This window comes from Onychostruthus taczanowskii, unplaced genomic scaffold (genome assembly GCF_017590055.1).
Source record: "Onychostruthus taczanowskii isolate IOZ18803 unplaced genomic scaffold, ASM1759005v1 scaffold18, whole genome shotgun sequence".
NCBI lineage: Eukaryota > Metazoa > Chordata > Aves > Passeriformes > Passeridae > Onychostruthus > Onychostruthus taczanowskii.
The window spans coordinates 7996885-8065005 of record NW_024499017.1 but is presented as its reverse complement, the minus strand read 5'-3'; the positions used below and the strand labels follow the sequence as shown (position 1 = coordinate 8065005).

Sequence of the window (68121 nt, the reverse complement as noted above, 5' to 3'; positions counted from 1 at the left end):
CTGGAAGAATTTGTCCTGCTGCCTTTGTCCTGCCTGCACAGGAGGGCTTCAGAGATGAAGGCCTTACAGCCATCCTCATTCTCTCTTTGCCAGTACCAGCATCTCATCAGTCTGTGTGGACTTACATGCACCAGGGGCTGCAGCTGTGTTTTCTCACCAGAGCAGGCACAAAATAATGAGTCAGTTTGAAGGCCTTCCAATCAAAACTGTGTGTACCTTAATTCCTCTCTATTTTTCCTTTCAGTGCATTTTACCAAATATACATGAATCAGCAAAGCTAATAGATGTAAGCAGATAGTGCCGGTTTATTTTCTTTAAGCATATTCTACTTCATGTCACTGCTAGAGGTGATATTCTAGTCTGTTTTATTTGTTTGTTTCCTGGAACCAGAGTGTTTCTTTCTTACAGAATACATCTGACATTAGCAGTAAAGTCAATCTACAAGGTTTTTGTTGAACAGCTGCTCTGATGTGTTTGTTACAGAGTTCACCTTCCACTGTAGAACAAAGGAGGTCAGGGGATGCAAGCACGTGAATTCTGCTCCCTTCTAAATGCTGTCAAATTCCATCCATTGCCCTTCATGGTGGTGTTACTCAAACACCTTCACACAAAGTACCAATATCAAAACCAGATTTCCTGGAGTATCTGTGTCTCTTGTGGGAGCCATTATTTTGTGTAGGCTCTTATAATCAGTATTTATGAGGCTTGAAGAAGTACCTGTACTTTGCAATAGAAAAGCTTTCTTGGATAAGAGTATTTTGCAGTATTTTTTAAAACCTGACTGGAACTTAATCCTCTACCTGGAGAGTATTTCACTTCCAGCTCTCTCCTGATTTATTTTTGGGCTGTTGTCTCCTGGCAGTGTAACTCTTTGGGGTTTGGGGATTGAAGTGTGGTATCTGATCGAGCAGCATTTCATGCATGCCATTGATCCTAAGGAAGGAGGCTGTGAATGGCTGGGTGTGAGCTGGGCAGTGACAGCCTGTGCTGGCTGCAGCACACGCTCTGCATTCACAGCCTGCTCCATGCAGTGACTTGTGGTGACACAGCCAGGAAGAGAAGAATACACAGAGTCTGGGCTGAGAACAAGAAACAGATTTTTTTAGAGCTGGAGTGAAAATTCCAGCACTATTTAGCAGCCATGTCCCTCTTCCAAACACCTGAGCAGGAAGAGCCATCCTATATCTGAGGGAACCATGTGTGGCTTTTTCTCCCATGGTTTCATTCTGCCCACTTCAGTCACTTCATATTCCTGTGCAAAGCATCTCCCCAGCTCCCCATCCTGGCCCTGACCCACTCGGGGGCTCTGCAGCCACTGCATGGGAATTTATGAGCAAAGCTGCTGCTCAGGAGGAGCAGGGGGTCTTTTTCTGCTGCACCTCAGAGCCCTGGTGACCTTTAGAGCCAGCTATTGCCTTCCCAATAATTTGTATTATTTTAAATGGACTTGGGCCCAAACTCAACACCAATTTAATCCCCAAACCTTCAACTGAAATTAATGGGCTGCAACATTCATGTTGACTTTAGTGGGATTTCTGTCTTGTGATTCATTCATTGCTCTTTTCTGTATCTGAACCTTTTCCATTCCATTTAAAGTGTGCAGGGACTGAGCACAGCTCTGTAGTCTCTGCTTGCTGCACAGAGCTCTTTGCAAACCCTTCAGGTTGTTAAATTCCGTGATATTTGAGGAAGAGTATTAATAGCTAGGATCCTGCTCAGGGACTAGCTTTGAAGGCTTCTAGGATAGCATTCAGACTGCATGGTCTGTGGGGCTGCCAGACACTGACTTCAGAGAATTGTAGACTCTTGGAATGGTTTTTTGGAAGGGACCTTAAAGACATTCTAGTTCTATTGCCCTGCTGTGGACAGGGATACCTTCCTGTAGACCTGGTTGCTCAGAGCCCCATCCAACCTGGCCTTGAATACTTCCAGGGACAGAATGTCCACTTTTAATGTGGCAGCTTCCCTGGATAAGCCTCCATCACCTGCTATCCCCACTGCAACATGAAACACTAATCACTGGGAGGACTAATTTATGGGTGGCCTGGATAAAGCCCTTGCACTTTTGTCCTGACTCTTCCAGCATTTACACCCAGATGTGAAGACACAAATAACCAGCACTGAAAGTTTGTTGTGGACAGCTGCAGATTTTCAATTAACAAGTCTTGTTAATCTTGGGGATGCAGCTGCCAGGGTGGCTTGTGTGTTTTTCCCCTCTACCTTGTACTACTGCTGTCAAGACATGAGGATTGATTTGTGTTTCAGTGCTCTAACGTGCAGACAGGATTCAAAGCTGAGATTCTCATTATAGCTATGTTTTCCCAGCTTGGATTCATCTGACTCCCTTTGCTCTGCCTGCCTTTCAGGCTGTGCACATCCAGAGAATGATAATGCCAACAAACTCCAGAGCTTCCATGTAGGATAGCTGAGCCAGGTGCTGCTGGCTGCTGTGTCCAGCGATGCGTGGTCCCTCAGGGTATCACACAAGACATGAGAGGACCTTGTTTGAAATACATCAGTGTTTCTCTTACAGCATCCACATGAGCACATGTTTATCTCAACAGTGCAAAGTGCATCTTGGCTTTGCACCCCTGTGTCTTACTTTCCTTGTCCCAACACAAAGCCTCAGCACACTCTGGAGTAAATTGTGATAGGAAAGATGTCTAAAACTCTCTATTCTGAGGGCTGTAAGGAGCAGCTTTTTCCATTTGTTGCTTTCTTGAACTATCAACCTTACAATGAGGATATGGTAGATATTTTCTGTCTGTAATTTACCTGAGTTTTTCCTTAGCTGAATCTCAGTGTCTTCCTTTACTCTGCAGGAGACTTTCAGCAGTGGACCCACAAAGGGCAACATCCTTCCAGATGTTGCAGTCTGATTTCAGTGTCATTTTCCCCTTGTCTGAAAGATTTTCCTGTGCCCATGTTTCTGCTGGAAAAACTAGCTGGTGTTTATCACTCTTCTAATCCTGCCAAGTTTTCAGTATCTCTCCTTGTTTGCTTCCTTGCAGTTCCTTGGTGTTGAATCTTTTGACTGCATCTTTTACTTTGTTTGTTTCTTTGTTTGTTCTAGGATCACTGGCTGCTAAAGTCATTTTCCACATTAGTAGTTTAACATGGCATTCATTGCATTAGACTCTTACACCTTAGAACAGGCACCTTGTGTTAGCATTGTCTTTGCTGTCCCTCAGCTTTTTTTTGTTCCGTGCCAAAGCCAAGATCCTTCCTTACTTAGCCCGGGAGCAGAAAACTGTGAAACCTTTCAGTAGGAGATAACAGGGATACCAACACAGCGAGGTGCAGACAATGGCACGCCTGCCCCAGCCATGCCCGAGGCCTCCAGACACACCAGTTCCAGCTAATCCTGCATTGCACAGAGCTGAGCTCAGCCCAAAGTCACCTCTTGGCTCACACTGGCGCTACCTTCAAAGTTTGCCCTGCTTTGGGTAGGACACCCAGCCCAGTGACCTCCAAATTATTCCGGGATTCATTGCCACTCTTGCCTGGCACCCTGACTCCAGGCAGAAGGTGGCCTGTGTCACTGCCTGAGCATGGGCAGGCTCTCAAAAGAAGATTCCCAAAATCTCCCAGGCAATTCCTGTCCGATCCAGGGGTGTGTCAGGGGAATGACTGTGAATTCCTTGAAAGGAAATTCCTGTGTTTAAAGCTAAGGGCCCCACACCTCTATTTTCTGTTTCTCTGAAACTATTTATTTGAGAAATATACTGTTTCTCATATTCCCCTGCTTTTATCACAATACTGAGCTGTAAGTAGTATCTTTAGTCTTTTTTAAGAGCCCTCATGCTTGGAGAGTAACATTGGTGCAGTTCATGATAATTAACAGGTTACAGCTGCTGTGTGCAGGCAGGGTTCAGGTTGGTAACGCTCCTGGAAGCTAACAGGAATTTGTGAACTAAAAGTCCCAAGCAGATGTGTTTGCTGGACACCCTTATCTCTTAATGAAGGTTTTTCTTCTTAAAATAACAAATTGCACACGTTTGCCATCACCACAGGGCAGCCCCTTCAACCATGCCTGGAGAGGGAGGCTGAGGAATACGAGCACAGACCAAAGCTGCCTCAGCCTTGTTTCCTTAAGGCTGCTTTTCATGATCTATTCCAAAATTATCTCATTACGCAGCATAAACCCATATAGCTTTGCAACAGTACCCTGCCCTCCTTTGGTCTGTGAACTTATTTATATCTGCAACGTTTTTATTTGTTGTCTTTTTAATGTCATATTTTAAAGCTTCTCGTGGTGCTTGACCTGCAAATGGATACTTGAAACCGAGATGAGCAAAATCTCTCTATAAGAACAGTTGCTGTGGAAAGGGTACATTTATATTAGATTATATTCAAACTGTGCTGAAGGAATGGAATTGAACCAAGTGGGAAATATGATTTTTATTGCCTGCTTCTCCTGTAAATGACACATCATTTCATCTGGCTCATTTTTTTTTATTGGTATTTTCCCTCCTGCTTCAATTGCAGAATTACTGTGATTTGGAGACTGGCAATTTTACTGAGACCAATGTCTTTCAGGTAAGGTGTCTTTCACCTCTTTCAAAAAGTGTGCTGCTGCTTCATTTGAAATCAGACTGTCAGACAACATGATTTGGGTTTGTTAAGAACTGTAAATCAGTTTTCAAACTAGAGCACTGGCACAGGTCTAATTTGACAGATCTCTGGCATGACAGAATTTAACAAGTCAGGTTCTGTGCCTAAAACGTTTGACAAAAGCAAGATAAGACTTGTACAAAAAAAAATTTCAAAGCCCTGGTCTCTCACATTTAGGATTGTCATTGATGTTGTGGAGGACATCTTGATATCACTAACAGATGGCAAGGAGTCAGCAGCTAAACAAAAATGTGTGTGTGCAACTAGAGGTTCCTTGACTAGAGCTGGAGTCTTTCAGAAGCTGCTGTACTTCCCAATGAGACAGAACAATTCTGATCGATTGATATTTTTTTTTTTAACTGAGATGACACTTTATCAGAAATTCATTTTGTCTGTTTGATTTTTAAATATTTCATTTTCAAATGAACAATTTTTATCTTCTTCAGGGCTAGAAGAATTCCTTATACTTACATACTATAGTCAGTAAAATCCTCTTAATACTTGTTAATACTAATTACCTTTATATGTATAGACATGCATTATATATTTATATTTTCATTAGATATCTATTTATAGTATATATATATATACTATATAAATCTTATATATTTATATTTTCATTAGATATCTATTTATAGTATATATATATATACTATATAAATCTTATATATTTATATTTTCATTAGATATCTATTTACTCATTATTGTCTTGAAAAAAAATTAAGAAGTTAAATGTTGAATGCCCAGAAGTTCAAATGTGGGCTTCCAAAGAGAACAGCAACTTGTATTGACCAAAAAGGGAAACAGGATATGCAAAGCCTTAAAGGAATAGGGTTAGATCTGATGGAGAGAAAAAACTTATGTAAGATCTGATGTTAAAAAAGTTGATCATGATCTCTCAAGTACTGTCATGTTAATCAAGAATATAGCCCTTAGTTTTGAAACATGATCATATTTTTAAAAAATGTGTAAAATACATTCAAATTTGTTAATGTAGCTATTGTAGTATTATTTTATACTAAAACCAGCAATGATTTACACTTGCAGCAGGGCAGGGTGCAGGTCAGACCGGCCCTGCTCCCCAGCTGTGGTGACAGTGGCACAGGCAGGCAGGGATGGCAGCATCCCTGTTCCAAGGCAGCCCTGGCAGTGGGATGCACAGCACGTTTTCGGCTGTGTCATTGCTGTTCTCTCCTTTTCCAAGGTGCTGAGAGGAGCTTTGTGTCCTTGCCATATCCTCTAAGCCAAAAAGATATCAAGTGTCACAGTGTCTGCTCTCTGGGGATGCTGGCTAATAAAGTGCTCTCCAGCTGGCTGCCAGTGCCTGCTTCTTAGAAATAACCAAAACTCGGGAGGTTACAGAATCCATTAACCCCAGGATGTGTTATTATCCCTAAGCAACAAAGATTTTTATGAGCTAAATCACTGCTTTGACAACAATATATTTTAGAAAATAATGCCATGGTTCCTAAAAGTCTTGAAGATGTCTTAGAAGTCATAGGTTTTGGGTTTTTGCAGCAGGTCTGAGATTTATTTTTTAACATTAGTATCATTATGATGTCTAACTCTTAACAATTTTCAAGTTCTAAAATTTTTTCCTCCTGATGAAATGTGGTTTCAGACTTGGGCTCTGAGGAAATCAGTCGATATTGCAATACAAAAACATTCCACAGTCTTTTAAATCCTGACTGTTAATTTTTAAGACAGTATGAATTAATTGTAAGTTTCTGACACAGACACAGCATCTAAGAGAACTGCAAGATTACAGTCCCCAGAGTATAATCAGAAGATGTTTTCTTTGGATCCTTCATCCTCTTTCACTGCTGAAAGCATTCAAACAAAGATGAAACTTTAGTATTCTGGCAGAGTCAGAGACAAGGCAGCGAGTGGGGGTAGCTCTCATCTAGCAGATGTTTGTTGCTCTGCCTGACCAACCATTCTGGCTCTCCCTGGCTGCCACAGCTGTGGAAGGGAAGGTGGCCCTGGAGCTGTTTGAGTGACAGGCTGAGACACCTCCAGCTCCACAGCAGCAGCACGGGACGTGCGTCACGGCTCAGGTGTGCGTCAGCCAGGTGTGGAGGCTGCAGAGAGGCGTCTCCTTTTCTCCTCCTGGGAAATACCTACAGCTGGCAGATAATTTCCAGATCATTTTTCGGCATCTGATTTTGCCAAAATCTAAAGCTGATGTTTTTGGAGGCTTTCTCTTGGTGCCCATGACTTCAGACATGCTTTTGGAACTAAGCCTGATACACCTTCTTGTCTGTCAAGGGCCAAAAAAATACTTATTATCCTTAAGTTAGTTGATTTACTACACCAATGCTGCAGCTGTTGTGTTTGAGGTCATGGTCTCTAAAGTCTATATCTGGAAAATAAAATAGGATACTACTATAGAAATGTAGTGTGGCTCACAGTAAACAGCAATTGTTGCCTGCATTTCTGGATTCATGGGTGGCCAGGAATCCAGCTGCTCACAGGAAGGTTTCAGCTGTGCTGTAAAACCAGTCCACGTGCAATTTGTTTCTTAATGCACCTTCACCTTGCCCGTGGGGAAGGATGCCCATCCAGTAGGATGGGTGTGTGTTTTCTCTGCAGCTGTGTAATGAAGCCTGGTTTGACTCTTCTTCTTGCAGGAATGCAGACTGCTCTTGCAGCTCTGGTCCAGATGGAATACCCCAGCCCAGAGATGGTTAGACAGGCACTGAATGCTCCAGTTAACATGCTCTGTGTTTGAAAGAGGAAATATTGGTGCTGGGAAATCAGCAACATTAACCGTCTTCATCTTTTTTGAAGCATGAGCTTGCTATGGGAATGTCTGTCTGTCTCCTGCATGGCTCTAAAAGTTTGGCTGCCTTGAAATTTAACTCAGAAGCATTGTAATTAAACCTTGGCATTTGAAGTAATTAAGAAGCAGTCTACATTTTAGCATAATCTCAAAACATCAGCAGGGTGCTGACAAAAATGAAATATGTTAATTTCAAAGTGTCAAAGTTCCTGTAAGCATGTGGGTCATACTGTTGGCAACAAACTCTTCAGAAATAGCACTGTAGCCCCAGTAATCCAAAACCCAGCCCTTCTCTACAGAGGGGTCAAAGAGGAGAGTCCAACTGCAGGAAAATGAGGACCAGAGTTAGCACTCCCCATTAGAGAATACATCTTACATCACCATCTCTGCTCCTTCACCTCAAAATCTTGGGGAGGTCCAGGAAGCCCAGACTGTGAGCATCTCCAGGAGACGCCTAGGAAGGAAGCAGAATCCAAACCTCTGCTTAGTACTTAATCTGGAAACTGGACCTTTTTTACATTGATAAATAGCCAGAATACGTTTCTTTTCATCAGTGCCTCTGGAGTCTGTTCATCACCACATGTAGATTCAGAAAAGTAAAAAACGGTGATGTGTTTTAGCCCAAAAGCCTCCAGAAGAGAGACTCGGTCACCTGTCACCCAGTGCCAGCCAGGGAGAGGGTTCACAGGTCAGGATTGCTGCCATTTTACTGCTTGAAGAGTGTTGAAAAGGCAGCAGTGTAAATACCAAGACTTTTCAGTGAAGAGGTCAGGACTGGCAGCATCTGGGACGGTGACTCAGCCCCTACAAAGTCACAAGTATTTTGTGGAGCACCCTTGTGTCAATCTCTTGGTGATAAGAGCTTTTGCCTAGTTTAAAAAAGTAGTTCATGAAGTCAAGCTCCCAAGGCCAATAAATCAGAAGACAAATAAAGGTCCTCAAATATATTCATGGCATCCAGTAAGTACTGAGCACTCACGAAAAGCAGACGCAAGCTGCATGTTTTCAGTGCCCTCAGTGTTAAGGAAACTTCCCAGTCTGACCATTCACAAGGCTCTCTGGAAGTCACACTCCCAGTGCCAGAATTCCACTGCTGGGACAGAAGCCCCTTCACAGTGGGTGGATCCAGTGGGCTCCAGGGTGACCTCCTGGACTCCCTAACCATGCAGCCAGACCAGGTTTCCTTCCCAGTTTAACCCATCTCAGTCTCATATGTCTGCTTCCATGAAGCCATTTATTCCTCCAAGGAGGACCCGCAACAAAGGAGCCCCTGAGCTTTTATAAGCTCACAGTCTCCTGACGTGCAAGCCTTGCTCTTCCTCCTGAGTCCCCGTCTCTGTGTGCATCCACCTCACTGACATCACTCCTCTCCATCTCTTAAGAAGTTCGTTTTTTAAGTTCTCCTCCTCCTATGTCGCTAAATTTCTGATGTGTGCACAGTAAAAGATGCCAAGGAGGGGTTTAAACAAATCCTGTATCAAAGTACACGGGGCTGGGCATTGTGTGAAGGTTTAGACTTTGTTTCAGCAGCTCAGGGCAGCCTCCTACCAAGATCCATCACTCAGTGCTGAGGTCTTGGAAACCAGCCACGTTTCCAGCAGAAGCCTTAGCTGTTGCATGAGATGCTCCCCTCACTCAGGTGTGCGTGCACCTGGAGCAGCTCCTTGGTATTTTGGAGGTGACTCATACAAACCACGTTTTCCTGCTGTGTGTGATTAATCTTCATATTAGTGACTAATAGAATCTATCAATTTTTTTCCCATTTTTCTGTGCTCTGTAAACAAGCACATCTACAAGCCCTTCCCGCACCATGGTTATGACAAGTGGCAGCCTCAGCTGGCTGCATTCCTCCTCCCTGTGTGTTCCTGCAAAGCAGGTCACAGGAACAGCTGTCCTGGTCACAGCCACAGCCTCTCACACATGGAAATCCCAGTTTTATGTGCAGCAGCTCAGACTGTGTGCTTTGCTTTAGTTGCCTACAGACCTCAAACTTGCTTTTAGCTGCAACCACATCTAGACCAAAGGAACGAGGTTTCGGGGTGGGAGTGAGCTAGCAAATGGTTTTACATACTGATGTGAGTTCTAGTGAGAGAAATCACACTGAAAAATAACGCTTGAACTTCACAGACTGATGAGATTACACTCCAGCATGCTTGTACTGGCACTGCTGAGGGGCCAGGTCCCCAGTGCCTCAGTAGCTTGATTGTTTGCAGTTCCTGATCTTCCACCTATGCTGATAACCTACTAACTTGGGTTCAGAGTAAGCTTTGGATTAAGCTAGAAGTTTCAATGGTTAAAGGTGAGACCTTTAGCTGCCATTTGAAAAAAATTTTTAGTTTCCCAGGACCTAAGACACAATGTTTGGGAAAAAGAGTCAGTTAAAGGTAAGTATGCCTGGAGGAAAGTGGCACTGTGGCAATTTAACAAATGTGGCTGTGCCAGGCTCTGCCTCCCACTGCAAAGGATGCAGTACCCAACAGGCAGAGATGTCCATGAAAGTGTTGGTCCCCTGCCTTTTGGCCCTGACCAGCTTTCTGTCACAGATCATTAAGTCTGACCCTGTTCTGCCATGCACACTATTCCATTAATCATTGGGTACTCCATCAGTCATTAGTGTCTTTGGGCATCCTACAGCTTTGCAGGTTCCAGTTCCACAGGGATTAGAGATAGGTCACACAAGCAAATGTAGGGAACTTTCACATCCTCACACTGATGAGTTGGGATAGCTGGATGTAGGCAGGAATAAAGGCAGAAACTGGATAAGCCATTGGTCTGCATGGAATCTCCTGCTTCTGTGACAGAGGAATTTGTAGCACAGATCATACTGTCACTTATACCAAGAGCATTGCTTTGTGACTTCCAGACGTTGCTCTGGGGAAGCCTGGGGAAGCCAGTGGGGAAGCCCCAATCCAAGGCAGGAATGGAGTATTAAGGAGACTTCTCTTTGTATGCTCCTGATTCTTGCTAGTTAGACTAAAGTGATGGGACCATCAGAAAAACAGATGGACAAAGCTGGAAAATTTTTACTTGGGACAGGTGTCCTGGCTGGACAATTTAGTTTTGCTCCACTTAGTGGGAACAGTGCCACAGACTGGTGGCCTGGCAGAAGCTGTGAATCTCAAGGCTTTCTTTCCCTTCTTCAGGTTAATTTTAACTTAAGTTTCCCTCTAAAATGAAGTCAATGAATTCCCACTAATATTGCATCCTTCATGCTTTCTCAACTACACCTCACCTGGTATTGTACAGAGCCAATACAAGACATGGTCACACAGATTTCCTCACTGTAACAATCTGTCAAACAGCAATGATTTCTGAGTGCAAAACTTGTGACCTCTTGTAATCCTTCCCATCTAGCCTCTTCCAGCCTTAAAAAATAATTCCATACTCTTTCCATTCCCATGACACCAGTAAGTCTGGCAGCTCTTGGTTCTGTGGGAAGGGAAAGACCCTTTCTGTTCTAGCCTGGTAAGATTTTAGCATTAATGGAGTTTTTAATTGTTTTATTATGAACTACACAGACACAGAGCCCTTTGGCAAGGGCACCCTGTAGAAATAAATTGAGTCATCATCCTTATAATAGAAAAGCTAATTCAGTATGGATCTGTCCTCCAGTTAAGGGCACACACATCCCTCAGAGAATGGTTTTACCAACTGACCAGACTTCTGCTTTTAATCACTTTGCTTTTCCCAACAGATCCTCCTGTCCTGCCTATGGAAATGACTTGTTCATGGCTGCTACAGTAATGCGTAGGATCAACCTGATCCTGGGCCCCCCTCTGACTGTGCTGCTCTATTCCAGGACTACAGCATCATCCACTGCTAGAGGGACTAGGCTTGGAGACTGTTTGTCCTGCCCAGAACCTAATTGCCCTCTACTTTCTTCCTTCTTTTCTACACAAAATGTAGCAATACAACCCCAGGATTGAAATACTCCTCTCCTTAACATGTGAGAGTCTACAGAGGCTGTAAAGCTTCCATCTGGTTACAGAGAGAAAAATGAAGAATTTCAGGTTGTTGTCTGTCCATAGTGAAGATGTGTTTGTCCTGGATCAGCTCTTTGCACCATTGTATTGACAGTGGACAAAGGCCTCCTCAGACACTTCCTCTTCTGCCCTGGCTTTCTTAATACCTTCTCTCTTTTGAGTTGATATCCTCTTCTTATTGGAAAGGAGGTATTTCATGTGGGCTAAAAGGAAATTTAATGGTCCACTAATTCCAGTGTGCTGCAAAAGGTATTGAGTTGCTTTACAAAATGTCTCTCGGTGCCCCCTCCATGACCAGGACGCTCCTTGCAAACTCCAGAGAAGTGACTCCACTGAGCTGCCACAGGCCACGCATTGGAGCGCCGTGGGTCACACCAGAGAACAGCTCCCTGCCACCGCTGCTGCAGGCAGCACCCTCGAGAGCCTCCATGTGTGCTTTGATAAAAAAGCAGGGCTCCCATCCAGAGGTGTATTCCAGGAGCTGGCTAAGTAAGCTGCACAGCAGATCTGTGCAATCGCTCTGCCTGCCTGGAGACATTCCCTGCTGGCCACACAGTCCCAGGCCACCTTTGCTGAGGATGCCAAACACCAACACCTCTGGGTGGTAGATGGGTTTGCTCATAGTGCTCAACATCTGCTGAAAGGAACTCAACCAAGACAAGCACACTGGTGGCCTTGTTCTGCTGGTACCTGACCCATCCAGGCTGTGCAGACCTTTGCCATATGAGTCTGTTCCAGCTGCTGCCTCCAGCACAGAACCAACACCATCCATCACAGCACTGGAAATCTTCCAGGGTTACTCACAGGTGGTTCAAATTTTGTCTTGGAGTCAAAACTTGTCTTAAGATTTGTCTCCAAGGCAAGATTTGAACCATCTGTGAGTAATACTGTGAGACTTGAAGGCACCAGTGGCCAAAAGCTGTTTTCTTGCAGAGTTCTTCAGTGAAGACAAGGTGCATCATTCCTGCCAGGCACCTGGCCAGGAGGGCTGTCACCAAGAGTCAGGACCTCACTGCTAAGGCCAGCAGCAAGGGGAGCAGCGTGGTCCGGAAACACAAGAGGAGAAGCACAAAATGCCAAGGAAATGACATAAGAACTTGTCTTTGCACAACAGAGAACCAGGCTTGGGGAAGGAAGCGACCTTCAAACATCTCACTGCACTTTGGTAACACAAGCTGTGCTCAAAGACTCCACACTGGTGACGTTGCAAGTACCACACAGCATTCATTTTCTGGGTGGTAAATTGAATGGACGTGTCCTGAAGGCTGTGAGGGTTGTGCTGTACAGACTGGTTTGGCTGGGTTGGTGCTTTACTGTGGTTGATAGATTTTTATCAGATGCTTTTACTTGTTAAATTTTCCTTGGTTGTGGGAACAATCCAGCAAATAGTAAAAATGATGGAGCACCAGGAGACATGCAGCCAAGGAGATCGTTTGTTTGGCTGGATCCCTTCCTGCACAAGGGAGCCTTTGTGTGAGCTCACAGAAGAGCCGTGTTCATCTTGCTGTGGGCAGAACTGGCAGCAGGCTTCAGGCTTTGTCTCCATGCAGAGTCAGGCTGGCTTGGTTCTCCACGGAGCCGAAAACTCATTATTTCCGAGGTTACAGCCAGGCTGCTGGGAGGCTACAGTTCCTTGTGAGAAGTGCCTGTCTCCCAGCAGCATTGGCAAGGAGGCAGCCGGGCCTTTGGACAAAGGAAGAGGTTTGTGCTGGTCTCAGAAAGGAATTCCATGCTGCCTGTGAGAGCTGCCATGGGGCCATGGGGGTCGTGCTTCTTTGGCAGTGCAGACCTCCTTGGAGAGCTGCAAAGCTGGGGGAGCCCATGGCCCGTGGGTCAAGGACACAGGGTGGTCATGGCTCCACCAGCACCTGGCCTCCACAGTGAACTGCTCTGGTAGAGGCACACATGCAGAACTGGAAACTGATCAGGTGCAGTACAAAAGCATCTGTGGAGGATTGGCTGCAGTGGCAGGGGGTGTGATGGCACAGGGACAGCCCTCCCTGTGCCATCACGGGGGTCTCCTGGGGTGCATGTCACAGCTGGCTCCCGCAGTGCCAGCTCCCAGAAGCTCCTGATTAGGCGCTGCCTCTGGGCTCCTTGTCACCAGCTGCACCAGCAGGACTCAGTCCAGCAGCTGGGTGGTGAAAGCTCCAGAGGGGTGCAGGAAAACACTGGCCCCCTGCTTCCTTCTGAGGTGTTCCTTCCACAGTGGGTGTTTCTCTGTCCGTGACACTGCAATCTTCCTCTTACAGACTCTGCTTTGTCACAATCTGTCTGTAAAACTGGGGGAACAGTAGCACCAGTCCTGAAGGCAGCTGTCCCTACAGGCATGCCTAATTTTAGGAGCTTTGTGAGGGTGTGGAGAATAATTTGTAAGTATCCCTGTTGCTGGATCCAGACCACGGAACAGCAATGTGCTCTGCTTCTCCATGCTGGATGCTCAGGGCCAATGGCAGTGGGTGGCAGGTCTGTTCAAATGTGTGTGTCTCCCCCAAAAGCTGATGATGTGGCCAGTGATGCTTCACCACAGCTTTTTTGGGATGAGGGATACAAGTCAATCTAATCATGCATACTTGAGAAAAATCAATGCCCTGGAAAAGCCAGTCCCATTTCTGGCTAGAACACGTCAAAACTCATCTTTAAAATGCATCTTGACTCATAACCACATCCAATTCATAGGAGGAACCTCGCTTCCTGGCCTTGTTGGGTGCAGGGATGAACATCCTTCATTGAAGGACCGTCACCACATACAGAACTCAATACCAGAAATTGACTGTTTTGGGATGAAGAGGAGGGAACAGCATGCATGGGGCATAGCCTGGAGTTCATCTTTGCATGCAAGGTGGGATGGGGATCCCATGAAAAAGCTAAACATGGGGACACAAATTAAAAGCTGTCTTCAAAGCAGTGCTTGCATGTGTTGGCTGATTAAGACTGCAAAGATAACTCTAACAGCAGGTCTCCACACCAGCCCATAGCTGTGATGCCTCAACCTGAGACAGGCCATGTTTCAGTGGGTTGGGGAGAGGCAGCTGAGTGACCCAGCAGAGCCATAATGGGATGGTGAGCCAGGATGTCATCATTGGACAGCCAAGAGGTTTTGCAGATGCAGAAATGTGGGGTGCAGATTTTTAAGGTGTTTATAGCTCTGTCCAGCCACACATAGCTTTTCAAAGGTCAGCAGGAGACCCAGCACTTTTCTGCCAGATTTGTCCCTTGCTAAACACCAGACTCCAGAGATCTTCTCTTCAGACAAGGGGATGTTCTAATGGCTGAACAAATATTTTCTTTGACTTTGCTCTGGGAAATAGCTGGGCTTTTATGGCCAGATTTGAAAATAATAATAATAATAATAATAATAATAATAATAATAATAATAATAATAATAATAACAGCTCTCTAGTATTTCAGCAAAAGTAGGTAAAGCTTGGCAAACTTCCCATAACTACAAACAGTGCTTTTTGCTGTGGGCAGCATTAGAAGGCAGCAGGCAGCCGTGGTGCCCAGAGCTGGGCAGCCCAGGCGCCAGCTGGAGGAGCTGGCAGCACACCGGCCAGCTTTCCTGCCAGGAATCAGCCTGGCAAGCCAGTTCAATAGCCTGCCTGTGTCCCACTGGAAAGCATCAAGGAAGATGTCACCATCAAGATGAAATTGCTGATAATCCAGTGTACCCTACCAGGAAAATTGTTCAACAGAAAAAAAAATTAAAATTGGCAACTCTATGCTCGAGCATCTCTGCCCAAATAGTAGCACCCTGCGGAAGGCAAGTTCCTTTCAACACAGGATTTTTCCATGGCCCCATGCAGAATTTGCCGTGAGAGAAGGAAATCTCAGCTGTGTAGCAGGGCAGCTCCAGCCTCCTCACTCTGCAAACCAGCCACCTGCACATCCCAGCGTCACAGCGCTGCTTCAGCCGGTGACTCGGGCTGGCCTTTGCATGTCTGCCATGAACTCCACCTTATGCAGGGCCTGACTGCTTTACTTATGCATTTCTACATCTCCTCCAGATCCTAGGAGATGGTGTTTGTCTTCACTCTGGTGAAGACAAAGGGTGGTAGGAAGGGCCAGTAAGCTGGGCTCAGGATGGGGCAGCCTTCCCGGAGGACAGCTGATCTTCCTCTTGCTTTGCTAAGACAGGTTTAGCAGGAGTGGCTGTCATGCCTTTCTTTTCTCTCCAAGGCTGAGTGCCCTGGAAGAGCAAGCATCACGAAGAGATCTTCCTTGTTTTCCAAAGATCCTGCAAAAGTCTTGCCTGGACTGCAAGTCTCAGGACTCAAAGTATGAAATGATAGAATCCTCTTGGATTTTTTCATCATGGAAAGCTCACTGAAAGATCCTGCAAAAGTCTTGCCTGGACTGCAAGTCAGTCAGGACTCAAAGTATGAAATGATAGAATCCTCATGGATTTTTTCATCACAGAAAGCTCACTGGTTTTGCAGTGTTTGGTTGAATCCACATGCTTTGGAGTCAAGGCTGATTTTTACCTGAGCCTAAGCTGATGTTTCGGGGCCATCCATAAGCAGCCCCATGTCCCAAGTCCTGCTCTGTCACCTCAGGCTGGTGGCTGGTGCTGAGGCCTGGCTGCACCAAGCCCACAGGGGCTTGAGGAAGAGCTGGGGTTGGCAGCTCCCCTGGGACTCAAGGAGGTGAGATGGATTGAAAACTGGCCCACAGTGTGGTGATTAGCAGCACAAACTCTAGCTGAAGGCCAGTCACTAGCATAGTGACATTTTGACAGGGGTCAAAACCACATCCAGTTCTGTTGGGAAGTAGCTTTTCTGAAAAGGATCTGGGGATCTTAGCGGGCACCACACCGAACATAAGTCACAGAGAAGACTAAGGGTATCCTGTGTTGCTTTAGTCAAAACATTGCTAGGAGGTGAAGAGAGATGTTTCCCCTGTGCTCAGCCATGGTGGGTCACCCCTAGAGCCTTGTGTCCAGTGCTGGGCTTCTCAGTGCCAGGAGGTAGGGACACAATGGGGAGAGGCTAGTGAAGGGACACGAAGGTGAATGAACAAGGGACTGGAGAGAGGGTGCAAAGCAGAGGGAGCCAGGCTCTTCCCAGTGGTGCCCAGTGCCAGGACCAGAGGCCATGGACACACGCTGGAACACAGGAGGGTCCCTCTGAACTTTGGGAAACACTTTTTCATTGTGAGTAGGACCAAGCACTGGCACAGCTGGCGGGGGAGGTTGTGGAGGCTCCATCCTTAGAGGTTTCCAGCAGCTCTCGGGACACGAGCCCGGACAGCCAGCCCTGGGTGACCCTGCTGGAGCAGGGCTTGCACTAGGTGACCTCCGGAGGTGCCTCCCCTCAGCCAGCCATGGCTCTGTGAGCTCCTCCAGAGGAACATGGAGCCTTTTGTTCACCCCAGGTCTCACCTTGGGGCTGGCAAGACATGATGGGGTGACAGGAGTAACGAGGGAGTGTGACTGAGGTGGCGATGGGCTGACAGTGTAACAGGGCTGTGACCAGGCTGAGGTGCGGTGTGAGGGCAGCAGAGGTGACAGCGTCTGCAGCGCTGTGAGGGAGTGGCGAGGGTGTGGCGGGCGTGCGACAGGCTGCGATGGCGGAGGCAGGAGGAGGCTGGGCGGGTGACACGGCTGCAGAGGGGTGTCAGGGTGTGGCGGGGCGGTGACACGGGACAGGTGACAGACGACGGGGAGGTTCGCGTGGTCGCGGCGCCTGAGGGGCGGGAGCAGCCATGGGGCCGGACCTCCACGCCGCCGGGGGGCGCTACGTGGCGCTGGGCGGGTGCGGCGGCGGCGGCGCCGTTTCCGGGTTGGCTGCGCGGCGCGGCCCCGCGCCCTCCTCCTCCTCCTGCTGCAGCCGCCGCCCGGCGCCGCCATGCCCGGCCCGGCCGCCGGCAGCCGGGCGCGGGTGTACGCGGAGGTGAACAGCCTGAGGAGCCGCGAGTACTGGGACTACGAGGCGCACGTCCCGAGCTGGGGGTAAAGCGCCGTGCGGGGACCCGCCCTCCGTCCCGCGGGAGGGCCTCGGCCCGTGGGGAGGGTTTCCTGCTCCCCCGCTGCCGTGCTGGGGTGTCCCCGGGGGGCCGCGGAGGGGGCGAGGCCGGGAGGGGACCCCGCTCCCCGGCCTGCTGCCCTGTTCGTTAGCCACTCTTCCCCCACCACCGCCTCTCTCCTCTTGGTGCCCGCAGCAACCAGGACGACTACCAGCTGGTTCGAAAGCTCGGCCGAGGGAAGTACAGCGAGGTCTTTGAGGCCATCAACATCACCAACAACGAGAGGGTCGTCGTGAAGATCCTCAAGGTGAGTATCCCGTTGATGATGTAGAGGCTTGTAGTGGCTGGGAGCGAGAGAGAGGAGCTGGGTTGGCAGGGCCAAAGAATCGTTGGATCTCTTTCTTCACCCCAAAACTCCTTTTTCTCGTTAAGGATGTTGGGATGGTGTGTTTGGAAATGGATTTGGTGTCTTGCGTGCTGTAGCGATGTTTTGATGTCTCCACCCCTCCTTGTCCAGCGTAGCTCAGGGCTGAGAGTTCCTCTGGTGGGGGAGAGCTCTCAGTCCTGACATTTGAACAGCGTTGCGTGTTCTGCCTGTGTTTGGCAAATCGTATCTGGCAATGCCTGTCTGAAACAGCCCAGGGACTGCCATTTCAACAGGAATGTGAAGCCCGGAGGGGGGAATCCTTCTGTTAATCTCTAGACAGCCAGCATGTGGCCTTTTCAGAGCCAGGCTGTAGGATGCTCAGCAGTTAAAAAGCACCAATATTTTATATTCAGTCCTTTAGAGGATTTGATATGGAAAAGAACTTCATCACAGCCAGACTACAAACACTATGGAAACTTGAGAGGGCTCAAGGAGACCTGCCAAAGTTTGGCAGTGTTGATGACCTGTGTGCCGGTGTGTTGACCCTGGTGATCACAGCCAGACTACAAACACTATGGAAACTTGAGAGGGCTCAAAGTTTGGCAGTGTAGGTGACCTGTGTGCTGGTGTGTTGACCCTGGTGGGTTGGGCTGTGGGGACCTTTGTGCAGCACTGGGAGGTAGTTTGGGATGGCTGGGCAGTGGTTATACACTGCAGGGCATGTCTCACCGTGTTGGACACTGAAGCAACAGCTCACAGCAAGCTGTGCTAACTGTCCTAGCAGCACTCTGTGCTGGTGATCTCGGGGTAGGCAGGGGAGTTAAGACAGAGATGAAAGGTTAGAGTTGCAGTATGTTTGGTTCTGGCTTGGCTGACACTTGCGGCTGTCACTTGTTGGACCAGCAACACTTGTCACTTGTTCCCCAAGAGCACGTGGGAGCCAGTGTCTGACCATGGGTGTCCTAAGAATTTGGGCACACATTCATCCACACTGTGCAGGGGGGTCTGAACTTAATGTGCCCCTGCAGCCACCGAGAAGAGCAGCCTTCCAGGACATGCATCCCTGCAGGGCTGTAGCCTTAGGGCATTCACTGGATCCACTTGGATACCTTGTCTGGCTGTCTCTGCTGACATTCCCACTCTCTCACTGTGCCTGCTTCCTCGGGATCTGCCTTAGCTTCCCAAAGAACTTGTCATGGTCTGTCCGGCCAGCGCTCCTGGAAAAGGTCTGAACTTCCATCTGCCTCTGGGAGGAGGCACACAAACCCCAGCTTGGGCTGTGGGCGAGGAGGTGGCCAGGTGAGCTGTTTGGGAGAGCCTCTGTGGCTGAGCCTGACGTCAGGGCAGACTGGTGAGGTTCACGTGTCCTTGCCAAGCCAGGTTCCTCTGGCATGCTCCCCCTCCTTTGGATGCTCTCTGTGGTTTGGTGTTTTGTCTTTTGTTAAGCAGATGCAGGCAAAAGTTTTTGCTGTGAGACAGTAGTCACAAGTGGCAAGTGCAGAGCTGGATTTTACAGCAAGATGCCTTGTGGCTGGCCTTGGGAAACTGCACTTGTGCATGTTGCTCTGGAGCCCTTGTTGGCCTCTTTGGGACTGCTGTGGTTTATTGAGATCCTAGGTTTTGTCCCACATAGAAAAGCACCACGAGGCTGAGAGGAGGCTGCAGGGAAAGTCATCAGAAGCCCTGCTCCTTGCCTCTTCCCAAAGAGCCTCCCCTGGAGCGATGCTGCTCTGCCTGGGGCAGCTGAGCTCTGTCACATCTAGGGAGCCTGTCAGCCTTGGACAGTGAGTCAGCTGGCAAGAGCCATCCGAGGGCAGCTGGCTGCTCCTTCTCCTTGGGGCCTGAATGTGTTGCCTTAATGCCCTGCAAGCAGGAGACTGGATTGTCCCAGATATGAAGCGGATGGTGTTGCCACTGGTTCCCCTGGCTCTCCCCACTTGCATTAACATGCAGACAGCATTCCTGTGAGTGAGCAAGGAAAAGCAGAAGGTCCAGATAAATAAAGATGAACTTTCTCCTCAGTGGAAAGTGGGTCAGTGAAAAGGGAGTTTCAGAGCACCACGTTGTGTACATTATGAAAACCTGTGAAGTGTGGCAATAACATCACTCTGATCTGTGGAAAGTGCCTCTGGTTTCCTGTAACTAGACTCAGAACTTAATTGCAGACATAATTGCATGTATCTACAGGGGAGCCTTAGCAAAGGGGCTGGGTGTCTCTATTCCTCCTAACTGGGGAAAAATTTGGATTCTGTGAGATGAGAAATGCAACCAAAAGTCTTCAGGTTTTTGTGTGATGCAGGGATGGTTCAAAGGGAAGTACCATGGTTGGGCAATGGATGCAGCTGTTTAGCACAGTTGCTTCTTTCTCTTTAACAATTTTTGAGAGTACAGTTTATGTTAGGTGCTAGAGTGAGTTTTAGGAAGAGTCTCACTGTCTTGATATCTCATCATGGGAAGTCACTGGTGTGTCTTCCTAGCCTTTGCTCTTTGAACAGCTTGTCCTTACTGAGCTCAAGCTAGCCCATAGCAAGTACTTCCCCTGCTTTATGTTGTACTACCTGAACATCTTGTACCACCCTCCACAGAGGTCAGGAAATTTTATCACCCTTGATGCAGAACTGAGCCACAGAGATTTCCTGTGTGACTTTGGGCAAGTCCCTTAGCCTCAACAAAGCTGAGACTAGAGCATAGGTCCTGCTTTAGGGCTGCATGAGGGAGATAATTGCTCTTCCTCTTAGGGCAGCCACTTGCCTGGTTTGCCTGTAAGTGCTCCATGAAGACTTCAGCTTTGGACAAGGCCAGGGAGCTGTGAGGGCTCTGGTTGGTACCACAGTGCCCTCAGCCTTTTGGGCTTCCATAAAGCAAGGTGTCCTGTTTCTCTTGTCAGTACCCAACATTTCCTTTCAGTTCTGCTATCCCAAGTACAGGACCAGGCATAATCCTGCAGGAAAATGGGATGTTGTTACTTGTGGTCATAGCATCTGTTAGCAAAGGAAGAGAATTAAGATCATGCAAATGACTTGGACATTACCATTTTCTGGATCGAGTGCCTTACAAATATGATGCTCTTAATGTCACTTTTCCTGAGAAAATTCTGCAGCTCTTTTTTTAAAAAGGCAAATGAAGCAAGCAGATTGCTTCTCACTCCACTGCAGCAGGACATCAGGATGCACTGTGTAGGATGGTGTGTGCAAAGCAGTGGGGCAGGAGCCTGGTTTGCCACACAAACCACCCCCAACATCCTCCAGAAGCTTTTATCTGAGCAGAGAGGCACAGGACAACTCCCCCCCTTTTCAATGTATTCAGGGAGCAAAGAGTGAGAAGGTTCTGAAGTGTGGGGACTCTGCCCTGCACTGACCTTCCTACCCCTCAGGTTAGTAGGGCATGGAGTCAGCCAGCAGCTGTGCTGCCCAGTCCCTCACTGGTGTTGGAGGTTCCTGTCTGCTTTTTGATCTGGCTGGCCTGGTACAGCTGTGGCCCTGCTTCCTGCCTGCCTTGGGGCAGCCCACACCAGGAAGGGGGAGTGTGTGAAAGCGTTCTGTACGTGTTTTCGTGTCGTGCTTAAATCTGACGCTAAGTTTTGACTCCCAGGATGAGGCCTGACATTCCTCAGCATGTACAAAGGAAGTTTAAGACATCCTTGTTGCCAGTGAGTCATGTGTTGCCTACATCCAGCACAGGTATCTGAAACACAGCACTCTTCCATGTCTTACCACACAGAAGTTTTTGATGGACTGCAGACGTCAGTCTGTGCTGTCTCTTTGATGAACTTCTCATTTTGTTTTTCTGCTAATGCAGCTCTAAAATGTCTCCCAGCATGCCTTTAAAGTGAATCCGCTGTTCTGGGGTAACAGTGTTCTTGGGGGATGTGAACAGTGTTGCAAGTTACCTCTCTAAATGCCAAAGGCTAACTTTCCACATTGCTTGTAACTGCTACAGGTGATACCACGTAGTGAGAATGATGCTGTTATAGAGAGTTACCTGCAGTTAGTGCTGGTGCTGAGTGTTGGCTGTACCACCTGTATAGGTGTGTCCTTCACCTCCCAGTCTCATGTACTGCCTCCATCCCTACTGCACCCCCTCCATGGGGGTGATTACAGCATCCATGTTGGCAGGTCTCTACAGGAATCAGGAGTCATCCTGCTTTTGTGATGCACCTGTGTGTCCATGTATGCTCTACTTGCCTGCAAAGCACTGAACCCATCAGAAAGAGGCTGTTTTGTCTCCTAGTGTGGTTACTCTGCATAGGCACAACATGGGTGGAGGTAGGGGAAGAATGCAGATGCAAGGAGAGGGACCAGTGAAATGGAGGTCCTGCAGCAGTGATGAAATAGCCTTTTTTTCCTTTGGTGGCTTTTGTCCCTCTGTGCTGAGTCCATGCACTGGAAATTTCAACCATGTACATGGTTTCATAAGTGCATTCTTGCTTGTTTGGCTTTGTTTTTCCCCTGTTCCCCCATTTGGGCTGTGTGAACCCTCCAGAGCTGCTGCTTATACCAGGCACTCTTGGAAGATCCTGCCAGTGTTGAACTCCAGTTATCACTCTAGCCAGAGTGATAGTTGGGATGGTGGCTCTGCCAAGTTTTCTTCTGTCTCTACAAGCTTTAGAGCCCACATACATCAGCTTGTTCTAGAGGGAGGCTGAAATGACTCTCATGCTGGAGTGCAGAAGGGATTGCACAGAGAAATAGGATTGGATGCTGTTGGTCCCTCAGGCTGGAGCTTTTGACTGCATCAGTGACCTTCCACCAAAGCCGTTCAATGCCTGCTCCTGGTAACTCTGTGTCTCTTGCTCCTCCTGCATTTGCATGCACTGAATCAGCTCCCCCTGGCCCACTTCCTCCTCTGGCAGTCTTGAAATGAGCCCTTTTGCAAGAGAGATGGGTACACAGCTCTTGTCTTTCAAACACCAGTTGCCCACAATGAGTTTGGCAGAGTTGGCTGCTGGAGTCCAGCCTTGTGTGAGCTGAAACCAACTGGGACAGTACTGGGTGCCTTGCAGAGGCCTGGAGATGCAGCTGGTGGCTCTCGTGGTGGTGGTGTAACACCAAGGAACTGATGAGCTGCAAAGCTGGAGCTCCCACGTGGAGAAGGGTGAGATACAGCCTTGTGTCTGTCTGCAGGGGCCTGAAGGAATAATTCCTATTCCATGGAATGGTGGTGGGGATCAAGGCTTGGTCCTCACATTTCTCCCTTTTAGCTGACTGCAGAATTCTTGATGTATCACAGACAGTTCTGAAGCCCCAGGAGGGCTGTTTTGGGATGTGCCGTATTGGAATGAAAGGGATTCTGAAGGAAAGTATGAAACTGCCTTCAGAATACATGCTGGGATATTCTACCAAACTTAAGTATATTTTATTTAACTAAAAAAGCAATAGTACTTTGGTACTTTCAAGGTACGTTTTTCCCCCCTCTTTTCTAAAATTCAAGAGCAGCTCACAAAAGTTTGAATTTCCACAATGGAAGTGGTAAAATGCAAACAGCCAACAGAATGTTAACATAAGTGGGCTCCTCGATTTTGCAGCTCTTTGGAATACGATTATTTGGTTTCCCAGCTGATGTCTGGCAAAATAAGCAGAGCTGCTCTGAAGCCAATTTTCCTATTGAGCAATTGGTGTCGGGCTTTATAGGCCGATTATTGTGATCCTTTTGATAATACTTGCTAGAGACAAATGAGCTTCTAGTGCCAGCTTTTAAATGTTCAAAGCCTGTGACAGGGATGCTGCTCGAGCCTTTCGCTGGTCCTGGATTTTGTGTGTTCACATCTCGCTGCTTGTTCACTGGAAGCATCGTTGTATTTCCAGGCTATTCAGGCTTGGTGAGCAAAGAATTGATTTTTTTTTTTAATGGGGTGGTGGAATACATAACTTAAGTTTCTCGTGGATTTGTATCTTTTGACTGCTAAACCTTCTTTCCTGCTGTGCTAACCCCAGTTTTGTTTCAGAGCACCTGCTGGGCAAAACCCAGCACCTTCTGGGGTTCCTTCAGAGCAGCACGTGTGCTCCTCGGCTGGCAGCATGTGTGTGCTGCCGGGCTGCCTGCTCTGGGCTAATGTAAAATGATTTTTATGCTTTGGACTTAACTCATATTTCACATGCCTTCCTGGTCGCTGCTTTTCTTTCACAGTGAGAAAATGCATAGAGAACTTTGGGTAATAAATCTAATTTCTCTCTTTGCTTGAATTCAAGCAATGGGTTCCCAGGTTGTTGGGGAAGGCTGGAACTGGAGCATCTGACAGAACAGTGTACTCCCTTTGCTTTAGAAACCAAGCAAAAAGATCTTTAACCAGGCAGCCATTTATACGTTCAAGACAGGAAGTGATGGTTGCAGTCTTTTATTTAAAGGTTTATTTTAGCAAACAATGTTAATTCTCCCAGCTGGTGTTTGCTGCAGCTGGACTCCTTCCCTGTGTATAAATTTACATGATCCTGTGGAAAATGACCCAGGATCTGTTCTCTTGGTCACAAAAAGGTGTTTTCTTCTGAATTTACCTAACTGCAAAGCTTATCATGTGACATTTTTCACCTCTGCAGTGGGATAGCTTTGCATGATGCTCCCCAGTCTTTGGGCAAAGGGAGTTAGGATAGCTTGGTCACTGTCACTGCCTCTTCTGCCTGACTTTCAAGTCAGTTGAAGCATCTTTATCCATTTGGCTGGTAGGGTGGGAAACCTGCAGCCACCAAAGGATAGGTGGCTGAGGATAGTCAAGTGAGAGCTGCTGGGTCCAGCAGGGACCATCCTCCTGTGGCTGGAGGTCATCTTGTCCCTCTGCTCTGGGCACTCAGCACAGGGACAGCTGTGAGCTGCATGTTTTGTCTCCACAACCCACAGCCACCTCACTTCCAGTTTGCCTGAGGAAGGAAGCAATTTTCTGGGAAACTGGAAAACTGGCTTGTGCTAGACAGTAATGTTGTTCTAAGGGTACTGATGCAGTAGAAGTAATTAAACCCCTCCCAGTGTAGACACGGTTAAACTGAGACATGTCTTTTAGCCTGGTTTCCTATGGAAACGAGTCTTACGCAATCCTGCTGTCTGTCAGCCTTTCTCCCCCTCCTCCCCCCAGTAGTTTTTGCACTGGTTGGCCAATTTCAACCAAATGCGACAGAAGTCTCCAAGCTGTCAAGTTTGTACAGATTTCACAGAAGTAGGTGTTTGCACAGAGCAGAGGGACTGTGTTGGAGCCCCTTTCAGAGGGAAGGGCTGTGACCCGTACTGCTCACTGGAGAATCCCAGCATGGAGGAAAGCTTTGAAATACCTCTGGCATGGGAACAGATGGAGTTGGAGGCTGTACCTGTGTAAAACATCCAGAGGGAAGGGCTGTGACCCGTACTGCTCACTGGAGAATCCCAGCGTGGAGGAAAGCTTTGAAATATCTCTTGTGTAAAACATTGCCTTGCAAACACAGGCAGATCAAACTCAGGAGCAGTTAATTTTGTTGAGGTGCCTGCCCCTTTCCTCTGCTGGAAATCCCCCTCCCAGTGCAGGAGGACTGGCCTGTGTAGGAAGCACAACCTGAAATGCTGCTGTTCATAGCCTGGTTTAATAAAATAGCCTTAAATGAGTATTGTTAAAAATACTCTGGCTGCAAAGGCTGGTGTTTTAGAAGCTATCCCTGCTGGGAGAGGCAGATGGTTGGAGGCCATAATAGCTTCAGTTCACATTTAATCCATGTGTGTTTGGAGTCAACATCCTTGGAGAGACAGATCGGGTGACTCCGAGAGACAGTTGTAGCAACCCAGACTTAATCCCAATGCGTGGCTGATATGCCAGCCTGTAGTTTCAGTTGTACTGGGCTCTGGGACATGGGGGAAGTCAGCAAAGTTTCTCTGGTTTGAACAGTTATCCCCAGTGCAGTGCTGGCCATGTGCTGGAGTGGTTTGCACCAAGGTGTTTGACTTGCCAGATGCAAGAGCTTGGGCTGGGGGTTGGTTACTGGGCAGAAAAGGAGCCCCAGTGATGTGCCCTTGGATATCCACCGTGTTTGCAGCTGTGGCTGGAGCAGTGGTGTGGGACCTGTGGGTAGGAGGTGGCGTGAGGCTGGGTAGGCAAAAGCTGTGCGGGATGGGGTGCAGGCCAGCAGTCACCACTGAAAAGGAGAAACTGTTCCCCCCATTGCTCTCTCTGAGGACACTCCTAGGCAATGGCTTTTCCTCTGAAATTACTTCAGCCCGTGGCATTTCTTTTGCCTCATCCTTGTTTACTAAGTGGTGGAAAACCCCACCCGGAGTGGTGGCTGCATGCAGGGAGAGCATCTGAGGATGCAGGGCTTCCCAACCCCAGTCCTGCCTGGAGGCTTGTGCCCCTCATCCCAGCTCGCAGCTGATGTGGGGATGGTGTGACCAGCCTGGCCAGAGCTCTGCAGTCCTGCAGCTTAGCAGGAAAAAGTGCAAACAGCGAGTGGCTTTTAACTCTCCCTCTTGCTGAGACAGTGTTCACCCGAGTGTCTTCCCTTGGTGATGTCAGAGATGCTGCTGGTGGTGATTATCTGCAGGCATTTCACTGAAAAAAGACCAACTTTCTTCTCTCCTTTTTTCTAAAAGCCACTGATTTTGTCTGCTCTAGTGTTTTAGTGTGTGGTGGGTAACGTATCTCTACGTTTAGAGATAACGTAGAGCATTATCTTCCCATCCTGCAAAAGGTGAAAGAAACATGTGGAAGTGACTGGAAGACAACAACTTCTGCCCCAGTGGGAGCAGTGGTTGCTGTGGTAGGAGAAAAGGGAATCTTGGAGGGGTAGAGGGATATCCTCCCCTAGCTGATGCAAAATCCCCTGTAATAACTGCAGTACAAAGGAAAAGGTGTTTCAGAGTGGGCTTTGGGTTCTCTTGGTTCTGTTCAGGGGCTGTTTCCACTCCCAGTCAGGTGCAAGTGTTGCAGCAGAGAGGCTGGAAGGCATGTCTGTCACAGCCAGGCCATTCAGGGAGCACCTTCAGGATGTCAGTGCCTCAATTCCTCTTTGAAGTTCCTTGGAAAACAGCTTGTGTGTGCACAAGCAGAGTAACCAAATTACATCTTCTAATTCCATCTTGGCCTTCTGGTAAGATCTGTGCATGTGGGTGACACAGGGGCGGTGTCCGTCTCCACGCTGACATAAATTAAATTAGTTCCTAATGAAGCATCCTCCTCTCAGGTTCCAAGATGTAGCCCTCGGTCTTGCTGGTTTACATGCCCCTGCTCTGGCTGATTCTCCCTTTCTGTGCAAGCTCCCAGGGGCTCCAGCATTCTCTGGGTGCTGCCCTGGGGCTGTTGGTCGCCCACTCCCCAGCAAGCCCTGCCCAGCACCGCTCCAGCTCTGACAGCTGCGGTGGCCTTGCTGCCATTTTCCACAGTGGCTTTATGAGGTGCTGACGCTCCCTGTGCTGGCATTGGTGTTATTTTTGGCGCTTTGCTTCAGGCTGAGATTCTCATCTTTTGGCTTTAAAGTCTAGCTCATGCCTTTTAAGTTGCAAGAGGAGAAGAGCAGGATTGGAATCTGAAGGTTTCAGCCACCTGAAGAGCCTGGAAATACAGCATATTTTATCACTTACATAAATGCCATATTTTCCAACTATATAAAACCTTCTGTTCCTTCTCCTATCTGCTCATACATTGCTGCCAGGGGTCTGAAAAGAGGGATTGCCTTGGATTTGCCTGTAAGAGGAATATGAGTTGTACCATCAGCACTCTGTGGCCGTCATAGGAGTGGGAGGCTGTGGCAGAGGTGAGGTGGTGAGCATGAGCTGTTGAGCTCCTGTGGCTCCTTGTCCTTCACACAGACATCTGCTAATGTGTGTTACTTTGGGAAGGTGCCTCATACCTTTGCCATTCCTCATCACACCCCTCCACACACACCAGATTCAATGCCAGATGATGAATGTTTTGGAAAGCTAGAAGTCTGGAGAGGAGTGCTTTCATCATCAGCCTCAGAGATGGGGCTTTGCTAGCAAGGGGCTTTACCAGTCCCTGCAAGATGTCTCTGCAGTTCTTTTTAGAGGTACTGGTGGGGCAGGAGGGGATGTTCCAGCTATGGAATGAAAGACTGCTAGACTTGGTGACTTGCAGCTGGTGCTGCCCACACTGGTCAATAGCCAAGGCTCATTAAAAAGTCTCACCTCTTATCTGCTCTAAACTGCCTCTATTTCCAGAGCTAGGGTTGTGCTGGGAGTGGATGAGTTACAAAAATGATCATTTGCATTGAAGTGAACCACTGGATCAGCAGAGTATAAAAGCCAGCCCAAGCACTGAGCCTCTGCCTTGGGAGCAGCTGTTCTTTGTCACTCTCCACAGGGGGATGTCCAGAGGAAAGCTTACTTTGCAAAGAGGGCTCCTGAGACTGAGCAGATTAGGGGAGGAGTCAAAACTGTTTAAAATGTCTTTAGGCTTTAAAAATAATCATGGTTATGGATGCAGACACATGCAGTGCAGTTGGCTCTGTGCATTTGAGGTGGTTGCAAGTGAGGCACAGCAGTGTCTGAGCTTACATATAATTTTGGTGTTGGAGACTTTCAGGTTATCATTTCATGGGATTCAAATACTCATTGGAAAACAGGTTGAAAAGTGAAAGACTGGTTAGTGCTGGTAAGCAAAAGCAGAGGTAGGTCCACCATGCTTGTCCTGTGACTCTGAGTGCACAACATGAATCAGTATGCTGAGGTTACCACACAGCAGTCCAAGGCACTTTTAACCATGGTTACTGGAGTCACAGTTCTGTTTGTCTGGAGTGGTTTGATTGTCCCCCTGATGTGTGTAAGTGTTTCAGAGATGAGGGGGAAATCCTAGTTCATGCAAAGTGTCTGTCTCCTCTGTGGTGCTAAAAATGTTCCCATGTGAGGGTGGGAGCAGAGAGAGGAGGGGAGGTGATGTGTTCCAGTCAAAATCAGTGGCAGAAATCACTGTTAATTTCTGAAAGGACTCTCACTTCTAATTTCTTTTGTCTATTTAAGCCAGTGAAGAAAAAGAAGATAAAACGCGAGGTTAAGATTCTGGAGAATCTCCGTGGTGGCACCAACATCATTAATCTGATTGACACTGTCAAGGATCCAGTGGTAGGTGCCTGTGTTGGGGGGGTGTGCTGGGGTTGCCTTCCCACCAGCTGAAGGCACAGGCTGGTTGGTTTGGTGGGCTCCTCTTCCTTTCAGTGTTCCCCAGCCTCTTCAACACCCCTTCTGTGTTCCTCATGAGTTGCCCCAGCTGATGGGGAAAGTTTTGAAGTCCTACAGATTTTCTGTAAGAAAGTAGAGCCTGTAGCCTTCTAAGGAAGGAGTATCTGGAACCTAAGTACCAGCCAGGGCAAGTGGATATTAAGCACTTTAATCCTTTTGGTTGCTGTCCTACCCAGTGACCAGCAGTCACGTCATGGTCTGCACTGCCACAGTTACCCCATTCCTGGGGAGTTTTCTGTGACTGGCAGCTGGCTGAGGGCTGTGACTCCCAGCCTGCTGGCAGCCCTGGAGAGGAAATCCTGCTGCAGTGTTGGCAGTCCTGGCTGATCCCTCTCCTGGGAGGAAGGCTGGAGGCCTTAGCTCCTGGTGACACGTTTTGCCTTGCCCAGTGCTCTCTCTGTTCCACGGCGAGGGGGGTGCAGCGCTGGCCAAAATGCCGAGTTGGTGCTCAGTGTGTGGGGTATAAGCTGGGCTGCACTTTCCATGTCCTGCTCCCACCTTGCTGTCCCTAGTGAGGGCTGGGCAGGAAGCAAAGGCTTTCTCGGGTCTCTTGGAGCCAAAGAAAGGTCAAGTGTGTATTTTAAACCATGACTTTTTCTCTCTTGCAGTCAAAGACCCCTGCTCTGGTGTTTGAGTACATCAATAACACAGATTTTAAGGTGAGTTTGCCTGAGTGTAGAGGAGGGAGGCTTCCCATTTCTGTAAAATGCTGTGATTTTCATATAATCCTCAAGAGCTGTGTGGGGAATTTAGAGTTTTTACAATTGTCAGCTTCACTTTTCTTTCTCCATGTAAATCAGAAACCTGTTAATGGCTCTAGATGAAAAGACATAAAAGGTTTGTGTGCTGAATGTCCCACATCTGAGGAGTAAGGTCAACAGGTTAGATATTCTTGCTCTCCTCTCAATTTAGTAATCACTGCTGTGCTATATATTCAGCCCAAGTTAATCCTTGAGCTGTAGTGCTCTGTTTACAGCAGTGCAGTTGATGTAGCTGGTGACACTGATTTATTCTGGAATCCTTCAGACCCGGGAACTGTGGGGTGGCAGAGGCTGGAAAGCTCATCTCCCACTGCTAGTGGGTCTGGTAGTGAGGAATTGAATACATTTAAGAGCTTTTTTTTCCTTGTCTGAGGCTGTAGCATATTCCCTGGCCCTTCTGATATCTGGGGGCTCCAAGGGATATTACTGTTCCCAAAATGAGTGTCCTTCTGTCTGAGTGCAGCTGTAACTGCCTTTGCTTCCAAAATGCTTCTAGACCAAAGGGATCTATAATTAGCAGCCACACCTATCTTAATGGTATCTTTGCTTCCCCCATGTGAGCCTTTACCCTATATCACTTAAGTCAGTGGTGGAGAATTAATTGAGCAGTTGCCATTAGAAAGCCATCAGTCATCCCTCCTGTACCATTCAGGGATCTCTTTCATTCCATGTTATGGGATGGTGGTTTTTTTGTCCTTTCTGTCCCAGATCATTATGCAGGTACAGGTTTTGTAGGAAGCAGTTGTACCAAACACCCAGAGAAGGATCTTGGGCTGGTGTTGGTTATGAAGGGGGAAGCTGGCTCACAGACCCTGCATGCTGAGGGGCAGCACACGTAGTTTGTGCCCCTCTAGGGTGGGCCTGCTGAGCTGGATGCTGCCAGGTGGGATGTGTGTATGTAGCCAGAGCTGCAGCCATGAAGGTCTGAGTGCTGCTTAATCTCATGTAGAGATACTCTGCAGGAGCCACAATAACAGCAGCTTGCAGCAGCATCTGCCCTGACAACTCTGGGTGGGGAGAGGAGTGTTGCCTCCATCAAGTAAACAGCCATGAGAGGAGTGCTCTGTGGTGACCTTTCAGGGCTAATTAAAGCAGGTTTGGTTTGCCTGGGCTTTGTTGACATCAGCTGGGCTGTGCCAGTGCCTTGTGTGTTGGGAATGTGCCCCTGTGCTTCTGTGACCCACAGCCTCCCTTTAAGGCTGGTCCTAGAAGTTTTTAAGTTTCTCTTTAGAGACCTTTTAAATATTTCATTGTTTTTTGTTTCTAATACATGTCTTGAGATAAGCTACACTGCTCAGGCAGTGGTACACCTTGCTGAGGGTTGCTTTGTGTGTCTCCAAGTCAAGATGTGATTACACCACTCTTGACATGTCCTTAGAGGAAAAAATTATCCTCAAGGATATACCCCAGAAACTGAAATGTGTCCATGAAGTGGAGTGTTCAGCAGTACCTTGGGGCTGGTGGCCAGAAGGGACTCTTAACTGAAAATGCTGGGCTTGGAGTCCATGGTCCTTTGGCCATCCTGGCCACATGGAGAGCCAGGCTAGGCACTGCTGCAGCCAGTGAGGAGTATTGGACTGGCCACTGCAAAGTGACAGTGCTCAGCTCTGGCTGTTGCATCAGAAACAACTACATGAGCTTGCAGCAGACTTTTGTAGGCTCCTGGGAGAAAGCCTTGCTCCTTGGGGAAGTCCAAATTCACAGCTGTACAAGTCCAAGACAGAAAGTATTGATGCTTTTGATGCTGATTGGTACAAGGCAGGAATAACTTGTCTTGGGAATGCAAGTGTGTCCCCAGGGCATGCAGTGTGGCTTCTTGTGTTCAGAGCTTATTTGTAACCTGAATTTCCCTAGCTGTGTATGGGGTGTGTGGGTTGTTTGATGCTCCACTCCCATGAGCTGTCTGCCTGTTTGAGTAGGTTCTTGGGGCTGCAACTAATTGCAGATTATAGAGCTGCTTCTACTGAAGGTGCCTGTGGGTGTCTTCTCCTATATAGAAACTCCCAAGATGTCTCTTCCCTTGCTCTGAAGTGCCAAGTAGAGAGTATGTGAGACCACTTGTGTTGGTCTCAGCTTGCTCTGTACCTCCACATGAGAAGCAGCTGGAGAACACCCAGTCATTGCTCCCTGCTCCATAGTCCTTACCTCTCTGGGCAGCCAAGTTCTGCTGGAGTTAAGTGCCACACGAGCTAATCCAGGTGACAAGGACTCTTCTCTTTGTTTGGATGTGGCTGTTGCTGATGTGCCCATCTCTGTGTTGGCATCTGGATTCAGCAGCACTGATGAGAACCAGCATGTCACTGGCAAATCACCTTCAGGGGGTGTGAGGGGTTCCCAGGGCAGCTTGTGTGGCTGAGGGCCGTGACTCCCAGCCTGTTGGCAGCTCTGGAGGGGAAATGCTGCTGCAGTGTTGGCAGTCCTGGCTGACCTTGCCCCTGTGAGGAAGGCTGGGAGGCCTTAGCTCCTGGTGACACGTTTTGCAGGCAGCAGGTGGTTGCTGACCACTCCACAGGCTTTCATTTCTCTCTGTCCTGTTGGCAGTAATTGCTCACAAGCTCAGTTGTCTCCTTTCTGGAAGTTCCTTTCCTCCAGCATTATTTTTTGCTTTGATGCTAATACTTTGACCCCTTTGCCAGTTCAAATGGCAGAACACTGTTCATGTCAGTGCACCCATGGAAGTGGCTGCTGGGTTTCCTCAGCTCTCTGTGCCTGGGCAGAAGCTGCAGTTCTCTGGTATCCAAGCTGTGGCTGTAGGTGATCCCAGATCAGAAGCACAAGCTTTTATTTCACTATTCTTAAATGATGATATAAACAGGAGACTTAGGTGATACCTCCCCAGAGCTGATTACATTTTCTTAAATTACCTGTCTGGGTCCCTTCTGGCAGTGACAGCACTGTACTGGCCAGGAGGATGAGCTGGAGCCAGGCTGGATATGTATTCTGCTGTGAGGACAGCAGCTTGTGTACGGGTTAGTGTTTCTCTTCAGACCTGCTGCATTACTTGTCATCTGAGAGCATTCAAGCTCCCCACAGCAATTTGCCTTAAATGAAAGCTGCACTGCAGAGCCACATGCAGCTGAGGAACCATCAGCAAAATTAAATGTCTTTTGCTAATTGGTTTCAAACTAGAAATGAGGCGCCTGCAGTTCAGCCACTGTCAGCTGTCACGTATTTTGTAAGTGTACCTAGTACTGTGCCTTTCACTGCCCCAAAGAGGCAAATGGGGACAGAGACAGGTCTCAAGGAGCAGTTCTTTGGTTGGGTTTGCTCTAGCAGGTTTGAGCTGAAGATGAGATGGGCAAGAAAGGTGAGCAAGGGACAGTTGCTTTAGGATGTTCAGCTTGATGAAGTTGTGGGTACAGTGGGCTTTTGAGTCAAGTCTTCCACTTCACCTGGCATTTTGGTGACTTTTCAGGCCCAGTTGCTGTGAGGGAAACGTGTGCCTGGGTTTTATCCTTGTACATCCAGGGTTTCTTTAAAAAAAATGGTTGTTACCCTGCATAAGCAATGCAGAAGTAGAAAAGATTCTCCTCCCTTGTGTGGCTGCCAAGACTGGATGCTTTGGGAACTGTTTTCCTTTTTTTTTTTCTTTTGTTGCTGCTGCTGCATGCACCCCAAAGCAGTGTGTCTCCTCACAGCCACCCTGTTGCTCTGCAGATGCTGCTTCCTGCACGTAGCCAGCTGTGTTGCTCACTCAAGGGAGAGGAATAAGCATTTAACTCCTGTCAGCCCCATGCTGGGGGAAGTGTGTCTCTGCCTCCTCAGGCACCAACAGGATCGGTTTATGGTTGGTTCTGTGATGTGTGCCAAAATATCACTGAAAGCTGGAGAAGGGGTAGTGGCTGCCTGTGGATGGGTTTGGCCTTTCCTGGTGCTCTGTATGGAGAAAGGAGACCAGCCCAGGTCTCTGAGGCCTCGTGGGATCCTGAGTGCTGAGCAGATATTTCAGCTGGGTCTGAGTGATCCCCACAGTGATGTTTCTGATAATCCTACTCCACAGAGACAGCTGTAAGAACAGAGCATGGGGCACGTCTGCAAAGGAGGTGTCTGTCCTGTCCTGCTAGGCTGGGCAAAGGGGATTTGGAGCCCACTGTCCCACTGTCAAAGCCTGCTTGAGGCAGCTGCCTGTGCAGGACCCACTTGCAGTGGAAACCTTGGCTCTGTCCTTCAAAGCTGTCTGCATTCATTGGCTGCCTGCAGGGCTGAGCAGGCTCCTGCCCGGACTGTTCCTGTGGTGAGCAGAGCTGGGCACTGCTGGCCACGCTGCTGGCCTTGGCACTGACAGAGGTCAGAGGGGCTGGGTTTCACAGGCAGCTCTCCCAGGGAAATCTGTTGAATGCTGTTTGCCCAACAGTGTTTGGGCTTATCATGGCCCAGTGCCGAAGGCCACGAGCCAGAGAAGCAACAGCATTGACAACAGGTCTGAGAAGAAAGACACTGGTGACCTCCCTTCCATCCCCTTCCCACTTACAAGCAGGAGGAGGAAGAGAGCCAAGGAATAGGAAAAATGAGGCCTAGTCTTGTAATGCCACTGCCTTTCCTGCCCTCCTCCTTCCCCAGGTGCATTGATGTTGCCAGGTGAAGTTGAACAGGGCAGTGAATGCCAGAAAGACATGTTTTACACATTTCTTACAGTGTTTGAGACTTAGGAAGCCATTTACACAGACCTGGAAGGACTCAGCTGTCCTCTGCTGGCCCTGTGTCCTGCATCAGTTGTGCACAAGTCAGGAAATCCATCCCTGCTATAGCTCTGTAGCTTGTGGCTATGTCTTTTTTGCTCCCTGCTCACTTGTCTGCTTCACTGGGTTGCTCCAAAGTGTTAGGATCATCCCAGCTCACGAGAATACACTGCAGTTGTGTCCTGGAGGCTGTTAAAGCTCCGTGTGTGTAAGTGACACTTGTATGTTGTCAAATGATTTCTGATTTTGGGGCTGGGCGGGGGCTGTTTGCAGATGGCCCTCAGTAAGGCAGGAACCTGAGGATCTCAGCATGGGCCTGGAGGGGATCCAGGGCCAGAGCTGCTTCTTTGGAACGTGAATTTCAATCCCTTGCTCTGGGATTTTTCCTGAAGCCGCCAAGTGTTGCCTGTGATGGACAGCGAGCTCCAGTGCTGATGCAATTGGTGATTTGTCTGAGCTGTGAGATGATCCTTGTTTGTAAGAAAGGGCAGAGAGGTCTGGTCCCACTGCTGCCCTGTGAGTGTCCTTCCTTGCCCTGCCCTGGCATCTTGCTTTCCCTGGAAGAGAGGACAGCTCAACAAGGTTGGACTGACTCCACAGCCAGTGACAGATACAGAGCAGAAGGCAAATTTTGGGCCAGCTGTGACCTGGAGTGGGAGCAGCAGGAAGATGAGTTTTCCTGTGATGCTGCTGGTGGCATAGGGCAGGTTAAAGTGCCCCCTGGAGCTCTGTCACTTCCACATGTGCTGCAGGACACAGGAGAGGAGAGTGGTGGCAGTGAGCACTTCCCCACAACTCGAGTTGTGCTCTCCTTGGTCCCACAAGCATTCCTGTGCTCTGCATTAGCCTGTACCCTGGCACAGAGGAGAGGATAGAGCACTGTGGCTCTAAGGCTGGCTCTGTTCTTTGTGCTTCCCAACCCCATGCTCCTGTAGATGGATGTATTCCTCTCCCTGTCCCACCCTGAACACCTTCCCATGTGTTCCCAGCCTGCCTTCTTTGAATGCTCTTGTCAGTGCTGACATACAAAGTCATCAGAGTGACTTGACAACAGAATGAAAGTCACAATTGTCTGTGCCTGCTCCAGAGCTTTTGCTCTGTCCCCCTTGGACAGAGAGCCAGACATCTCCTGCTGGAAAGTTCTGACAAGTGTGAATGATGCCAGTAGCATTTCACAGGAGCTCTTGCATCCTTTTTAGATTTCCTGGCAGGTCTGAGATCGGGAGAGCCCTCAGGAATAGTAGCATTCATAGAGAATCTGGAATGGGTCAATTATTGGAATGGGTCATTGCTCTGGAATGAGCAGTGAAGGCAGGTGGGGTATAGGAAATGAAACTATTCCAAATTTGGAGTATTTATTTTTTCTCTTTTTTCTTTTTCCTCCCTCCCTAAATCTGTTTCAGCAACTGTACCAGATCCTGACAGACTTTGATATTCGGTTTTATATGTATGAGCTGCTTAAGGTGAGTGGCATTGCATGTGACAGTCTGGATGGGGAGACCAGGAATGAGAGAGGTAGTAATGGAGCTCATGGGGCAATGTTGCTGAGAGATTACTTCTCTTGTGTTCAGTGCAGAATCCAAGTCTCATAACCTGGGAGGGTTTGGGAAGAGATTGGGTTACCTGGCTTGTTGATGTGAGGTATTGCAGCTAGACTGGGGGCCTTTGGTCACCTCCAAAGAGTCTGTGATTCTGTGAGGTCTAAAGTGTTTGTGATTGTGTCACCAGGTAGAGCTGTGCTTGGTCTCCCTATGACTCTTGCACCATCAGGCTGCTGTGAGTAAAATCAACTCCCAGAAAAACAGCCAGAGCCAGGACAAGGCCCTTGAGGCAGGGCTGGGGAGCTGTGATGCTAGGGAGAGTAGAAGAGAGGGATTGGCAGCTCCAGGCTTTCCTCTGCTGCAGTATTCAAATGAAGCCCCAGAAGGTGAATTCTGCCCACTAGTTACGCCAGCTGTTACATGTAGCATCAATGTTTTCCTCTGACACCTCCCAGCCAAAGCTTTCCTTGCCCCTCTGATGAAAGGTGAGGAGTGCCCTAAATACCTCCCCTTAACTAGCCTAGCTTGCACTTCCCCATGGAAATTCCCTCAAGGAGCCATGGCAGGTCTGTGGGATGTGCTGCTCTGGCTCTTGGGGGTCTCCAGCTGCAGGACAGGGGAGGCAGCAGGGCACAAGGAAGAGCTGACAGGTTTGACCCATCCCAGGGCTGTTCTGGCCTCACCTGCTGGAGCAGCAGCTTGGCTGTCTCAGGTCCCAGCAGCCACTTCTGGGCTGGCACTTTGCAGCTCCCATGCTTCTGGAAATGAGTGGGACAGGCTAGGAAAGCCCTTTGTGCTCCAGGACTTGATGACTGAAGGAGACTTCCTGAAACAGATCCAGTGGGCTCAAGGGAGGCTTTCTCCTCTTCAGCCCCATGCTTGCCCACCTCTCTGCAAGGGAAGGACCTTCCTACTGGATGTTGGGAGTGAGCCTGAGGCAGCCTGGGATTAGGATGGGAGGGGTGATGATGTTTAGTTGATACTTGACCCTTGGCAACACAAAACACCAGAAGAGCTTCATCCCTGGAAGCAGTTTGTATAACCTGTTAAGAGATCTCCTGGACTGGAGATCCAGCACCACTGTTTGCTGTGAGTCCTGTGGGCTGGGAGGCCACGTGTCACTGCAGAGCTGTTCTCTGCTGGGATGGAAGCTGTTGCCTCCTTGCTTCCCACTGTGGCACAGGCCCAAGGACAGCATTGCTTCCCTGGCACTGGTGTCTTGGATATTGAATGACTACAAGCTGTACCCTCTTTCTGTGCTGCTGGAGATGCCATAGCATCTGATAGATGTTGATGGATGGATCTCCCTCCCCTTGGAGATGAGAAAACAACATTCTCACCCCCTTGCTCAAGGGAACAGCTGCGCTGGGGGGGCAAGTGGTGCAAGGTCATGGAGCTGGGGAGCTTATATGTGCTCCTGCCTACAAGCTTGAAGCAGCTTTGCTCTCCCTCATGTGCTATCACTTGCCTTTTTTTAAGTGCAGTTTGGCTTAAATCAGCAGGGCATAGGTGACTTTCTGACTTGAGTGTGTTGTGGGACACAAGTGGAAAGCCTCACTGGAAGGCCATAAAACTGCATGCATGTAGGAATCATTCCCTTTCTAGGGAAGATATCCTGACCTAGGAAGCACAGGGCTACCCAGGTTGGAGCACTGGGCTTGTCACCAGTTGGGACACCTCTCTGCATTGTGTTCTTCAACAACTGTGCAGGGAACACAGGGAACACCTGTGACTGGAGTAGGGCACAAGGTCATACAGTTGTGGCCAGCTTGTCACTTTATCATGTGCAGCATAAGGACTGAAACTGCTCATTTCATGTGCCAGGGTTATGGCACTTCTTGTGAACTCTTGCTTCTGGCTGAGAACTGTCTGTTACAGTGGTAATGCTGTGCCTGTGGTTACAGCCATGTCTGTTGTGTGTGTGTGTGTCTGCCAGGCCCTGGATTACTGTCACAGCATGGGAATCATGCACAGGGATGTCAAACCCCACAACGTCATGATAGACCACCAACAGAAAAAGGTACTGTGACACCAGGGCTTACAAGCAGGGGTTTTCCAGGGAAACTGAAAACTGCTGCCTCTGTACCCATAGCCCTGGCAGCTGCACATACCCCTCTAACCTTTCTTTACTGGCTCCCCTCCGCCTGTGCCAGCATCAGGAGATGGTCAAAGTCCCACAGGGAAGCACCTCAGTGAGAGTTCATGGCTTCCTCACTGCTGGGTTGTGCTGGTCAGATCACAGGAAATGGGCAGCACAGGGGCCTGTCCCACCCCATCATGGTACTTGTATACCATTGAGTGCTGTGTGTGCCTGCCCCAGGGACCTGGAGTTTGTGTCAAGGAACTAGCTGGTGGTCCACAGGTCCCTCTCTGTCAATCATCAGTGGCTGTACAGGCAAGGCAAGGTGTATAAGGAAGGGAATCTCTTACTGGAGTCCTTCCCTAGTAAGCAGGTTGTCCATCCCTGCAGCTCTGGGGATGGTCTGCCTTGCAGGATGTGCTGAGTCCCTCCTACCCCATTTTCTGCTCTCAGTCCCCAGGTAAAATGAACACTGCCTACAGCCCAGCCCTTCTAAACAGTGGGATAAGACTTTTGCCTGTTCCCTAATACTCAAGGACCTGGTGGTGCTGGTAAGGAGCCAGCTGCCCAGCAGTAAAAGTACTCAGAAGGCAGTGGAGCTGTCTAAGCTGGGCTTTGCCCCACCAGCTGAATTAGGGGAAAGGAAAAAACCTGATCAGAGAACTCCTGAGAGCATCTGCTGTCCACAAAGGGCCTCCCTCCACCCTGGGCTCCACACTTGCATCAGGGGGTTGAGGTTTGGCCCATGTGGCCATAGCTGCCTGGCTGATGACTCTGTGTCTCTCTTGCATGCTCAGCTGCGGCTCATAGACTGGGGTCTGGCCGAATTCTACCATCCAGCTCAGGAATACAATGTCCGTGTGGCCTCTAGGTACTTCAAAGGACCAGAGCTCCTTGTGGACTACCAAGTAAGAGTCTGTCTCCTCCTTGCTGTATATCCAGTGATAACACTTTTGGCTGCACTTCAGCCACCTTTGGGTTGTCTGGTTTTGCCTGTCAGGGCATTGCCTGGGTTGGAGAGAGGCTGGCTATGAAGTGCAAAGGCTGAGGCTGTCTGTGCTTGTGGGGAACCAGGCTGTGGTGAGTGTGCCTTTTCTGACAGCTTCTCCTTTTCTCCCTCAGATGTATGACTACAGCTTAGACATGTGGAGTTTAGGCTGTATGCTGGCAAGCATGATCTTCCGAAAGGAGCCCTTCTTCCACGGCCAGGACAATTATGACCAAGTAAAGACATTGTTACCTGGCTTACTTTGTGAAAAGTTTGTCCCTAGTTCATCTCTGTGTGTATAGTGGGGAGGCTCTGGGGATGGGGCTGCCAGGCTGGGAGGATGCTGCTGTGTTTAGTTGAGCCATTTCTGATTTTGCTGCCATGTGTAGGAAACTTGTTTTCTGCACATCTTGCAAAAGCAAGTTTCAAGGGAGAAACTCCTTTTCTCTGGATATTTCCAGAAGGAGAGCTCTTAGATTTGGGCAGCTCTACCTCTGCAAAAGAGTGGTGGGCTGCCCTTCTGCTCTCTGAACGTGCCTTTTGTTCCAGCTGGTTCGCATCGCAAAGGTCCTGGGCACAGATGAGCTGTATGGGTATCTCAAGAAGTACCACATAGAACTGGACCCGCACTTCAATGACATCCTGGGCCAGTAAGTGGAGAAGTGAAATGCTGCCTTTTTTTCCCTTGTAAGCACAGAGAGGGAGATAAACTGATATGTGTACCCTTGAGGCACTCTCAGCAAAGGCCTGCTTGATCTTCTGGATAACAATGCTGCTTGCAGGCTTCACATCTAGCTGCTCATGCCATCTCAGGAAGTCACTGAAATGCAGGCTCTTTCCTTTTGTGTCTCCCATGATTCATGAGCCATCCCCTATTTCATCTCTCTCCTGCATGTTCATGTCCTTTAAGTGCAGATGTAGAAACTGCAGTTAAGTGTGGGCTGAGTGGCTCAGAGTCTTCCAGTTGAGATTTCTGAAAAGGACAAGTGGAATGGATAGAATAGTGAGGATAGCTTCTGTGAGGCTGGCTGGCATGCCAGACCAGTTCTAGTCCCAAGAGTGTCACCCTGCCTGCCACGTGGTGTTGTCTAGTCCCTGCAGACAGAAGGGAATGTGCAATGTTGTGCCTCTCCTGGCACAGGAGATCATACAATTGTGTACATAAAGCAGAGGATTTTCCACCTTTGGCAGGTGTTTGCTGGGCAGTAACTTGTGCAAGGAAAAGCTGTGGGCTGTTTATCACAGCCACCTATACTCAGAAGTGGCTGGTGGCAGGTGATTCCCGTGGGACATCGGGGTAGTGCTGTGCAGTGACAGCTGGTCCCTTTGCAGGCATTCCCGGAAGCGCTGGGAGAACTTCATCCACAGTGAGAACAGACACCTGGTCAGTCCTGAAGTCCTTGACCTCCTGGACAAGCTGCTGCGATATGACCATCAACAGAGGCTGACTGCCAAGGAGGCGATGGATCACCCCTATTTCTGTGAGTCTGTGCAGTAGCTGGGGTCAGCAGGGACATAGTTGTGGGGGCAAATTTTGGCTCCCCGCTCTGTAAAAGACTTAGCAGCTCTGTGGGGTTTCAGGGCAGTTTCTCTGGAAGGATTTGCCGGGGTGGAGCTTCCGCTTTATTAAACACTGTTTCCTTTTCCTGCCTGGTCTGTCTCCTGCAGATCCAGTGGTGAAGGAGCAGTCCCAGCCCAGCTCAGAAAATGCTGTGCTCTCCAGTGGCATGACAACAGCACGATGAGGACTGGAAAACGACGGGTAATTCAAGATGTTTACAAATAAAAGCAAAACCTTCGGTCACACAGTGAAGGGAAAAGAACCAAGGACCCCCCCCCTCCTTTCCCTCCCCTTTATACTCGGCAGAAATCTAACCTTGGGGGGGGTCTTAAACCTCAGTTCCTCTCTGGTGGTTGTGGTTAATGTAACTCTAACCCTGTGGTACCAAAGCCCTGGGCAAATGGTCTTGCAAGAGCTAAATATGTAGTGATATCCCCAGGGCTCCACACAACTGATTCTGGTTCACATCTCTATGGATCCTTCTCTTCCTTCTCAGTCCAGCCTTCCCCACCATGCTGGTGGGGACAAATTGGTCGTTCCACCATCAGCCCTTAGCATGCCTCTTTCTAAACTTGCCTTTCTGACTTGTAGACTCTGAATGAACCAAATTCAGGCTGGGGGTCAGCAGGTGCAACTCTGTTTTGAGGTCCAAGTCTTTACTGCTCACTCTGGGCTTGAATTTGGCCCTTGAATTCCAGTTTCAATTGTGAATGCCGGGGTGGTTGGGGGGGGAGTGGGGGGGAGTTTGACAAAAAACAATCCACAAACCCAGCAGCATCTCGGGATTGGTTTGGAGCATTAAAATGAAGGCACTGATCCGAGTTGCTGGGGAGAGGAGATTCCCCCTCCAGTGTGTTTGACAAAGGCTCGCTCTGAGAAGAAACTCAATAGACCTGCTTTGGAAACTTGTGAATGTGAGGGCTGCTCTTGTGGCAGGAGAGGGGAGGGACTATCCAGACTTTCCCACCGAGCTCAGGAAAGTCAGTGTTGCAAGATTTCTTGTGATAGGTGTGCAACCACGTACCTCATGACGTGGCTCCCATGAGAATTCGTGCCAGACGCAGACTTGTGCCAGAGCACAGCTCTGGAGCGGTTCAATCCAGCACCGCAGGATGGAGGAGTGGAGAGGAGGCCGGGGAGGAGAGCACAGGGAGGGGGGAGGATCAACAAACAGCGGCGTCAGGGCAGGGGCTGTGCAGCTGCTGATCCAGGCCTTGGGATCCCACGCAGTGTTTGAACAAAGTCAGCCATTTGTTGAATTCTGGGGTGCCGATCCTGTTGGGGGGTGGGGGGTTCGTCTTATGGGTTCTTTCATCAGATCCCTCGATGGCTTTATAGCCCCACAATTCACAGTTGCCTCCTCTACTTGTTCTGTGTGTAACTTCATCAAGTGGTTCTGGTGACACTCAAACCTAGACGCTGGAGATAGTGTTTTCCCACCAGCACCTAAACACAGAATTTCCTTCTGCGGCATTGTTGAAATAGTTAATTTTTTATAAGGTTGCAATGTTTCTATTTGAAACATCTGTTTACATTCCATATTCCAATAAAGTTCTATTGGCATCGACAGCAGGTCAATCCATTTGTATAATTCACTGAAACCAATAAATATCTATACGTCTGAATGTCTGCCGTCTCAAGTCTATGGGATAGCCTGAAGGCCTGAGAGTTGGAGGTCTTGTCTCCTCCAGGAGGGCAGGTCAGCTCTTCCAGCCCCTCTTGTCTGTGTTTTTTTGGGATCTCTCGCTCAGTCTTTGGTTGCAGTTCTGCCTGCTGTCAGCCCTGAGAGTTTCTCTGGGGCAGATTGTCTCCGCTGCCACAGGGCTGCAGAGGTGTGAGGGTCTGGGCACAGCATGGGGCTCAGCTCTTGTGCTCCACTGGCGTCACAAAGGCACTGCCTGAGGGACAGACCTGACTGCTGTTACCTGGTGGGTCAGACCAGGTCATCAGTGCACAGCTGGAAATTGGGGTTCACCACCTGTGTACCCCCCTGCTCGTCTGCTTTCAGCCTGTATGGATGCCTTTGTCTAAAGATGTGCTGAGCAGGGAGTAGTTGTCTCCTTGCACCTGGGGACATGGGGACTGTCCTGGGTGTCTGTGGAGCAGCCTATGATTGCTGCCATCCTGCAGGGCCTCTGTAACATTTGCTCTCCTGCAGAGGCTGCTGAAGGCATTGGTGAATGTTCCCAGTCCTCTCCTTCCGTCTGCCCCGGCTGCCTGGCCTGAGGGGCAGGGAAGTCTCTTGTGCTCTTACACTGTGCCAGTACCAGCAGGGGTTTTAATATGAAGTTTTGAACTGATTTTAAATATCTATTGAATTGCTCCATTGAGAAGTGGATGTTTCTCATGACCTGTCCAAGTTGCTATGGGAGAAGCTTGTCTGTTTTCCAGCTCTTGTGTGTAGGCATTCCCAGCTTCTGGAGGGGCAAGACAGAAGAGATGGGGAGAAAAAAATTATTTGAGTGGGGGAACTTTGGTAGGTGAGCACTGTTGACCACTGTGTATGAGTGTGCTGCATATAAATGCTTGATAGTGTCTGAACCTGATAGTGGAATTTCAAGGTGGTACTTGGGGAAGTGTCTGTTCTGTAAACCTGCATCAGTAGTTCTTTCCTGGTACCCTCAAGCAGAGGAAGAGAGTTGCTCTTCCAGAGACTGAAGAGGCTTTCCCTGGCTGCAGTAAGCAGAGAGGCTGGAACAACCTGCCCCTTATCTCCCCACATCCCTACCCCAGCTCTAGGGTAGGATGAGCAGTGACAGATTCATCCTGTGAGGGAGGGAAACAGCAGCTGAGCAACAGTAGTCTGGGAATGAGGAGGGTGTGGAGTCTCCTGGTCCCAGGGCAGTGGAGACATTTGACTGCAGCTTGCACCAGTTTATCTCTGCATCCAGTGGCTCTTCCAGCACTCAGAGCAGGAAATCCTTCTCTCTTCTGGACCTTAGCAAAGCGTTCTCCTGGTTGTAAGGACAGCCAGGAGCTGGGGGACAGTGCTTTGTACCTAGCAAGTTAAGAGGACTGGGGAACATGCATCTTCATCTGCTTTCTCCTAGAGAAAGTTAGGAGAGTCCTAGTGCATGTTCCTGGCCTTTCAGCTGGCCTGGCTCCAGCTTTCTAGCAGAGGTAGAGCATTGGTTTGGCTGAGTGCCTTGTAAGAGGAAAGGCTCAAAACTGAGTCCCAGCAGCCACTGAAGGATGCAGTAGGAAATGGATGCAGCAAGGAGCTTTGCCAGCTTGTCTGTTGCAAGTGTACTGGGCATGATGGGTGCTTTTAGTGGAACTATGGGAGGTGTTTGTGGTAGTGAAGGGAAACTCCAAACAGTAGGTCATGGAAAAAAATCCAAACTTGTGTCTGGCTGTCCGCAACAGTTCTGCTTTGCTGGACTGCATCTCTCTCTTGCCTTGCTCAGCTCTACCTTCCTTTCTCCCCTCTTCCAAAGCAGGCTGAGGTTCCCTGCTGTCCCCAGATCCAGAGGGCCATGGAGGGTGCGCCTGGGCCTGGCTGGGGGTGGGGTGGCAGATCAAGGGCAGCGTGCCCAGCCATCGCCTCCTCACGGCGCTGGAGGAGCTCCGTGTTGAGCTGGCAGTGCCCCGCGACGCTCACTTCCCTCCTCCCGTCTCTCCTCAGGTCCGATGCTGTTGCTCCCAATTTTCCATAAGCAGAGTGAGAACCAAATCAAACGTCCCATCGGCGCGGTAGAGCGACGGCGGGCGGACTGCGCGGCGCGGGCAGGGCTCAGAGCGGGGCACACGCCTGGCTGGACGGCACTCGCCTCGCTATGACCGCAGCCCTTCCCTCCGAGTGTTAAAGGTTCTTCTGCCTCTGTTTCCTTGTTGAGCTCTTCCTGACCCAGAAAGCGTGGAAATGTGAAGGGTGTGCAAAGCAGTTGTTGGTTAGTCGTTCCTTCCTCTGTTCCGGCTGTTGCCCCCCAACCTCTGATGGACCATGGTTAGACAGCTTGTGCCTGTCTCTTCCAGGACATGGGGGTTGCAGGGGATGTAGTATCGTGATGGACAGTTCTATACTATAATTAAAAGAATTCTATATTGTTGAATAAAAGTTTTAAAAGAAGCATGCAAGGAGGAGTATTCGGTGGGGAGGGAGCTGGAGAGTGCTGGCAGAGTTAGCTGTTCCTGTGCCCGGCTAGGACAGGCTGGGTGAGGAAAGCAAGAGAAAATCGTACAAAGTCAGTGTGAGCAGAGGCAAAGGAGCCGCCACCTTTGGAGATATTTGTCCTTTCCCTCCTTAGGCCCCCACACTCTTCTGAAGGTGCCTGAGCGGTGGCCTGAGTGCTAATTAGATATTTGTCCTTTCCCTCCTTAGGCCCCCACACTCTTCTGAAGGTGCCTGCCTGGGTGGTGGCCTGAGTGCTAATTCTGGTACCTGTTTCTTCCAGCCTTGGGGGGCTTGGGCATGGCTCTGTCTCTGAACCACCAGAGCTCCCATCTCTTCCTCTTTCTTGGGCTCAGGCTCTCCTCCTCCTCCCCAGTACCATGACCACAAAGCTGTGGAGGTCCTTGCCTGGAGGGCCTTGCCCAAGGGCCACTGCATTGCAGGAGCTCCTCTCAGATGTGGTCCTTCACTGGCAGTGCTCAGGAGAGTCTACCTGCAATAATGGTTGTTGACCAAGCTGGGCTCTGGTCTTAGGTATTAATGAACCACTTGAAATTCTGTCTAAAAGCCACCCGCTGGACTCTGTATGACTGTACCTGGTCACTTCTCGTGTTGTCCCATTCCTTCATTGCCCATATGTTTTTCCCTATACAGTTTTCCCCTATACTGAAGCTGCCTGGGGAAACAGGTACCTCTGAGACCTTGCCTGAGAGAGACCTGTTGCTGGTTTCCAGGGAGGGGAGCTCAGCCATGGGCTCCTGCCAAGCACAGAACCACTCAGCACTGCTCTTACCCAGCCCTGGGCATTGGCCAAAGTGGAATTGCACGAGTGAATCCTTGCACAAGGCCTGTAATGGGTACAGGTGTGGGAATGCACTGTCCTGGTGTGTCACACATGGAGATTTGCTGTGGGCCCAGATGTGGACATGGGCATCAGGTAAGTTTAACCTACTGGTGCTGTAAGGCAGGGCATGGTCCATTGCCAAGGAACAGTTTAATGGCAGCTCTGTTGTATGGCAGGACTCTGCTGATCTCTGGCATCTACATTCATCAAGACTGTTTTTGGTGGGTGTAGCTCTGGCCAGCAGTGAGAGCAGGGCAGAGCCCACCTGAGGCCACACTGGGCAGAAGCAGCACTGTGAGCATGCACTGAGCTGAGGTCCCTGCAGCAGGTGGCACATCCAAGCACTGCTGCTTGGATCTATCCATCTCCTGGTGCTGTTGGATCATGTTCCCCATTGCCACCTGCTGCCTGTTGCAGCCCATACCATTTCCAAGTTAACAGCTTGTCTCCAGAGAGCACTCTCAGTGACTCTTTTAACTGTTGTTTGTCAGAAATAAACTCTTCTTTGTCTCCAGTTTGTCTGGAGTCAAAAAAGTTTCATTCTGGCTCCTGCTCCATCCATTGCACAGGTGTCCCTGCAAGGCAGTGTGTCCTTCTTCCTTGATTTTCTCTGCCACCTTGCTCCAGTACACGCTGGCACTTCCTCCTTCTGCACCCACTGATGTTTACACCCTTGTTCTCTTCTGATCCCTTGCTCAGCATCAGCCCAGCTTCCTCCTCTTCCTCCTGCACTGCTCAGAGATCAGCCAGTGTGAGGTCTAAAGCCTTCAGGTTGCTTCAGCATCCAAAGCCACTTTTGGGCTTTGCCTCTCCTTGCATGTGGTGCTTATGGATCTCCTGCCCAATTGTCTTTTTGGTTTTCCCATTACACCTGCCCTTCATCCAGTGCTGCTCCTGTAGGAAAATCCAGGCTGGAAGAGTTGGCTGGAGTCATCTGGACAAATCCCAGGATCTCACAGTCCTTGCAGGACTCATTACTTTGTTGATTTTGCCATGTGGTGAAGGCTTTTGGCTCACAGAGGAACTGACTGAATCTGGTGCTGTTTTTATTGGTCCAAGTGCTGTCCTTGGAGCTGGCCCAGCCCTGGCCATCTGCTCTCCAGCCTCAGTCAAGAGGGCAATGGCCTGGGTTAGGATTTCCCAGGCCATGAACCTGGACCAGGTGCTCCAAGTCAAGCACAGACTTGGTGATACTGGAGAGACCTGCTACATTTTGGTGTCATAACTGCACGCAGCAATGTGACACTTCAGAGGAGCAACATTTCAGAAGCTTCCTGAAAATCTCATTCCTCTGAAGGCATCGGATTGCTGAGAATTCTGAAGGGAAGGAAATGCTTTAGTGGACAGTTATTTCTGGAGCAGGCACTCTGCTCACTTCTTGGACCAGATTATTTTCTTAGGATGGGCCTTTTCCTCCATCTGCTCCCCCAAATTCAATCCCTGTACACCCTGGGAATTGGAAGCAGGGGTGAGGTAACATACCAACATTTTCCTACTGATCTTCCAGGTGGATAACATCAGGGTGTGAGTCTCTGAAATACATCTGTCAGAGACCTCTTCCCAAATGCCAGCCTCGATTATTAATATGGGTTAATGATTTACAGGGCTCTCTGTCTCTGCCCACACATGCCTGGAGAAGGAGGAGGGGCAATGGGTACTATATTTTGTTAAAATTAATTGAGAAATAGGAACAATTTGAAACCACAACCTGTTTCTGCGTACAGCAAAACATGACATTGAAGTGGTAAGTGGAGAGTGTGTGAATGAGCCGGCTGTTCAGGAATGGCAGCTGGATATTTGTCCCAGTTGTCTCCTGCCATCTGATTAAGGGAACAAGTTATTTCATCCTGCCATATAAAGTGTACTCTAACCCACTGACTAAATATAGCTGATAATTTCTAACAAATGCCTTGCTTTTTGAGTGCTCTACTTGTTTGTAAAGGAAAGAAAGTGCTGCTAACCCAGGTGCTGTGAGGGAGCGTTTGCAGCCCATGGGAGAGACAAGCACACCTAGCAGACAACATTGTTAGGATTTGAATGGAGCATTAGTTAGCAACAAAGGCCTGGAGTTAACCTGAGGAACCATAAAGCTGGTGCAGAATAGTAATTTGTATGCTGTTTAGTGTCTGTACCTTGAAAATAGATGGTGTAAGCAGCTGTTATTACAGCCAGAAGAAATGTATGTCAGTTTAGAAATGTAATTTCTAGCCCAAGCTGTTCCTGTTAAGCCTCTTCAGCTGTGCCAAGGTCTTGTCCCTTCTCAAAGAGATTCTCACACCTGTAAATCCATACATCAAATCCCAATACTGCCAGGGTGCTGTATGTTATCCCTGCCTGGCTTAGAGCAGCAAGAGGACCCAGGAGGCTCCAAGGGCACCCAGGAATGAGTGCAGCTAAAGGAAGCAACAAAGTGGAGCAAATGCTCCAGTCCTGCAAAACCAGCACAGGGAGGAACGAGCAGAGCCCAGGCTGAGAAACACCCCACGGGCAAAAAGCACCCTGGGGAAAAGCAAACCACGGCGTCCCTTTGGACTGAGGGTCGTGAATTATCAGGGGACCGGGCAGGGTTGGGAGCGGGCTCGGCTCCAGCACAGCGAGGGAGGGCAGAGGCCGGAGCCGCGGTTGCCGTGGCAGCGCTCCCACAACACCGTCACCGGGAAGTGCATCCGGGGCCGCCCGAAGTAGTTCCTCGGTGACGGCGGCGGCGCGGCGCGGAGGGATCCGCCGTGTCCTGGCAGAGCGGCGGCCGCGGCGCGGCCCGGCCCGCCCGGCGCCGGCATGTTCAAGAACACCTTCCAGAGCGGCTTCCTCTCGGTGCTCTACAGCATCGGCAGCAAACCGCTCCAGATCTGGGACAAGAAGGTGAGGCGGCGGGCTCGGCCCGGCGAGCGGTGCGGCCGCTCGGCTCAGCCTCCCGGGGCAGGCCCGGTGCAGCCCCGGGGCGCTCCGGGCACCTGTGGGGCCGCTCGGCCTCCGCCGGGGCCGGAGCTGCAGCGGCCGGGTTACCGGGACCCCGGGAGCGGGATTCCGGGATCTCTCGGGTACTGGTTACCGGCACGCCCCCGGGGCCGGTAGCGGACCCCTCGGGTGTTTCTGAGGGGAATGTGTTATTGTATTTTCTGCTTTCGCCCGGCATCAGAAGCTGCGGCACTGTGGGGAAGCTGCAGCAGCGGCCAGCAGTGGCCGTAGGCAGCGGGATGCCCGTGGCTGAGGGGCCGGAGGTGGGGGTCTCCCGGTGAGGGACCCGCCTTTCAAACAGGCTCGCTGGAGGCATGGAGAGCTGGGCTGTGTGGCGGCTTGTGGGTGTAGAAGTTGTGAACGTCTCGTCACTTTGTTTCTCCCTCCTGTCAGTTTTTAGAGTGGTTTTGCTCAGGGCTCCGTGCCTTCTCTGAGCTATCTCTTATCTAGGAGCCATCCTCAAGGTGTTTAGGGATGTAGAGCTGTGCTGCTTCGCCTGTCACAAACCATCCATGGTTTAGTGATTCACAGAATACTTGTTATGACCTCTGGGACCAAGGCCACAACTTGTATTTGGTCGCTTGTGCATGAGCCTTAGCTGAATTTTTTGTGGTTTTCAGCAGGAGCTAAAACCTTCATGGCAGTTCAGACAGCAGTGATGTTTGACCTGAGTGGGCTTGTGTGAGCATTTACAAGTTGTGAGATGGGGGACAGGAAGCACAGACCTCTCCTGTTTCACATCAGTAGAGTACCTGTGTAGTTCTGTGAAGAGCTGGGATGCCTCACACAGCCTGTGTGTGTGTTTGTGTTTTGCACAAATATTTGTGACTTTGAAAAAGGATCAACAGGTTCTTTGCATGGTGCAAGGACGGGACGCATTAAAGACTCTTAGACAAAGGGATGTAGTGTGCTGTCAGAGTGGATAAGCCATAAGAAGGCTGTGCTGATCCTGCTTAGAGGCTGAGGTTGGCCTGGAGACCTCTGGAGGCACCTTCCCACATGAATTGTCCTGTGCAGGGTGATACTGTTATGATTGTGTGGCCCATGAGTGGGAGCAGGAGCTCTGCTTGCAGGGTGGATGTCAGCAGTGGTCCTTTCAGCTGCAATAGTCTTGCATAGTCTCTCTTGCATGAAGCACGGCCAGCCTGGGTGTGCTTGTTGTGAGGATTGCCCTGCTCTCTTCAGCAGTGCATGAAATGCCCCTGTCATTTTGGTGAGAACTGGAAACAGTATTTGACATTCTCCTGTGTCCTAGGTGCACGTCTGAGATTACTGGGTTCATAGCTGTCCTAATGTAGACTTTTGCAAAAAGAACCAGCAGGCTGTGATTTCTGCTTTTTTTTAGATCTCAGGGAATATCTCAAGCTTTTGTGACATGGGGAAAACTCATATATATATTTTTTGGCCTTAGTAGGATGTGCACTGCTTGTGCTGGTGGAGAGAGTGTGTGTGTGGGTGTGCAAGAGTGTGCCTGAGTGTGTGAGCCCTTCCCCAGAGGCAATCAGCCATGCCCAGCAGCACAGACCACGTCCCCTTGGTGACCAGTGGCTGGCTGGTGGCTCCCTGGTATTGCTTGTCCTTGTTTTTACCCCTTATAGCACTCAAGTTTGACTCTTTCGTGTTTGTTTATTTGGGCTTCTGATATGAGGCTTGAGTCCCTTGTGTTCACTGCAGCATATGTTGATAGAGGGAAGTCTTGCACTCAGTGTATGTGCAGCGTGCTGGGCCATAAACTCTTGCTGGCACTCTGGGGCAGTGATCAAAGCTTTGGAAGCAGCAAGGTCCAGGAGAGTAGGAGCCAAGTGAATGTAGATGGTCCTCCTGGGTTCTTATTCCTTCTCTTAATGGAGCTGTGTGTGCCTCTATTTCCCCTCTCACGTAACTTCTGTGCTGTCTGCCCCACTTCTGTTCCAGGTGCGCAATGGCCACATCAAGCGAATCACAGACAATGACATTCAGTCACTGGTGCTGGAGATTGAAGGAACAAATGTCAGGTAGGAGAAGCCTCTTCTGATGTTCTGGGGGAGTAGAACTCTGCCCTGAAGCAGAGTGAAAGATGGCAGTGCCCAGCAGACATCATCTTCAAACTACAGCAATGTGTTGGCAATGTCTTTGTCAATAAATTGAAGAATCTGGTATCACTGATACTCCCCTGTGGCAGTGTGCTGTGCCTTTCCCTGGATGTGCTTGTAGAGCTCTCACTCTCATCCTCAGTGGGGGTAAGGGATAAAAAATAAAATCCCATTATTCTTCCATCACTTGAAGGCAAAAAAAGTGGTATTTAATACCCAGCCTCAGTCAGCACTGCCAGTTACTGAAAAAGCAGCACTGTCTGCTGTCTCTTCTATTGTCTTGGGCTTGTTCTCCTCACGTGACAGCTGCTCTCCCTACAGCAGGAAGATCAGAGGGAGATTTATGAGGGGAGTTGCTTATGGAGCTTCTCTTAGCAACTTCTTCTCCATCGCCCCGGGAGACAGACGCCAGCTCCATGAGCAGGCTCTGAGTCTCCAAGGCTTCTCCAGGAGTGATTCAGAGCAGGGCGCTCCTTATAAGGGCAGTGGAGACTCCTCTCCTGCAGACCAACCGAGCCAGTGCTTCTCTTCCTCCAAGAAGTGTTGATACAAAACTTGCCAGGCCTGACGTGTACTTCTAGGGCTCACAAGCTCTGTTTTCCCAGCCGTACAGAGCACACAGGGCCTCTGCCATGATCTGGAGGGCTCTACCTGTTCAGTCAAGGGTGGGAGGAGGTTGTGTTAAGAAACAGTGTTGACATGGCCTTGAAACTGGGGAGGTGAAGCTGTCCAGGAAAGTGTTTCATGCCTGGGTGAGAAAAGTGCAATTTGAGATGTATTCTTTGTGCCTTTTATCTTTTTTTTTGCCTGCAGCTACCTCTGAAACTCCCCCTCCTGTTACAGGAAGCCCTGGTTGTTGCTGAGATCTTATGGTCACAGTTACCCATTTCTGCCCGTCCTCCAAGGCTGCATTGGGCCAAGGGAGAGACTTGGGTTACCTTGGGCTGTGCACTTGGTGCTGTGTGAGATCCTAAAGTGTTTTTCTCTCACTTCTCAGTACCACGTACATCACGTGCCCTGCTGACCCAAAGAAGACCCTGGGCATCAAACTACCTTTCCTAGTGATGATCATCAAGAACCTGAAAAAATACTTCACTTTTGAAGTGCAGGTGAGGAGTGTGCAGTGGGGAGGCCCCTCCAGGGACCACTGAGGAAGGCGCCAGAGAGCCTGCAGTCTTGTGTTGGAACTTGTCCCAGGCAGTGAGTGATCCCCAAAACAGTTTTGCTTTCTTGGCCATGTGGTGTGTCAGGTCTTCTGGTATGGGGGCATCAGTCAGCTCACAAGCACATTGTTGCTGTTCCTGAAAGTGGGTCTGTTTCCTGTGTTAAAATGACTTCTGCTGTGGAACGGAGGGGTGGGAGTAGAGAGCCCTCGTGGAGACGGGTAGCGCTGTCCTGGGGAGTCGAGGCCCGGCGCCTGGCTGAGCAGCCTGCCTTCCTTGCCCAGGTGCTGGATGACAAGAACGTCCGTCGGCGCTTCCGGGCGAGCAACTACCAGAGCACGACGCGGGTGAAGCCCTTCATCTGCACCATGCCCATGCGGCTGGACGACGGCTGGAACCAGATCCAGTTCAACCTGTCCGACTTCACGCGCCGCGCCTACGGCACCAACTACATCGAGACCCTGAGAGTGCAGGTGAGAAGCTGCCCTGGGAGACCAATGGCTGCTGATGTTCCTCCTGGCTGGGAAGGCAGGATGGGAATCTGGCTTTAGCCCTGTGTGGTTCATTTGCCAGCGCTGCTCTTCTGTGGAAGGCGAGCAAAGGCCTGACTGAGGCCTCACCTAACTTGACTAGACTGGGATGAAGGAGCCCATTTCCCTCTTATTTCTCTGGCTGTCTGTGGTTAGGGTGAGAGTTGCAGTTCCCTGTGGCATGCCCTGAAGGTAGAGCTCTGCTGGGAGTTAGCTGTGTGTTGCCTTACTGTCCAGATAGGCTGGACGATGATTGGCTAAATGGGAACCTGGATGGGAAAGACCCACAGTGTACAGACCATTCATCACCCTGGTCAAGCTTATTTCCTAGTAGTAGTGGAGTGGCACTGCTTTCACTGAGTCCCTTGTAACAGAGCTGATGCAGTGTTTGTTCCTGCTGAGCACATGGAACTTGTTCCATATGCTAGGGAGTCATGTTCATGGTGTCCAGTGGTGTGTGTGATTTTGAGGAATGTCTGTGTGTGAAGCGTGCCTGTTCCGTAGTGTGAGGGGAGTGCTGCAGTTCCTTGCAGGATTGCCCTGAAGTGCAGGCAGTCAGCTGAGAATTGTCTGCCTTCTCACGTACTCACAAGGGGGACCAGACCAAGTACTTTGCTGCCAGCTGATAGTGGAGGCAGCACAGGCTGGACAGGCTCATTCCTGACCTCAGGGAGGCCCTGAAGTGGGTGTGTTAAAAATGCAGCAGGCTGAAGCTGTGGGTGTTCTGGCAAGTGCTGATACCAGCAAAGCAGAGGTCGCCTCACAGCAGAGAATCCCCTTAGCAGCTAAGACAGTTGGCAGAGATACCAGAGCTCGGCCAAATCTTCTGAGTGTTCATACCTGGAGACAGGGATGCAAATGCAAAGCAGAGGGAACAGACCAACATTTCTCTGATGCCCTGTCAGATTCAAAAAAGCAAGACAGTGAGATAGATTTCCAGCTGCCGAGCCAAAGAATCCATGTTGCAGCGTGACACCAAGGCTGGATGTGGAAAGAGCATGTGGAAAATGGACTAACTCTTTGTTTTGACTCTCAGATCCACGCCAACTGTCGCATCCGACGGGTGTATTTCTCTGACCGGCTGTACTCAGAGGATGAGCTCCCAGCTGAGTTCAAGCTGTATCTGCCTGTCCAGAGCAAGGCCAAGGTGAGCTAGATGTGGGAAGGAGGGTGGGAGAACAGTGAGCCAGACTAGCATTCCTCTGCCTCCTCCTGCTGCCTTTGCAACCCGGAGTTTCTTCTGGCAGCAGAGCTCTTGCCAGCCTTGGCCACCAGCCAGGGAGCACCCTCTCTGTTGCCAGGGTGAGCAGTCTGTCTGGGGTGCCTTGTTGTGTAGCTTTCCTGCCAAAACACATGGAAATTGTCATTCCCATCTAGGAGCAGGGTGAGCTGTTCAGCTGCTCCCCATGTCCTCCCTGGTTGTGTTGAAGGACTCTGGGCAGTTGCAGCCTCCCGGCATCTCTCCAGAGCTTTCGTCCATGACTCAGCTCAGCAAGTTTGCTCTTCAGAGCAGCTGCAGCTCCACATTTGTCTTCCAGGAGAGATTCTGTTTGTGTCCCTCTAGGCCAAAATGAGTCCCCTCGGATCTTTTCCCCGCCCAGTGCAGACGGTAGTGCCGTGAGGAGGGAAGGAGACACCATGGCTGCCCTCAGGAGGGAATGCCAAGCTCTGCTCCTGCAGTGATGGGAGAGGAGTGAACATGCTGGCATATTGAGAGATCTTGAGCAACATGCAGCAGTTTTGAGGCTTGTGAGGCAGCATCTTCTTTGCAAGGGCCAACCTGTCCCAATGTAGACACTTCTTTTAGCAAAGAGGATTCCTGGGCAAAGTTTCAAGCTGCTGAGGGAGGATATTGGGGGCTGATGGTAGTGGGAGGTAGAAGGCAGTGTTAACTGTAGGTAACACCTCTGGGGAACCTGTCACTGCCCTCCAGGCTGTAGCAGCCTCACAGACGTGTCTGGGTGTCTGGGGAGTGCTTGGAGCCCTCCCAGTACTGTTGTCTTGTGCTGCCAAGTCTTTTAAGTGTCTCCTTTCTTCTCCCTGCTCTGTCCAGCAATAACATCACGTTGGGAAGAGATGTTGGCGTGCAAATTGTACAGAGTCAGAGTTTTCCTGGCTGTTCCTAAAGTGCTGAGCTTAAACTCTGCAGGTGGCCTGGTACCCAGTCTTTTCTTGCTCAAAGTGGCCACTGTGCCTCCAAAGAAGGGATTCAGCAGGAATTGTGGAGTTAAGTGTATCCTCTTGAAATTAGTAATTTTATTTTTTATTTCCTTGTTTCCATCTCTTATATATGCTCTAAATATGGATGTAATACTTGTTCTTGAAAAGTTATTAAACATTTGGCTCTGTAAATCTGCTTCTGTCTTCTTCCTGTTTTGATGGATCCCTAACTTTTTAGTGCTTCACAAAGTGCCAGAGAATTTCTTTGAGAACCCAGATGTTAGAATTTCCCTCTGAACTTGACTTTGTTCAGCACCCTCACTGTGTAAGGGATAGCACAGGCTATCCCTTAAAGGAAAATGTGTGAGTTTCCTTTAAAGAGGAAAATTAGTGAGTTTCCACAGAGAAGACAGAAACTGTCTCCAATCCATGAAGTTTGTGGTACTATGACAAAAACTCACACTGTTCATGAAAATGGGTTTTTCATTCCCTTTTTCCTTGAAGCCATTTTCCCCAGCAGTGACAAATTAGGCTTACCTGCCTGCTAGGGCACAGTTTTGTTGGCTGTGTAGTTACCAACTCACTCCAGCTCTCAGCCAAGCCTTTAGCAGCACGAGGCACACAATAGCCTTCCAGCTGCCAGATTGTCCCTTTCCCCAGGGGATGTTCAGCAAAGCAGCAGAACAGGAGCGGAAGTCTTTTCCTGTGCTGAAGCTGCCCTTCCCTGCCTCAAACCAATCTGCCTTTGTTGTAGAAAGGCTTGTGAAGGGGAGGCCAGAGACTCCATCAGTAAGGGGGTGCGTCTGGTAGTAGATGATGCCTTTCCTGCCTGGGGCCAAGCCCCCCATTGGTTCTCTGGAGGGCAGGTACCAAAGGCTGGCACTGATCCTTCCCTGGGCTGTGCAGTGAATGGAGAAGACTTCACTTCTGTTACTGCTCCCAGGAGCAGGAGAGCCTGCTGGGGGACATCTGCCTTAGATTCTGGGTTTAATCCTGACCACTGAGACCCTGCCTGGTTTAAAGGTTTGGCATGTCTGTGCACTCTCTCCCTGCACCTCTGTGGAGAGCTCTCCAGACCCCTGTAACAGAGCTGCCTCACCTGCACCTTTGGAGCTGCTGGGCTTTGAACTGGAGGTGCTGCCACATGGGGCCGGATTGCACCTGCAGAAGGCTTTCTGGAGAAGACCTTTGCAATTCTTCTAGCAGCTGAACAGCTTGGTAGCTCTGAGGAGCCCGGCCAAGGAAGCCTACATGAGAAAGCACCATCCATCTTGCATTGACACATGTCAAGGCTTGGGTGGACTCAGTCTGTTAAGTGGAATCGCACTGGATCATGTCCCAAGGGTTGGCCTTAATGAAGTCCATGGCGAGGCTTTCTCCATGTTTGCAAAGCTTGCCAGAGCTGAGGGAGCTGCTGAGCAGATCCATCGGACCCCAGGAGGGTAAAATGTGCATCCTTTCCCGCAAGGCCTTGCTCAACACCATGTGTTTTTGGCAGACTTTGGCAGCTGAACACTCAGCAGGAGCTGCTGCTGCCTTTCCCTGCCCTGCTGGGACCTGTGCTGGAGTTGCCCCTGGTCCTGGAGAGCTGAGCTCACCCTGAGTGACTGGCCCTAATGCATTAAGAGGGGCTGGGCTCCCCTGGGCCCCGAGCTGGCTGCCTCTGCAAAGATCAGATGGGCCCTGCTGCCAACTCCTGCCCGACCTCTAGGAGCTGTGCCAGCGGATTTGCTGGAATAAACTCCCAGCCACAAACCCTTACATCCATATGGACCTTCTGTGTATTTTTAAATACAAAACAAAATACTGAATCTTCCTGTTTACTTGCTCCTTAAAGTGGAGCATCATCGGATACTGGCTCTTTCCTTTACAGCCAGATGCTTGGTGATTTACACAGTGCTTCCAAAATCTTTCTCTTCTAATCCCTCTCTCCCATCAAAACTTTAACCATCTCGCTGAAGGTGGGTGGAGTTGGATGCTCTCCTGTGGGAAAAGAGGATGCTGCTGGTAGATGGGCCAGAATATCAGAGACATCCTGTCAGCAGCCCTTTCCTAAATGTACACAAGCAAAACTCCTGTGGTGGAGCACCCAGCTTCTTACTTCTTTGGTTATGGCTTTTAATGTGGCTGGGATGCAACGTCCTCCTATATGGAAAGAGGAGCAATGCAGGAAGGAGAGGGGGCAGAGGTGGGAGTCATGGATGGTTATTGCCTGCCTGCTCCTGGGGCAGCCCCAGCTGGGTATGAGGGGTGGGCAGAGGGGAGTCCCAGTTCAGTGTAGGCAGCCTGTGGAGAAAAGATCTCAAATATCTTGTCATTCACCTTTCTGTGGGTGGCCTGCTCCTTCCTTGCTGCGTAAGTCTTTGTTGCAGTTCATGTTTAGTGGGAGAGAAAAGAATCTTTGTGGGGAGCCCTGGTTTCAACCCGGGGCAGAGCAGGGCCCACCCAAAGATCAATTTTCCTTCTCTGCACCAGCTTTTCACTTTTGTCTTCCACTGGCTGGGGCAAGGTTCTGCACTTGGACGCTTTAATCAGGACCTCAGTGCTGGGAGCTTTGCTTGAACGGCAAAGCTTCCTTTGGAAAGCTTGGGTGCTGAAATATGCTGAGTGCACAGGCTGCAGCTCCTCGGAGTGAGGGACCTGCGCTGGGCTGGGCCAGCAGCAGCAGGCTTGGGCTGGAGCAGCTGGCAGTCACTGTGGTGAGAGCCAAGGCTGGGACATCCCAAGGCTCCAGTGGCTCTGTCTGCGCAGGTGGCAGCTGCTGGCAGGGCAAGGAGGCAAAGGGGTTTTCCTGGAAAGCGTTCTCCATTTGCTCTGGTGCTGGGGCAGAAGAATCCTGTGTGAGTGTCCAGCCCAGCAGACACTGTCTGGCAGGACATTGGTACAGGCTTCTGTCCCTGCCTGTGTTTGTCCCCTTGCACTTTGTCGCTTTCCTATCAAGTGGGTCCTGACAAAGAAGCACAGAGCTGTTATCACAGAGGGATAAGCAGGAACCAAAAAATCTGGGCCAAACTCTGCTTCTTGTCTATTCTGCATCTCCCTGGATGTCTTGGGCCAAATGTTGTCATCTTTATAGAGGGATTACACCTCCAGGGCGACGTTAATCCTTTGCAGCTGTTGTCTAATGTGGGGCAGGCAGTGCTGGAGGCAAGGGAAATATTTATTTTGAGTTTTACCACTGGCCACCGCCCAGGAAAACCGAGTGACGGTACTGGGGACTTTGGCCACTGTGCATGCAGAGAGAGCTGATGTTCCTGCCCTGCCAGTGCCTGCAGGAGAGGGGTGAGAGCTTCCACTGGCAGGCTGCAAAATGGGACCACCCAAACATGATTTATTTGGGTAAGGGAGCAGTTGTGCACCCTGAGAGCTAACCTGGGATGCAGTGGGGAAAGAGCTGCTGGAGGTGAGAAGAAGATGGGTGCCAAGTTGTGCTGAAGCAGACCTGCAGCCCATCTGCTTCACCATCACTTCACGTGTTGCCCCTGCAGCCCCAGGGCAAAGAAAATTACTTTCTGTGAGATGAGGAGTCCCAGCACCCCCGGCAGCAGGCTGGGGGCTGTCCGGTGGGTGTGATGGGAGCAGATGGCATGAGCCACACACACACACGAGCCGAGCTCAGCGCGGTTGGTGGGTGCATCCCACCCGCAGCGGGGCTGTGCTGGCACCGACCCCTCCCGGGCAGCACCCGGAGCCTCGGCCCTGCCTGCAGCACAGGCAACAGGTTCAACCCCTCCTGCGAGCACAGGCAGCAGGTTCAACCCCTCCTGCGAGCACAGGCAGCAGGTTCAACCCCTCCTGCGAGCACAGGCAGCAGGTTCAACCCCTCCTGCGAGCACAGGCAGCAGGTTCAACCCCTCCCAGGGCCCCGCGGGCCTTCCCTCCATCCCCAGCATTGTTTCCTCCGACCTTGAGCTGGCCGGTCGCTGCTTGCTGTATCCCAGCCCCAGTTCTTCCTCTGCACTGAGCCCAGCTTCCTCTGTGTTTTCCGGGTCCTTTCCTCAGTGCTGAACAGGGGATCGTGCCCTGGCTCGAAGAGGAAGAGGAGGATTCTCCTGAGATGGTGCCAGATGGGCAGAGAGCCCCTGCCAGCCCTCATCTCCCCCTCACGCCCACCCCAGCACAGCAGGGCCTGGAGGGCACTGAGCTCCCAGGGTCTTTTCCAGGTCAGGCTCTCCAACCTGTTTTTGGGAAGCAGGGAGCTGCCAGGCAGGAGTGGATCCTGGCAGGGCAGTCCGGTGCCTGCCAGGGCCAGGCTCAGCCGGGCATGCGTTCCCCCATGCTCCCACCAGCCCTGTCCCGTACAGCAGGTGCCTGCTGCCCTCCTGGGGTCTCACCCACAGCGGGCCAGAGGTGAGCTGACCCCACTGTGGGTGTGTGTGCAGGGCCGGGGCCTCCGGCAGAGCCTGGGCGCCGCTGACACGCTGGGCTTTGTCTTCAGCAGGTCCCTTACTGCTGTCCATGAGCGTTTCCAGATGGCCCTGGGCTCCTGGCACCAGTTCTGCTGCAGCATCCGGGGAAAAGCGGGAGGGGGTGGGAAGTGGTGTCCCAGCTCACCAAGCGTGGTGGCCTGGGCCTCTGCTCCCAGCATCCTTAATTCCCGCTGGGGAATTGTTCCCAGCTCCTGTCCCACCCTGAATCAGCAAGGAGGTTCCTCCCCTGCCATGGAAGGGATACCATAAGCAGCTGTCCCTGAGCACCCTTGTCCAGCTCCACCTTTCCCTGCAAGCCAGGCATCTTTCCAGGTACCAGGCTTTGGGGTCCCAGCCCTGCACCCCATCGAGCCCTCTGTACCCCCACGAGATAAGGGAAACAGTGCTGCCGTGGGAAATACATCTGTTGTCGGAAATGCATCTGCTGTGGGAAGTGCATCCAGTGTGGGAAATGCATCTGCCGTGGGAAATGCATCTGCACTGGCCTCTGGAGCAATCTCTGCAGGGGTGGGGAGAGTGAATCCCAGCCGTGCTTTCCTCCTGCCTCGCCTTTTGGCCAGGTTCATGGCTTTTGGCAGCTCCTGGTGCCTGTCTGGCCCTGGTTCAGCACAGGCTGGAGTGTCAGGCTGCCCCATGGCAGGGCTCCCAGTTCAGCAGAGCTGTGGGTCCTCCCTCAGCTCTGGGGAAGACCCACACGAGCACAAATCTGGGCAAAATGGTCAAAACCGAACTGAAAGAAAAGCCAAGGAATGCAACCCAGCAAGGCCTGGCTGATGGAATACAACAGCCCTGAGCCACTTGGAGATCTTTTTCCACCCACTCCCCCCAATTCCTCAGGGGTTTTCTGTTCCTGATTTTGACTTCTCACTTGGCTGCAGCGATGTGCTGAGTCTGAGCCAAACGTGTTTTCCAGGGAATCAGCTCATGGCTAGAAATCGCTGCCCAGTGTGGGTAGGGATGGAGGCTGGGGCAGGGGACGGGTGACTCAGGCCACAGGGCTCCCCCCAGCACCAGGAAAGTGGGGCGAGAGCCAGCATCAGTCCTTCCCTTTTACAGTAATTAGTGGCTGACGAGTGGCTGGGCAGCTCAGGGTAATTCAGTGCTGGGAAGTGGTTGTAGCAGTTGGGAACCGAGCCAGCAGCTCTGGGCCCTGGGGAGGGGGAAGGATGGGGGAAGCACAAAGTCTTCATATCCTCATCCATGAAGTGGGGCAACCCTCCTCCCATCCACCCGGGCTGGCAGGAGGGGATGAGGACAAAGGAGCAGCTGGAGCACCAGGGCAAGGGGAGCAGGTCAGGAGTGCACCAAGACAAAGTGCCCAGGACAAAGAGAAAGGGCACAGGTACTGGCCCTGGTCCTGCTGCAGAGGAGGCTGGAGGAAGCAAAGATGCTGACTGGAGTCAATTCCCACACGGGGATGCTCCCCAATTCCACAGGGTCATGCCCACAGGGATGGGCCAGGTTCACATAACCCCCTTGCTCAGCACAGCCCAACCAGCCTCCCCATCAGTGCAGCAACGGTGCTAGGCCTCTGCTGCCCACCCCAAGGCTGCACCTGCAGAACAAACCTGGCTCTAGCTGCCACTCCTATGATCATCACATCACCTGTGTGATTTGGTTTTTCTTCCTATTAATGTCTGAGCAACACTTTTCCCCAGATAAAGCAAGCTTCCTACCCCTGAAGTCTAATCTTTCTCACTCCCATGATTATTTCTCTGATCTCTGCAGCAGTCATGACTCCTCTTGCCTTCCTCTGCCGAGACAGCAGTGGTGAGACAGGATATGGCCACCCCTTCCCCCCAGGAAACTCAGCAGGGCTGCGTGGGGACAGGGAGCTGAAGCACCCTGTGAAGTGGCTCCAGGAGGGTCCCCCAGCGGCTGCCGGCCCCTGCACAGGGAAGGGAGGTGGCTGCCCAGGGCAGAAGAGCAGTGCTGGCTGTGGGAGAACAAGGCTCCCTGTGTTCCCAGCGAGGCCCTTGTCACTGCCACGGGAGCTGCTGAAAGGCTGCTCTGTCCACTGGTGGGGGTGGGGGGGCTGCTTTAGCTGAGCCCCCTAAAGCGGCAGCCCCAGGGCAGGGACTGCTGCAGGGACATCACTGGCCATGCTGGCCCCTTCCCTGCATCCTTTAGCATGGTATCCAGTCCCCTGGAGGTGCCATGCAGGGTGACCCCCCAGACAAGCCCCATAACCACAAAATTTGCCCAGTCCCTCCCCGGGCACCCCCACAGCAGGAAGGACGATGGCACCACAGCTCTCCACACACCCGACCCGTTTAATGGACATACAAGGTGGCTGTGCCCACTGCCCTGCCCACAGGGCCACATCCCACAGTGGCAGCAGCAGGGCCCAGACTGAGCTGAGCCCCAGCAGGGTTGCAGAGGTGGCATCTCCCAACTCACGCTGTCTTTAGGCACCACATCCCTGTATCCCCGTGGTTCAACAGGAAACACAGCCATGAGCTCAGCCCTCCCTTCCCCACCACTGCAGGTGCCAGAGGCTGAGACCTGCCAGCCCACAGCACTGCTGAGCAGCCCCCAGCCCACTCACCACCCAAGCTGCAGCAGGCTCACACAGGAGGAAGGGACCCTGCAGGGACCCATGGCAGATGCAGGCACGTGATGGGTGGCAGCCTGAGGGTCACGGCTAGGGGGACGCACAGGCACTGGGGAGCAGGCAGGGCCTGGATGCCCTCCAGCCCCCCCACAACCATCCCCGGTCCCAGCCCGGCTGCTCTGGAGGGGCTGGGGGGGTTGGGCATCCCCCCTTTTCTGAGGCTGGAGCCATCAAGCAACAATGGGGTAGAGGGGCCGAGGCCGTGGTGAGGGTCAAGGGGAGGGGGTGTCAGGTCCATCTTAGCACCATGGTGGTGGGGGCGGTTGGGGGAGGGAGCCAAGGTCAGACCCACTCCTGCAAGGAGCGCTTGCAGTACAAGAGCATTCGGGGTGCCCCCTTCCTCTGCATCTGGACGATGACGTAGATGAGGCCCAGGATGCAGAGCAGCAGCACCAGCAGCACCAGCACCATGACCACGCTCATGGTGCGTGTGTACTCATCAATCTGCACCACCACGTCCACGTCCCTGCCTGGCTGGCCATCTCCCTCGTTGTAATCCTCATCTTCCTCCTCCTCCTCCTCACCTTCAGTCCCCCCATCCCCATCAGGGTTGAAGGGGGGTCGGTCCACATCGGGCCAGCGGGGATTGGGGTCTGGGACCAGCTCCGTGTGACAGCCCATGAAGTCCCGTAGGATGGATTTGGGATAGCCTGGCTCTGTCTTGAGACGCTCATTGTCGAACTTCCAGTACTTTGTGCCTCTGTAGAAGTAGGTGGAGGCTGGGGGAGAGAAGGTGGACACAAGGGGTAAGTGGGTGGGCACAGGGCACTGCAGAACCTGGGCACCCCTGCAGATGCCCAAGACAGCAGGTTTTGCTCCATGACTGGTGAAACCCTTCAGAAAGGGATTCACCGCTGACTCCCACACACTCTCCCCAGGTCCATCCCACGTGGCCAGGCTATCAGAGGGATAATCTCATCCCCAAGACCCCCACCACCACCACCCACCCCTCTCCTCCTCTACTTACAGGCATCTGGGCTGAGGAAGGCTCCCTTGGGCGAGGGAGGGATGCCCACCCAGACAGAGATGGGCTTTGGGTACCCAGGGTCCACCGAGCGAGTGTCCTCGTTAAAGCGCCAGTATCTGGGGAGGGAGGTGGCGAGTAAGTGACGAGCACAGGAGTCCCCACTGCCCAACGTTCTTCCCCTGACAGGGGCCAGGAGGCAGCAGAGCAGGGAGAACCCCACAGACACTCACCTGTCCCCACGGAAGAAGAAGGTGTGTCCCGTGGGCTCCCACCAGACGGCCGTGTCAATGCTGTCGTAGGGGATGCCCTGCCCATAGGTGACCAGGGGCTGTGGGTACCCAGGCTCCAGGTTGGCTTCTCGGAAGAGCCAGTACCGGTCACCTAGAGGAAAGAGTTGGAGAAGGGGGATGAGAAGATCCTGCCCAGCTGCTGTGGCAGGTGCACAAATGGATAGGATAGTGGTAGATGCCTGTGGCCACCCCAACCCCTTGGGATCACACAGCAGATGTGGCTGGGGAGGTGGGTCAGGATGAGATGAAGCCAACCAGCTCTCAAGAGCTTTGTGGGGGACACTGGGGTCTTGCTTCCACCTCAGCCCTCCCATCCAGCTTCCCTGCTCACCTTTAAAGAAGACGAACTTCCCGTCATGCCTCTCATAGGCAGCATCAATGTCCCCAGGGAGGCCCCGCCAGAAGTGTCCGATGGGCATGGGGTAGTTGTCCAGCACCCGGTTGTGCCGGACCCTCCAGAACCACCGGCCCTGGAAAGAAACAGGGCGTTGGCAGAGGATGGGGAGGACACAGGGACACAATCAGACCCACTACATCCCCAGGGAAGAGGCAGGTACCTTGAATACAAACATCTCCCCACGCAGCACCGCCACCGTGTCGAAGTCCCCATCGCAGATGTCAGGGCCATACTGGTCAGGTCGGTCTGGGCTGCCAGGTTTCGGTGGTCGCTCTGGTTTCCCCGGAGGGGGAGGTTTAGGGGGTCTCTGGTCTGGCCTGCCAGGTCTCCGGGGTGTCACGGTGGGCAAAGGCTTGGTGGGCTGAGGGTGCCCATCTGCGGTACCTGGATCAGCCAGGTGAGAGAAGGGATGTGGTGATGCAGACCAGCAGCACCTGTACCTCAGTTTCCCCACACGCATGCCCAGAACCCCACCTCTAGGATGATCCCCCAACCGCCCCTCACCGTAGAGCTGCTGGATGCCCTTGAGGTCATCCTCAGGCAGCTGGAAGTTCTCCGTGTCCATCCACTGGTAGAAGGGCGCCATGATAGCACTGGGGTTGCTGGAGTGCTCCAAGCCCAGCGAGTGCCCCAGCTCGTGCACGGCCACCAGGAAAAGGTTGTTCCCTGTATGGAGAGGCACCATCAGCAAGAGGGGGTGGAGAACATGACACATGAAGCAGATCCCTGAACCCAGCACCCTGCAATAGGAGTGCTCCAGTGGGGTCGACCTGCATCATCCATGGTGGACCTTCTCTCCCTGCCGTTCCTGTCCACACCAGCTCAACCCCCCCGCCACCCCTCCTTCAGCCCAGGTGGCCACCAGGCTCCTCTGGTCACCTTTACCACCTCCTTGGCCCCCAACTCACCAGACACATCCGCATTCTCCAGCGTCCAGGGCTCATCCAAGTCGAAATGCGTGTCCCCCCCCATTCCGGGGCCAGGAAAATAGGCATGAGCCAAAAATCCCCCAAGGCCATCAAAGGGAGAGCTGTCTCCATGGAATCCAGAGGCAAAGAGCACCATGATGTCAGCCTCCTTCTTCCTCTTCTGCCGGATGTCCTCGTAGGCCACCTCCCGGAAAACCAGCGGCGTGGCTTGCTCCCACACCCGGAAAGCTCGTCGGACAGCCTCGTGTGAGTGGTACCGACCCAGCTTCTCCGTGTAGTTTTGGATGCTGGGGATACAGAATTCACTAGGGAAGGCCTGGAGCAGCACTCGTTCCCTGAGGGGATCCATGGCTCTCCATGGGCTGGGGGGAGGGAATCCCTGGCATTGCTGGGTACCTGAAGGTGAGGTGGCTCTGGCTCCAGCGCCGCCCTGTCAGCGCGTACCGCTTCCGACGCATGTTGGACTTCATCCGTGCTCCAAACTGATCCGGGACCCCACAGCGGGGACGTTTCATCCACCTGCCAGGAGGACACCAGGCCAGGGCTCAGCCCAGCACAGCCAATGTCCCCGAGGGGTTACAGCACCCACAGACAGCAGGGACGCTATCCTGGCTACAGAGGTGCAGCCCCCAAAAGGGGAGAAGCAGCTCCCAAGGGGGACAGCACCCACTTTTCCAGGTCTGAGGCTGTCAGAGAAAACCACAGAGCCTGAGAGCGGAGCTGCCATCTGCTTGAGCAAGAGAACAATGGGGAAACTCACGCCTTGGTCTCCTCGTCCAGGACGCCGGTGACGGTGATGCCATAGAACTTCTGCATCTCCGCGAGCGCCGCGGAGAAGGTCTGAGCCGAGCGCATGGTGGACATCCGGCGGCTGGGCTGCGGCAGGTACCCGTAGAGCCGCAGCCATGCCTGGCCACGAGAGCCGCGTCAGCCCGGCACGGAGCAGCCCCACGGCGGGACACAGAGCTCCCCGACACCCGCTGGGGAAGGATCCTGCCTGACTGCACCCCAGAGTCCCTGCACAGGGGTGGTCGGTGCCAGCTGGCAGCGGCAAATGCCACCCCCGAGCAGGCAGGGCACAGGGTCCCTGCCCTGCAAGGTGGGGGAGCTGCTGATCTCGGGGGGCTGCTGCCGGATGGCCTGACTGCAGGGAGCAGGCAGCTGGCAGGGGGCCAGGCTGCCTGCAGGCTGCCTGTCCCTGTCCTCCTCCGGAGGCGTCCCCCGGGAGCTGCTCCGGGATGTGAAGCCTGGGACCCCCACCCCGGCCTGCACCCACAAAGGGGCTTCTGTCCTGCGGGGCTGCAGCCCCAGGGCAGGGGGCAGGAGGGTGCTGGGGCGCGCCAGGGCTCTTCCTTCCTGCCCCAGCCTCCGCCTCCTCTTGTCTGCTTTAATTGCATTTTATTTTTATCTTTATTATTACTCTTTTGTAACTTCCCCCCCCCCCTTAGTTTTCATTTATATTTTCCAAATTAGGGGGGTTTTCCTTTTAATCTTTAAAGCTTTTTTCCTAAATTCCTTCCAATTCTTTTTCCTTTTCCAAGTCTTACTGCTCTTCCAAGTCTTTTTCCTTTTCCAAGTCTTTTTCTCCAGGTTCTTCAATCCTTTTCCTATCCCAATGATTTTCCTATCACTTTTTCTTTTTTTTTTCCAAAAATGCCTTAACATTTTAATTGCTAAAAACATTAAACCCATTACATTCTTCCACCTCCACTCCCCTTCCCCCGGCAGGGTGGCGGAGCAGACCCTTTATCAAAAGCCCTTTCACCCCCTCCCCCGCCGGGCACAAAGCGCTTCCTCCCCACACCCCGCGCCCGCTGCCCGCCACCCCCGGGGGCGACCTGCACCCCACCCCGCCGTTCCCCGCCTGCACCTGCACCGGCGGGCGGTGCGCCGGGCCCGCAGGTGTCGGTGCGGCGGCCGGGGGCGCGGAGCCAGGCCCGTGGCTCACCTCGGCGTTGATCACCGCCCCGCACCGCCCCGCACCCCGCACCGCCCCGCCGCTCCCCGCACTCCGCACCGCCCCGCTCCCCGCACCAGCCCTGCCGGCAGCCCCCACATCCCCCGACTTTGCCCCCACCGCCACCGTGCCCTGTCCCGGGGGTCTCTGACACCCGGTGTTACACAACCGGGTGCGGTGCCAGGCCCGGCTGGGGCCGGTGGTTGAGCATTAACCTCGGAGAAACCGGTTTCGCTCAAGTCCCCAGGGGCTAAATATATCTCTTTGTTTGTTTTTCTTTCCCCCAAAAGAAACTTATCTTGCAGGTCCCCATCCCGGAAACTAACTGGCTAAAGACTTAACAGATTTTTTTGTTAAGGACTTCAAAAGGCTGCTGGCAGCAGCAACTGGCTGCCATGCTCCCAGGGACACAAATCCCGACTGTGTGGAGATGCTCCCACAGACAAAGCCACTCTCTGTGCCAGGACAGGCAGCACGGAGCTCACAGGAGCTTACAGAGCACTTACATCACGTGAAGCCTGCAGGACTTGTGCATGTCTAAAAGGAAACAGCTGAAATACACCACAGACACAATTTTATGACACAAGGAAACAGATTTTTACTGCTCAGAAGTCCTGGACAGACATGGAATACAAGATTCAGGGCATCACATCAGCATCCTGTTCCAACTACCTGAGAAGTTGCAGCTGACCAGCCACAAGGACAAAAGGATTAAAAAGGAGTTTCTCCCAAGGGACAGTGTCCAGCCTGAAATCCCCTGGATCATCATCCACCTGGGGTGCTGATCACACAGGGAAAAAGTGTGGAGCCTGGGCAGGAGCCGCCACCCCTTGACTCACCTGTGGGCACTGCCCTCCCAGCCTAGGCAAACACTGACACTGTCCGTTCCAGGGCTCACCCACACCTGGCAGCAAGCTCTTGTCCTTTGGCAAAAGGATCAAATACTCAAATGTCTCTACAGAGGCAGCAGCAGCAGCGTGAGAGGGACACAACATGACTCAGGAGCTTGTCCGAGCTGGCTTACAGTAGGAAAACACTCAGGGAAGAGGATCCAGCTCCATGTCCTTCCCTCTTGCTACTCAAAACATGCCCAGAGCCTCCCAACAATCTGGCAGTGCTACTTCCCACTGTGTGAGACACTCTCCCTTTAGTAGCAGCTTCCCACGCTACCTTCTTCCTCCTTCCCATAAGGCATCTATGGCTTTTGAAGATTTTTTTCTTTTTTAAAAAAAATCAGTGAAATTAGCGACCGTGGGATCTCTGGAACCGCCAGTGCTGACGGCAGCACATCCAGCAGTGAGGATGAAATCTGCTACAAACACACTTTTCTTCAGCCAGCAGCTCAAACTGGAAGTGGCCCGACTTGAGGCCACAAACACCGCAGAGACGCTGAGCAGGCAAGAAGAGCGCAGAGGTGCGTGACAGCCACACAGAGCTGTGCCAGACCACGGTCCTTGTTCCAGTGTCAGGCTCTTCCAGGCTCCAAAAGGCACAGCCCCACCCGCCCCTACCTCAAGGGGAAGGAGAAGTACTTGTTCCCTGACTTGCAGCGGATTTGCTCCCATTGGATACGCAGCAGGAATGCTGACTCCTCAAACCCATCCACAATGTCCTGGAAAACAGAGACAGGAGTCAGTACCAGGAAAGTGGATCTGCCAGAGGAGGGAGTTGGCAGCTCCCTCTCTGAAGCAAGTCACAGACGAAGCCATTTGCAGCTGGGAAGCCTCTGACTTCCCTCAGGAGGGTGATTTAACTCACGCTCCCTCCAAAAGCTTCTCGTCTTTGAGCCCACTGAAGTTTGTCCTGCTTGGTTGAAGAGAATGTCCCACTCTCCAGCCCTGGCAGGGAGATGTGGCTGGACTGCAGCTCTGCCCTCCCCCTGCTCTCCACACCAGCCCTGTCTGTGGGGACGCACCTGGAGCTCCCGCAGACACTGCCCTTCCAGCCTGCCAGACAGGTCCCCGACGCACCAGGCCAAGCTGATGTGGAACGATGGGTTCTGAGGGCAAAACAAAACAGGGATAAGGATGTGAGGGCTAAAGGAGGCTTTGGTCAGTGCACAGAGCCACAGTGGGAGATGCTTCTGCCCTGCCTGGGATCACAGAGGCTGGAGGATCCCAAAGCTGGGAGTCCCCTCTGCCAACTCAACAGCTGCAGAGCTGGTATGGACAGTGCTGGAGGCAAGAGGAGTCCTGGCTTCCCACCCCAGCCCCTCTGGACACCAGTGGGCAAGGCTG

At 51.2% G+C, this 68121-nt stretch overlaps 4 protein-coding genes across 6 annotated transcripts in view; 2 read left to right on the top strand and 2 right to left on the bottom strand.

The window, feature by feature from the left end:
* The first annotated feature begins 17170 nt into the window (after positions 1-17170).
* CSNK2A2 (casein kinase 2 alpha 2) lies at positions 17171-44531 on the top strand. Of its 2 annotated transcripts, XM_041400647.1 has the most exons (12): positions 17173-17329; positions 17539-17650; positions 28634-28735; positions 29461-29511; positions 35696-35755; positions 37770-37853; positions 38711-38821; positions 39036-39137; positions 39451-39551; positions 40234-40382; positions 40570-40663; positions 44088-44531. In XM_041400647.1, the coding sequence occupies exons 1-11, from the start codon at positions 17226-17228 to the stop codon at positions 40644-40646; spliced, it is 1053 nt and encodes a 350-aa protein (XP_041256581.1). In that variant the 5' UTR covers positions 17173-17225; the 3' UTR covers positions 40647-40663; positions 44088-44531. The 2 variants fall into 2 exon arrangements, with proteins under 2 accessions (XP_041256582.1, XP_041256581.1); XM_041400648.1 differs by lacking the exon at positions 44088-44531 and having other exon boundaries at positions 17171-17329; positions 40570-42081.
* Positions 44532-48103: 3572 nt separating this feature from the next.
* CFAP20 (cilia and flagella associated protein 20) lies at positions 48104-54492 on the top strand. 2 transcript variants are annotated; one of them, XM_041400634.1, is made up of 6 exons: positions 48105-48279; positions 50290-50369; positions 51445-51556; positions 51895-52083; positions 53177-53287; positions 54194-54492. In XM_041400634.1, exons 1-6 carry the CDS (start codon positions 48196-48198, stop codon positions 54197-54199), a joined length of 582 nt encoding a protein of 193 aa, XP_041256568.1. In that variant the 5' UTR covers positions 48105-48195; the 3' UTR covers positions 54200-54492. The 2 variants fall into 2 exon arrangements, with proteins under 2 accessions (XP_041256567.1, XP_041256568.1); XM_041400633.1 differs by lacking the exon at positions 54194-54492 and having other exon boundaries at positions 48104-48279; positions 53177-53296.
* A 6493-nt stretch (positions 54493-60985) lies between these two features.
* MMP15 (matrix metallopeptidase 15) lies at positions 60986-65900 on the bottom strand. The gene is made up of 10 exons (XM_041400632.1): positions 65876-65900; positions 64688-64836; positions 64324-64446; positions 63907-64214; positions 63503-63664; positions 63159-63382; positions 62933-63071; positions 62542-62692; positions 62312-62427; positions 60986-62063 (listed from the first exon to the last, which is right to left on the bottom strand). Exons 2-10 carry the CDS (start codon positions 64789-64791, stop codon positions 61627-61629), a joined length of 1764 nt encoding a protein of 587 aa, XP_041256566.1. The 5' UTR covers positions 64792-64836; positions 65876-65900; the 3' UTR covers positions 60986-61626.
* A 557-nt stretch (positions 65901-66457) lies between these two features.
* Positions 66458-68121, bottom strand: part of USB1 (U6 snRNA biogenesis phosphodiesterase 1) — a 4425-nt gene continuing 2761 nt past the window's right edge. The window contains exons 6-7 of the mRNA XM_041400661.1: positions 67800-67883; positions 66458-67496 (exon numbers count right to left, since the gene is read on the bottom strand). Coding sequence (XP_041256595.1) covers positions 67392-67496; positions 67800-67883 — 189 coding nt within the window. The 3' untranslated portion in view covers positions 66458-67391. The remainder of the gene's footprint in view (positions 67497-67799; positions 67884-68121) is intronic.

Excerpts from the sequence above, each read along its gene's own strand:
- CSNK2A2 (XM_041400647.1), top strand. The coding sequence starts at position 17,226 with ATGCCCGGCCCGGCCGCCGGCAGCCGGGCGCGGGTGTACGCGGAGGTG. Across the intron at positions 28,736-29,460 it reads ACACTGTCAAGGATCCAGTG|TCAAAGACCCCTGCTCTGGT; the intron begins GTAGGTGCCTGT and ends TCTCTCTTGCAG. Across the intron at positions 35,756-37,769 it reads ATATGTATGAGCTGCTTAAG|GCCCTGGATTACTGTCACAG; the intron begins GTGAGTGGCATT and ends TGTGTCTGCCAG.
- CFAP20 (XM_041400633.1), top strand. The coding sequence starts at position 48,196 with ATGTTCAAGAACACCTTCCAGAGCGGCTTCCTCTCGGTGCTCTACAGC. Across the intron at positions 50,370-51,444 it reads ATTGAAGGAACAAATGTCAG|TACCACGTACATCACGTGCC; the intron begins GTAGGAGAAGCC and ends CTCACTTCTCAG. Across the intron at positions 52,084-53,176 it reads TCGAGACCCTGAGAGTGCAG|ATCCACGCCAACTGTCGCAT; the intron begins GTGAGAAGCTGC and ends TTTGACTCTCAG.
- MMP15 (XM_041400632.1), bottom strand. The coding sequence starts at position 64,791 with ATGTCCACCATGCGCTCGGCTCAGACCTTCTCCGCGGCGCTCGCGGAG. Across the intron at positions 64,215-64,323 it reads CAGAGCCACCTCACCTTCAG|CATCCAAAACTACACGGAGA; the intron begins GTACCCAGCAAT and ends CTGTATCCCCAG. Across the intron at positions 62,064-62,311 it reads CTTCCTCAGCCCAGATGCCT|CCTCCACCTACTTCTACAGA; the intron begins GTAAGTAGAGGA and ends TCTCTCCCCCAG.